The 72,089-nt window shown below is 30.0% G+C and overlaps 2 protein-coding genes across 2 annotated transcripts; both read right to left on the reverse strand.

The window, feature by feature from the left end:
- Positions 1 to 27,746: 27,746 nt before the first annotated feature.
- On the reverse strand, positions 27,747 to 29,791 carry LOC123221848 (NAC domain-containing protein 83-like). The gene is made up of 3 exons (XM_044644784.1): positions 29,378 to 29,791; positions 28,749 to 29,005; positions 27,747 to 28,319 (listed from the first exon to the last, which is right to left on the reverse strand). The coding sequence occupies exons 1-3, from the start codon at positions 29,523 to 29,525 to the stop codon at positions 27,837 to 27,839; spliced, it is 888 nt and encodes a 295-aa protein (XP_044500719.1). The 5' UTR covers positions 29,526 to 29,791; the 3' UTR covers positions 27,747 to 27,836.
- A 20,234-nt stretch (positions 29,792 to 50,025) lies between these two features.
- Positions 50,026 to 52,260, reverse strand: LOC123221780 (NAC domain-containing protein 83-like). The gene is made up of 3 exons (XM_044644693.1): positions 52,092 to 52,260; positions 51,211 to 51,479; positions 50,026 to 50,677 (listed from the first exon to the last, which is right to left on the reverse strand). Exons 1-3 carry the CDS (start codon positions 52,240 to 52,242, stop codon positions 50,129 to 50,131), a joined length of 969 nt encoding a protein of 322 aa, XP_044500628.1. The 5' UTR covers positions 52,243 to 52,260; the 3' UTR covers positions 50,026 to 50,128.
- Between the last annotated feature and the right edge of the window lie 19,829 nt (positions 52,261 to 72,089).

Consider the following 72,089-nt stretch of genomic DNA (forward strand, 5'->3'; position numbering starts at 1 on the left):
TAGGCTATATCAAAATTAATACGATATGATAAACGTATTATATAATATAATATTTATTAATATGTATCATTAATTTTTTAGAGAAATGATGATGTGATAGAGTAGTAACTGAAAATTTTTAAAAATTTGAAAATGTTTGTAATATTTTTTAAAATAATGATGTGATAATTAATTTTTTTTTAAATTTTAAAGACATATCTTAGAATTCATACAATATGCAATACGAGATACAAAAAAATACACAATTCAATATATGATTTGACTATCATGATGCCAAACATTTGTTTAATTTTCAACTTCATTTTTTTTTTTTAAGTTTTCAATTCAACTAATGGGTATTGTTTCTCTGATTTTATCAGTAGGTGATGTTGCAGATGAGCATAATCATACCTTTTGTTGGTTTCAACTTGAAATATATTTTGGGAAACTTTAGAGTGATGCTATATATATAAATAATATATATAATTTTATATATAAATAATAATTTATCACCATATGATTGGATAAATTTAAATTATAGATACACCAATACGCAATCACATATGACACATCATTATTTGTATATAAAATTATACAAATTATTTGTATACATAATTTTATTATCGAAAGTTTAATGTTATATAATTGCTTTCTTTCTTGTACATAAGGGGATATCTAATTGATTCCATCGCAAGTTTTTTAATTTGCTATCTCTACTTGTGCTTAGACATGGCAAAGGGTAGAGTGACCTACGACACGACCCAACATCATGAAAATAGGTTATGGGGGCACGACTCACAATTTTGTGGGTCATGATTAGTTTAGCACAACTCATAAAATTATAAAAATTAAAATGACTAAAATAATTTAAAAAATATAAAAAATTATATATATATGGCCCCTCGGATCATCTGTGCCTTATCATGCTATGGGTTGGCACACTTTGTTGTTGGCCTTGGCATAGTACGACCTGTGAGTTTGACAAGTGTAAATAAGTTTCACTAAATTTGGACTAACATGGCCCATTGCTGTGTTTTCTTATGCTTAGCATGCATTGAGGATAAGTAGACATGACAGTGGGTCAAATTTGATCGGCTAGAGGTTGGGACATACTCTCATTATTGGCATGACTTGTAGGGGCACGATCCATAAATTGTTGGTCCTGCCATATCCACGGACCATGCAGGTCTTGTTGGAGGCCTTAGGGCAATGCCCACAGGTAACTAACATAGTCAGTTAAAAATAAATAATAAAATTAGAAAAAATATATATGATTTTGTGCATTGGTTTGTAAAAGCACTCAGGTTAATGTAGGATCGAATGGCCTAAGAGGGGGGGTGAATTAGGCAATTTAAAACAATCTTTACCTAATTAGAGAATTAGAACAATTTATTCAAATAAATTAATATTGCCTATTCTTAATCCAATTTGTGAGAATAACTAAAAATATTTCAAATAACCAACACAATCAAAATAACATAACATAAAGTATGAGTTTAAGGGAAGAGAAAATCAAACACGCGATGTATAGTGGTTCGGCTCAACCCGGCCTACGTCCACTCCTCCAAGCTTTCTCCCTTGGAGTATTCCACTAATTCTTGGTTGACTAAACCTCAACCAAGCTTTTCTTCACAACCAAAATAGCTTCCAAGGTGCTATTAACCTTTACAAATGTTAAAGCTCAATTTCTCTCACTAGAAATTTGCTAATCTCTCCAAGAGTGAACCTCACTCTTTTATAGCACGAATTTTAGTATGAAATTGAAATATAACCTCTCTCAACAGTGTATATGAAAGTTAAAGCTTAGTACAACCCAATGCAAAAATGAAATTACAAAGTGTATGAGCAAGAGTTTTGATTAGAGAGAAGAGTTTGCAAGTCAATAGCTCAAAACAAATTTGCTCTCAAATATATGAAAATTTTTGGTGGCAAAAGTTCTTTTCGAACGAAATTGATTGGGTTTATATAGGGGAAAATAAGGAAAGTTACGTTGTGCACAAAGATAGCCGTTTTAATTTTCCAGAAAACGCACAATTCGGTCGACCGGATGGAATTCGGTCAACCGGATGTGACGTGGCACTTCCGTGGAGCTTACGTGGCACTAGCCGTTGGAAAAATTCAAACCAAAATTTGGTCGACCGAATTTAATTCGGTTGACCGAATTTCTGAAGCCAAAATACATGGCTTCTGGATAATTCGGAAGCTGATTCGGTCGGTGAAATTCGGTCGACCGAATTTTATTACATTTTACCCCCTGGATTTTCAAAAATCGCAATTTGACCCCTAAAACTTTGAAAAGTGATAATTTAACCCATTTTTGAAAATTCTTCCAAAACGAACTTTAAGATATGAAAATGTAGTTCACAAAACTTCATCATTTTAAAAGAATTAATAAACTTTGGTGAAAGAATTGGCTTAAACCAATAAGTTTGAAAAACGACATTTTAACCCAAAATGTGAAAGATATGAATATAAGTTTTCAAGTGAGCTATGTCATGCAAATAAATATTCTAATCAAAATGAATGCTCTAAATTACAAATATATCTACCTAACACTTGAGTTTTTCTTCAAATCTTCAATAACTCTTCAATTGACTCTTCTCTTTCATTTCCATCTTGAAACTCCTTCAAGTGCATTAGATAAATCCTTGCAATCTAAGTTCACACTCAATTAAAATCATTAGTCAATATGTTTAGGGACATATTAGTTTGTTATCATCAAAATAAGAGCATAATAACTCATTGAGTCAACAGTTAACTTGTTAAGAGTCCACGAAGGCATGACCTGAGGGCCTTGGGCTATGTTGCGAGCCTTGATGGATTGACATAACTCATTACCATATCTAGGGATAAGAATAAGAACTATCGCCTTTTTTTTTCTATTAAAGTAATTGAACTTTGTGCATTTTTATTAAAATTGTTGAACTTTTAAATTTTTTTATCAAAGAAGCAAAACTTTTAGAATAACACTACGTGTATATATTTTTCGTATATAATTTAGATAAATAAATGATGTGTTATTATGTTATTAGTATTATTTTATCTTTAATTCAAAATCATCTACTCACATGATGATATATCATTTGTGTATCTAAATTATATACAAAAAATATATATATATAGTTTTATTAAAACTTTAACTTTTGGTCTTTTATAAAAAAGTGGGTTAAACTTATCAGGCAAACACACTTAGAATTGTAGTTTTGTTTTGTGTTGGTATTAAATTGATAAAAGTCTAGTCCCTTTAAATATATTATTCTATAAGATATAATTGATTTGAGTGAATGATTCATTCTTCTTTCTAAAATGAATCACCTCTTTTTTCCTTTTTCATTTTTCCAAAAGGAACGAAAATCATTCCTGCCAGCCCTAAAGGTTTTAGTCCCTAGTAAAAAAGATTTCATTTTACTTTTACTGTGAATCATGGTCATAAGACGATTTTTTTTTAAAACAAGTGAAGCTAAACAATACATTTATATATGTGTACACACACACACACGCGAAGACACACACCGAAGACTCTTATAATGGAAAATGCATGGCAATTACAATTTTAGATTATGAGCAATGTTATTATGTAATTGAATATAAAATCATTTAATCATATGATAATATGTTATCTATGTTGATCAAAATTTGAATTCTAATTATAAGAGTTGTTCGTAAATTTACTAAGGTAGATAATAATTTTAAGTTGATTTAATAAAATTAGGTAATTGAATAGATAAGCAAAAGTTTACAAATAAGATTAATGTGATCTCATCAGTGTGGCTATTTGAGTATTGTATGTTAAAAATGTTTTATAAATTGGTTAGATCTCAAAGCCGAGACATTAAAACAATCAGTATGATTAAATCAAATATTTCTATAAACTTTATATTTAATTTAATATATTAGATCATCTAAATAAAATTCAAATTTGATATTTTATATCAAGGGAGAAGTAATGCTATGTGCAATTAATTTTGAACATCTAATTAAATATCTTAATAATATATTATTTTACGATTAACTGCTATTATTTTATTAATAATACATTATTTATATATCCAATTAGATTCGAAAAAATGTTTCCCTTAGTTTTATTAATTAAGGGAGTATGCATGAGCACTAAGCTATTTTTAAAAGATAATAATAGTTGGTGATTATGGTGGCTATGTCAGGTGGAAGGCTCCTTCAACATCTACTTCAAGCTGCTTTGATTTTGTTCCTTCTCTAGCAAAGAGTTGCGGATTCTGACATTATACGTTGTAGAGAAGAGGAAAAAGAAGCGCTACTCATATTTAGACGAGGCCTAATAGATAGATTTGGCACTCCCTCTTTTTGGGGAAGCAAAGATAAAAAAAATTGTTGTGAATGTTCAGGCGTCCTATGTCTTCAATCAGGCCATGTGTATGGACTCCAGCTTAACTTTCGCATGCTTGGTGGAGCGCCATTGATATGTACCATTAACTAAGGCAAGATTCGAAGTGAGCTTTTTCAAGCTTGAAACAAACTTAGCTCGAATGAGCCCGAAACAAGCATGAATATGAATACGAGCTTGAGCCAAAATCAAGAAACGAACACAAGCTTGAACCCGAACAGGATAATACTCAGCTCGGCCAGCCAAGTTGAGCTCGCTAGTTCATAAACTGGTCTTCTCTTCTATTGCGCTGAGTTGGCCTTTTATTGTCGAATTGTTGCTTAAAAGCTTGCTTTGTTGGACTTCTATTGCATGAAAAAATGTCGTTGTTTGGGAGCATTTAAAGTTTAAATGAAACCAAAAAAAAAAAACGTAATCAATTTTCGCTTATCTTCTTACCGTTTTTCTCTATTGAAACTAAACTCAAAACTAAACTAAGTTACCGTTGGACTCCTCTATTCGCTCACAGTTGAAACATTATTCAACCACCATGACTGCAACGCCGTTCAACCACCAACGAGGTTTATCTCTCCAAAACCTTTCAAAACTATTGGTGATGTCAAGGACTACTTCAAGCCCCTGTAATTGACTTTCATAGTAGCTAAAAATGTTCTCCTAGAGCTTATCTCATTGTCTCAGTGGGCATATCAGTAAAGTTATTTATTGAGATTTTTATTAGAAACATTTTAGGAAAGGAAAAAAAAGCATACTTAACGATCTTCTCTTTTTCAGGAACTTGGAAATGTGTGTCAGGGAATTTTGGATGGTGTTGAAGCAGGGTTGTAAGATTGAAACCTTATTGAGGGAATTTTGAATGCAAGCCTGAACCCGAGCCAATATATACGAACTCGAGTTTGGTACGAGCCGAGCACGAACATTTAAATTATAAAGTGAGCTGAAAACGAACATGTGTTTCAAAGAGCTCGGTAAGCCCGAACTGAGCTCGAGCCCTAGCCTAAGCCAAGCTTAAACAAAAATGAGCTAAACTGTTCAGGCTCAGCTCGGTTCGTATCCACCCCCACTGTTAACGCATCTTTACTTTATAAAATGCATCATTTCCAAGCTGGTTTTGAAGGACCTATTCCCCATTGGCTTAGAAACCTTTTGTTGAGTAATAAAATTTGCTAGCCTAACAACCAAACAAAATAAAGCAGTGGTCTATGATCAAAAATAGTTTCTAATGTTCTATGCAAACCTATTAGTAACCTACAAGCAAAGCAAATACAACAAAATTAAATAAATCAATGGACACCAGATTTTAATGTGGAAAACCTCCCTAATGTGGAAAGGAAAAACCACGGGACATAATCCAAATAAATCTTCCATTATCAATAATAATAATGGGTACAAACAAAGTTCTCCCTAGTAAAATTAAAGACATATAATCAACAATATATTAAGAACAACTATTCTTGGCAATAAGGAACCAAATAACAAGTTTAATGAAGAGAATTTACCAAAATAGGGTCTCTATTTGGATGTCCAGATTCAGATCTAGGCAACTCAAAATCAAATCTCCTCCATTACAAAATTTTAGTTCAATCTAACGATGAATGACTTTAGAAACTCAGATTTACAAAAATTGACAAAGTATAAACAAAAATAGAAAAGTGACTCTTTTTCTCTCTATTTTAATAGAGTTTTTTAACTTTGTTGATTCCCATTTGAATAAGTATTCATAAGTCTTCATTAAACTTGGTGAAAAGACTAAAATAACCTTTATCCACATTTAACCAAAGGTCAAGAGTGGGTAACATAATAAATGGGTCATCCTCTCACATAAGAGGGAAACCCTAACAAATGTCCCCCTTCTCGATTATATGAAGGAGAATGCCATCCCAACAATCAAATGACATACATTAAGCTTTTCTCTTGTAAAACCTTTTGTCAACATATTTGCACCATTTCGATCAGTATGAATTTTCTCAATTAAACAGTTTCTCATTCAAAATATCTCTAATCCAGTGATACCTCACATTTATGTGTTTTGATCTTGCATGAAAAGTGGAGTTTTACCAAGATGAATGACACTTTGACTATCACAGAATAACAGATGATTTTGTTGCTTGAACCCAAGTTCTAACATAAAATTTTTAGCTCAAAGCAACTCCTTGCAAGTTGCAGTTGTAACGATAAATTCTACTTCTATGGTGGAAAATGCAATATATTTGTGAAGTCTAGATTGCTAAGCTATAATCCCACCTATAAAAGTTATCAAGTACCTTAAGGTAGACTTGTGAGTATCTATGTCTCCTCCTATGTTAGCATCAGTGTAACCAACTAATAATGGGTTTCCATTTCTGAAACAAAGACTCAAATTTCGAAATACCTTTAAGGTATCTTATAATCTATTTAACTGCATTTCAATGCTTTATACTAGGATTTGATAGGAATTTACTCACCATACCAACTGTATAGGCTATGTATCGTCTTGTACAAACCATTGCATACATTAAACTTCTTACAATTGATGCATATGAAACCTTTTCCATATCTTTCTTTTCTTCATCTATTGATGAGCTTTGTTTGGAACTCAACTCAACTTGAATGGCAACGGGAGAGGTAACAGCTTTTGCTTGGTCCATATTAAACCTCCAAAACACCTTTTCAATGTATTTCTATTGTGACAAGTAAAGCTTTTTACAACTTCTATCATGAGTGATATTAATGCCAAGAATTTGCTTTGTTGGCCCTAAGTCTTTCTTGGCAAAGACTTGACTCAATTGTTTTTTTAGTATAGTAATTCTAGAAGCATTCTTGCCAATAATCAACATGTCATCAACATATAGTGATAAGATAATAAAATCATCATCAGAGAATTTTTAAATTAAAAAAGGGTCAAAAGTAGTCTTCTTGTAACCATGCTCCTTTATAATTGATTCAAATTTCTTGTACCATTGTCTTGGGGCTTGTTTCAAGCCACAAAGACTCATCTTCAATTTGCATACATAACTTTCCTTTTCTTTTACGTCAAAACCCTCTGGTTGTTGTATGTATATATCTTTCTCTAGATCATCATGGTGGAATGCCGTTTTTACATCTATCTATTCAATCTCTAAGTCTGGGCTAGTTGTTAAAATAAGAACTATATGGATAGATGACATCTTTACAACAGGAGAGAAAATCTTATCAAAATCAACCCTTTTTCTCTGATTAAATCCCTTAACAACCAACCTAGACTTATGCCTTAGGCTAGAATTATGCTCATCATGCTTTATTTTATACATAATTTGTTCATCAAAGCCTTTTTGTCTTTACGTGGCTTTACAAGGTTAAATGTCTGATTTTCATGTAGATACTTCATCTCATCCTTCATTGCATTAAACCATTTTTGCTTGTACCCATTTTCCATGGCTTTCCTAAAATTTTCAAGTTTCCCTCATTAGTGAAATTCACATATTCATTTGAAGGAAACCATGTAGAAGGTCTTCTTTCCTTAGTAGATTTTCTATGAAGGTTTACTAGTATTTTCACCTTTTCTTCTTCTTCCTCATTCTCTATATTACCATGTAAAGGATCTTCTATATCATTCATTTCTTGGTGGTCATCATAAACATTATCATTAATATGTTTTGGCAGTTTTTTTAGAGGAATATGATCCAAATCAATCAACTCTTTACATTGTTAAGGTACTGGCTAATTTGCCTTTCTAATATCTTGCATGATTTGGTCTTCCATAAATGTAGCATCCTTATTTCTTACCAATTTCTTCTTAATAGGATCATAAAACCTATAGCCAATGAATATACACTGTCGTGTTTTCATATCAAGTTTGGACCTTTCATCCTTAGGAATGTGAACAAAAGCCTTACACCCAAAAACACACAGGTGGTCATAAGAAACATCAACCTTACACCCAAAAAGACACAGGTGGTCATAAGAAACATCTCTATTGTATCATACTTTGTTAGGAACATCAAATTTAAGAAAAAGACATGGTGTAAGATTCAATACATGTGCTACAATGTACAAGGCCTCACTTTAAAAAGACTGTGACAATTGTGCATGTGACAACAAGCATCTCACTCTTTTAATTAAAGTTATATTCATCCTCTTAGCCAAACCATTCAACTAAGGAGTTTTATGAGGAGTCTTTTGATGTCTAATACTTTGTTATCTAAAATATACATTAAAATGACTAGAGTATTCACCACCATTATCTATTCTGATGCATTTAAGTTTTCAAGGCATATATGTGTTTTAGTCTTCATAGACCCACAAACATCTGAATGCACCAAGTCTAGGAAATGTAACTTTCTTGAAGGAGGTGAACTCTTGAAGGCAACTCTGCTTTGCTTGCCTACTAGACAATGATCATACTTCTTCAAGGCAACATTTTTCAATCCTAATAAGACATTTTTCTTAGCCAAAATAGATAAGCCCTTTTCACTTATGTGAGAAAGTCTCTTGTGCCATAAGTCAAATGTTTCATTTTCCTTTATAGCATTAAATTACTTTTCAAGATCTTTCCCTACATGACATACAAGATGGCTCGTTTATTAGTTCTAGCTACCACCATGAGTCCTTTGGTGAGCTTTCATTTTCCATCACCGAAGAAACTAAATATCTCTCATCATTAAGTGATAAATCCAAAACATGTCTAGCATTTCTAAGTAATAACCTCATGTCATTCTTAGTCTATAACCACATATCTTTAATACTAACAATTTTTTAAACATCATTGTTGCCTATCCTAACAGTCCTATAATCATCAAAATTATAGGATGTAAGGAATTCCTTTCGAGATTTTGCATGAACTGTGACATCACTGTCAATAATCAAAATGTTCTCATTATTCATGACATTTAGGAGGTCATCATGAAAAAGTACAAAAAATCTTTAATAGTAGTTGTAATAGTATGATTCTCACCCTTATCAACATCATTCTTTTTCTCACCATTTTTTCTTTATTGTCTCTTTTGAGTTTCTGCAATATTTCTTGATATGGCCTTTCAACCCACAATAATGGCATTCAACATTGGAAAACTTGTTTGACTTAACCATTTCTTTGTTTATAGGTTTTGGCTCTTCACTCTTGCTTTTCCCTCTCTTTTCTTAACAAGAACTTTAACTTGTGAAAAAGTTCTCATCTCTTCACTTAGAATAATGCTCTTGACAAATTCCATAATTAAGCTTCCTTTTGGAATAGAATTAGTCAATGACATTCTGAAGTCTCTTATGACTCTAAAAAGGAATAAAGCTTGAACCCTTTCTTCAAACTTTATTCCCATAGCTAAAACCTAATTAAAGATTCCTTAAAAAACATTCAAGTAATCAATTATAGGAGTTCCATCTTGATACCTCATAATCATCATCTGTTTTATCAAGTACATTTTGTTGTTTGCATTTTTTTGGGCATACAACTTTTCAAGTTTCTTCTTTAGAGTCCTAGCATGTGTCTCTCTATCAATATGATTCAACATGTTATTTGTAACATTTGTAGGTACGCTTGCGGTTATTTTAATCTTTTTAGTATTTTTTTTCTTTTCTTATGTGAGATTTATGGCATACACGATTGTGTATGAGGGCTTATACGCCCGTGTATAATATGGTAAAGATGGGAAAATGGTCTTTTGTATATCGTATAATTTGGTTAAATTTGGCCAAGATACACGCTCATGTAAGTAGGGTACATGACCATATCTAGTTAGTGAATTTTGAATTCTTGGATAATGATATGTTTCATAGAAATCTCGCAATGTAGATTTAATGTTTCATAATTAACATACACACTTGTGTACATCTATTTAATTTAAAAATAAAAACGGTTGCAGAAGGTGCAACATTCATTTTTCTCTAAAATCTTTTCAACCAAACAAGAGAGAAGGGAGGAGTGGGGAGTGCTAGAGTCACATTTGCTAAAAGAAAAGCTTTTAGAGTCATTTAAGCCACAAGAAGACTAGTGTCATCGTTTTATCAAGATAAGTAGCATGATTTCTTGTGATATTTCTGTATTAGGTGTTACTGATAGTTCCAAATTGAATGTAAACATGATATTTGATTGCTTGAGTAGTCATATATATGTATATATATTGATAGTGGAAGTAAGGAATAATTGAGTTTTTTTCATGATTATTGTTCTATTTATAGTTTAAAATTGTTTGATCTTAGTTTAGTAATAATTCCTTTATGTATGGTTATTTAATTTAATGTTAATGGACTGTTTGGGTTGGTAAAAAGATGGAAAATTCAGTAAAATTCATATCTGAATTAACAAACCTTTGATATGTAGTGTAAAATGGGATAGGTACATTAGGTGTGTGTTATGCCATGTTGATTATGTGTAAATCATTAATTCATATGTGTAGTGTGGAATAGGTTTGGACGGTGAGGTATTGGTAAGGAAATATGTGCTTTTAGAAGAGTTTTAGTTGTATATGGATGTATAGAAATTGTAAGAGACTTAGAATCAAAATTCTGGAAATTTTGAAATTTTAACAATACATATTCGTGTAGTTTTACAGAAACTTGGAAGTTTAATCTCTTGAAATTGATTCAAAATGTATGAAACTTTGTTATGAATATACGAATTAGAGAAATGACAAACTTACCCCTATGAGGGATATCGATGGAAGAAAGTTAATGATAAAACCTTAAACAGAGTTGTTGGTAATGAGAGTTCATAAAGGTGTGCTTGACTATGTGGACGATGAAACATATCTGACTAGATCCTATTAAGATTAAAAAGTTTGATATGATGTACAATAATGTTACAGGCCACCAAACTGTGTGTAAAGTGGTAGTAAAAGTAATAGGGCTAATAAATCTATGTGGTTCCACACCAATAATATATGAAGACGGGAAAGGTCCAGAGACCTATCGAATGAGTAATATTGTATCAAATAGCCCAAGTTTGGCTAATATGTGTATGAATTGTACATAAGAATGATATTTGGGATGTCATAAGCTTTTACATGACATTTGAGATGTTAATATATACTATAAGGGTTAGTCATTGTGTCTAGGTTAAATGGCACTACAAATTTTGTCTCTAAAACTAGTTAGCGTGAAGTTAAAAGAGGGAAGCTAGATGTATAAATGTTTTATGCTAATACTGGAGGGATAAGTAAAAGATTAGAACAAACACAAAATGACCTTCATGGTTAATAGATGTATGAAGGTCTAGTTAATGAAAATTTTCAGATAGCTCAAAGTAGAGGGAGAGGAAATAACTTTATTAGATCCAAAGTTGTTTGTTAAGTGTGTAGGAAGAGTGGTCATATTGCCTTGCAGTGTTATCAAAAGTTTGATATCACTTACACAAGCAATATACAAAATGCTCTCATGGTTTAAAATTACACTAGTTTTATGCCAAGACCTTAATCACCTTTTTAGTTTGTTAACAAAACTTTTCCTAGTTATATGTCATATATCAATAGTGAAAATACCTAATCACATGAGTCGATTACCATTCCTCAAAATACCTATCCATAAATAGATTTTTAGAACCCAAACACAATAAACATAACCACTAAATTTAACCATCCTAAGTCTTATATAGCTAACATTACCACAGTGAATGACTTAAGTTGGTATATGAACTCAAGGGTAGTAGATCATGTTACCTCTAGTTTGAGTCAGCCTTATACTACCACTGATTATACTAGGAAACAATAGATACAAGTAGGAAATGGAGAATGCCTTCCTATCACACATACAAGTGAAATTTCCTATTCTTTAGATGTTACATAGATCAATTACTCTGAAAAATATATTGTGTGTTCCTAATATTGCAAAAAACCTTTTAAGCATATCTAAACTTATGATAATAATGTAATACTGGAATTCATTTCAGATTGAAGTTTTGTGAAGGACAATGATTCTCAAATTGTGTTTCTTTAAGGAAATCTTAGAGATGGGTTGTATCAGTTGAATGTCCTTCAAGCTGATCAAAGTTTGGTCATTATCAGTTTGTATCCTAAGTGCCAAAACTATTAAGTTCTACAATTTTTTCTTCAAGTGTTGTCCTAAATAAGTCCATAAATGACAAGTCTATTATAGGTAAATAGTCTATAAAAGTTATTAAAAATGGTTAAAATTTATTAGCCTTGTTAAGTCAAATTAGCATGCCAGTCTGACATAAAAAACTTAGACGTGTTGGGTTTGTTGTCATAAAAATTGTACTTCTAAAATTATGTCTTAATAAAAATGAGTTGAAGAAAGATCTGTTTTATGCTGATTGTCAATTTAGTAAGCTACGTCAAAATCATTTTCTTACCTCTGACTCAAAAAACTACTTCTCCATTAGAAATTGTACACATAGATGTGTGGGGCTTTACTCTAATTTCATCTAATGAAGGTTCCACACACACCAACAAAATGGAAAAATAGAACATAAACATAGACAAATCACAAAATCAGGTTTGATTTTGATGTCATAAATAGGGATGCCTACCAAATATTGGTGGCTAGCTTTTCAATCAACAATTTTTGTAATAAATAGGTTGCCTAACTAGTTTTAGATCATTTGTCATCATAGTAGAAGTTGTTTAACTTTGAGCCTAACTATTTTTTCCCATAGTGTTTGGATGTGCTTGTTAACCTTACCTTAGACCCTACAATTCTAAAAAATTTAATTTTCACACACAAAAGTGCATTTTATAGGATACAACTCAACATATAAGGGATACAAGTGTCAGAGTAAAAATGATAGAATTTTTATAACAACCATTGTCAAGTTTAATGAATAAAACTTCTTACTCAAAATTGAACTTGAGTTTGTCTAATCCACTTTAGATAAAACTATTGAACATTCTTACTCTCCTAGTATGCTTTTACCTACTATAGAGTCTAGAAAAAATTCAGAAGAAACACAATCAAACCAAAATAAGTCTCTACACAATTTTAGTTACCTTGAAGAAATTCCCTCTATTGTGTTTCCTAGCACTAATATATTGCAACATTCACTTATTGTTAAAGTTTTAGATTGTTATCCTTTAACCAATCTTTCATACACCACATGCAACAATCTATCATAAAATTTTTTGTCTATTCTGATAAAGAAATCACCACAACTCTCCTCTTGATTTTACACCTCTAATTAACTCATTATAAACAATTCAAACTGGAGACATCTTTTCAGCTATTCAACTTGAAGTTGTTTTATCTAATGAGGATAGAAAGTGATTTTAGAGTTAATAAGGACAAACCTATCAATCCTCTTTGCACAATCAACAATTAATCGGTTCATCTCATGGTTACTAAGTCAAAAACAAGATCTTTACCTCCACCAAAAAGCCTAGTAGTAACCCATAATGATCCTAAACATAAAGAACCAAACACTATGGCAGAGGCTTTAACTTATCCAAATTGGCTCTTAGTTGTGAGGGATGAATATAATGCCTAAATGAAAAATCAAACCTGGACCTTTGTTTTTACTTAGCTTGATGTAAACATAGTGAGCCATAAATGGGTTTACAAAACAAGACTCAAGGTAGATGGAACATTGTAGAAATACAAAGTTAAACTGGTTGCTAAGGATTTCCAACAAAACCTTGGTATTAGCTACATAAAAACATTTATTCTTGTTGTAAAATCTATTGCAATTAGAGTCATAATCATTTTGGCACTAGCTTACAACTGGAAAATTAGGCATGTTGATATAAACAATACCTTTTTGAATGGTGAATTAAAAAAAGATGTTTATATAACTTAACCCCAAGGGTGTGAAGATCTAACTAGGCCTAGTTATATTTGCAAATTATCCAAGGTTTTATATGGCCTAAAATAGGCTTTTAGAGTTTGGTATGATAAGCTAAAGAAAGCTTTTATAGACAAAGGGTTTTATAATACCATTATAGATATTAGTTTGTTTATTTTGTCTATAGATGAGTTAATTATCTATAATACTATTATAGAGTTTAGTTTATATGGATGATTTCTTAATTAATGGGACTGATATAAATCATATTCAAAATTGATTAATGAGTTGAATACTCAGTTTGTTTTAAAGAACTTGAGTGAGCTGAGTTATTTTTTGGGTTTGGAAGCACAAATAACTGATAATAGTTTATTGTTATGTCAAGCTAAATATGCATTAGAGTTAATATATAAAACTCAAATGCACAATTCAAACCTTGTAATACATCCATAGCCACTAGTTCTAGGTTGTACTTGAAGGTTAGTGAGCCTTTTGATAATCCCATATTATACAAGAACACTATTATTGCTCTGTAATATCTTGTTTTAACTATACATAATCTAACCTTTGTAATAAAAAAATTAAGCCAATTTTTGAAGGCACCAACTCAATTACATTGGCAGGCCTATAAAAAAGTACTGAGATACATTAGAGGCATAATAAACCTTGGGCTTTTGTTTAATCCCTCTATGGTTCTTCATCTAAAAACCTATGTTGATGTAGATTGGGTTGGAGTGTGGGAGATAAGAGATCTATATAAGGATATTGTGTGTATTTTGGACATAATTTAATCTAGTGAAGCTCAAGAAAGTATAGAGTGGTCTTCTTTTCCTTAATAGAATCAGAGTACAAGACTTTAAGCCAGGTTGCAACTATAGTTGCCTGGTTTAGAAATCTGTTTACAAAAATCAAACTTCCTGGGTCTAAGAAGGTAGTTGTATGGTGTGATAATCAAGGGGTTAGCCTACTGGCTTCAAATTTTGTTTTACATAGTAAAACAAAACATATTGAAATTAAGGTGTATTAATGTGTTAGAACTTTTACTTTGCCAAGGATTAATGTGTTAGAACTTTTAAATGGTTTTGAAAATATGTTTGGCAAGCCAATCAAAAAGGTCAAAATAGCAAGTGAAGTTTCATGAAAAAAAAAGTATATTTTTTTCCAGTTACCATAGTGGGGGCATAATTTATATTGCCACACTCTTGATATGATGCATATAGAGAAAAAATTTGTGATAGTATCCTTGGCACTTTTTTGGGCATTTTAAGAAAGACAAATGATCATGTAAATACATGTTATGGCTTACAAGACACGGGTTTTTGAAGGGAATTGCAATCGAATATGTCAAATGATGGTTGGCATGTCTTGTTAGTAAAAACATGTCTTTCCATGACAGTGAAATAGAAAGAGATTTTCTGTTTTATTTTGAAGGATGCAAAATTACCACAAGGTTGTGCCTCTAATATTTCACAGTGTGTTAAGGTTAGTGGGAGAAAGATTTCAGGGTACAAAATTCATGATGCCTATTTCATCATGCATTGCTTATTAGAATGTGTTGTAATAAAAAAAAAAATTCCCAAAACATGTTGTAACTGTTTTAATAATATTAGGTAATTTTTTTAGAGGTGTTTGTTGCAAGTGGTGAAATCGAAAAATTTAGATTACTTACAATTGAAATCACTGAAGTATTATGCCTATTAGAACAGATTTGTCCTTCTATCTTTTTTCATATTATGGTACATTGGCCTAAACATATAGTAGATGAAATTAGGTTTTGTGGACTAGTTGTGTATCGATTGACGTATTTTTATGAGAGAGATCTATGTCATTAGAAGGGATTTGCCGGTAATAAGAGGAAATCAAAGGTCTTTATTGTTGAAAGGTACTTAGTAAAAGAATGTTTGATATTTTGCTCAAGATATTTGCATGATGAAGTGAAGACAAGAGAACAGGTATAAGGGGAATCATGATAGTGTCACTTTAGTGGAAGATTCATCTTCCATTTTTTCCAAGGTTAGAGCATCCGATTGTGGGGAAACAAAAAGTGAAGGGTGAGGCCATCAATATTGATAAAGAAACCTTACTTTGGGCACATTGATACATTTTATTCAATTGTGAAAATAATGACATTGAAAAGTACATTACGTAAGATGATAACCCTTAAACCATATTTTTTCTTATTCAATACTTTTTTTTTATTTTATTATTTAACATCTTAATTTTTTTAATTGTTTATAGCGAATACTGAAATTTGACTAAGCGTAATGTTAAAGGTAGTGGATAGGCAAGAAGACGAAATCATAGCCATAATTTTCCAATTTGGTTTCAAAATAAAGTATCAAGGGCTAATGCCATTTTAAATCATATTTTTTTATTGTCTAATGGTCCAAATTCAGTGGCAAAGAGGTTTGTGGAAATTTTATTAATTGTTATAAGTTTTACACTAGTATAAGAGATGCTAAATGCAAGACCCAAGATAATGGAGTTACCTTAACAATATTGACTCCAAGTTTTGTGAGTTCAAGAGATAAAAGTCTAACAATGGGTGATGTTAATTATTATGGTGCAATCAATGACATTATTGAAGTAGAATATTGGGGCGTTTTCAACATTGTCTTATTTAAATGCATTTGTTTTCAAGAAGAAAAAGATGATTACAGATTTACAAAGGTCAATTTAAAAAAAAAACATGCTATGCAGGTGAGCCTTAAGTAATGGCAACACAAGTTCATCAAGTATTTTTTGTAGAAGATCCTATTGATGAAGACATTCATTATGTAATGAGGAAGGTACCATGAGATTTGTTTGATCTTGTAGAAGGAAACAATGATAATCCCCAAAAGAAATATTGGGGAGATATTGATGAGGAAAATAATAACTTGGATGAAAATAAAATGTTGACGTAGATGTCAATTTGTGTAAAGATGATTTACCACATACAGTTGTTGAGATGCCTTCAAATATATCAAGTGAAAACAACATAGAGAATGATTCAGATTTTGATGACACTAATTAGAACTGGATGACTATGTTTTTCTGTAATGATTTCTTCATTAAATATGACTTTGTGTTGGCAAACCTATTAAAAGTTTGAACAAGATTTGTTTCTAATTATCTAATCACTATTTAATTAATATTATTTAAATAACAATATTGTTTAAGCATATCCACAAAATTTTATAACTTAAGTGTCTTGGTTCTGTAAGTACTCATTTTTTTAAGTTGCTCACTATGGAAAAATTAGAGAGGAAGCTTTATTATTTCAAGGTGCTTATTTTTTCTTATTTTTAATCTTTGTTGTGTTTACACTCATTCTCTTCAATTCATTTTTTGTTGACAACCTAGTATAATTTTATTTTGAATATTTATGGATTAGTGCAATGAAGAAGGAAAAACAAGAGGCACCAAAAAGCAAATATGTGCTAGCAAGTGCTATGGCCTCTTATTTGAGAAAAGGTAAACAAAAACAATACAAGTCATAACAAGCAGTTGTAGAGCAACAAGTTTCAATTGGTCTTCACCAAAAGTGTAAAGAACGACCAGTAACACCAACTAGGCAACCATAAAAAGCCAAATGACAATCATAAAAGGGCAAGAAATGCCTTGAAAGTTTAGCAATATGATAACAAAATATGCAACAATAGTTCATTAATCAACATATAAATATACATTCTCAACAAGAGACACACGACTTGGTTGTGGAACAAAAAGCTGAAAAACAAAATCAATTGCCTAAAGATCTCATTCAGGTATAAACTACATTAGAGACTGCACAGTGTTTAAGCTAGTAGCTCTTGTTTTTTGCTATATATTGTTTCTTTGGTACATTAGGTATAAAATACTATTTTCTTTGTTTTCTATATATTATATATTGTTGAATGCCCATTTTAGCTTTTGGTTTCTAATCATTGTGTTCTTTTTGAATTTTGTTCATATGCACAAACAGGGAGAGAAAGAAGCAACCAAGTCTAAAGAAGATTAGGCAAAAAAAAAAAAAAAGTATTAAGTCCAATTGGATTGTCAAGTTATTTTAGATTGAAAAGCTACAAGGAAGTTCAAGGGCAACAATCATCTGAATATCAAGGAAATGAAGAGTATTTGAAAGAAGTGATTAGGGATCAAGAATAACCGCCTCCTCCTAATGATAATTCCTTTTAGAATGAGTGTAACCAAGAGAGTGTGATAAAAATTAATGAAGGTTACTTCTATAATATTACAAGTCAATCTAACGATAACCAAGGTAAATCATCATTGCATATTCTTCTTTTTTTACTTCTTAAATTATAATGAAAAACATAATTGATGCATGTTTTTCTACATAGCTCCTGCTAAAAAAAGACTAGTGGTCCAGTTGTCATAAAAGAGATCCAAGTTAGGCAATTTGAAAATTGCAAACTAATTATGCTAAATGCTCACAACCAACCCATAGGCCTTAATGAAGAAATGTTAACTTAATTTAGAAATTTTCTCAGTACAATGACACAAAATCAACAACTTGCTCTATTAAATCATATTAATTGGTCAAAGATGTCGTCAAGGGATCAAATTTGAGAATATGTTAATGTAAGATCTAATAACCTTTTCTTTCATTTAATGTTTATGACTTGTGTTGTTGATTTTGATACATTTGTTCTTAATGTAGAGAATATATATTCTTTCAATAGCAAGTAGGAAATTAGTGAAGAATGTGACTGGAGATGTATGGCAAACACAAAAATGCAAAGTAAAGAAGGCTAGCTAAAAAAAATATGCAACTAATAAAGAAAGAATGGAACATTGTCTATTGGGGATTTTAGAACTAATTTTTAAATAGCTTCTTCAATATTAGAATGATGAAGATGTGCAATTATATTCTTTTTAAATTAAAAATAAATGAATATTCATTGAAATGTCATTTGCTAATTTGGGATTTTATGCAGAAAATAACTAACATCAATATTTAAAATCACAAAAATTAGCTTGATATGCACATTGTTGATCTAAAAAGTTTTGCCATTATTTACCATAACTTGGTAAGTTTTGTTAAATTTGTTATTTATTTGCTTGGATTTGAGTTTTAATGTGTTGTTTGTGATTTGTTCTTGTTACAACATTTTAGCAAAATTTCAAGAAGAACAAAGAGCCTCATACCAAGGTTGAAATGTATCTAGCTACCTAGAAAGGAAAAGTTTGATGTGTATATCAAGGTGATGACAATACTAGGTAAAAAATAGTATGTTTACCATAAAACACTATTTGAGTGGCCTATTTTTTTTAATTATTTGCAAGCATAAGTTCTCATTACACATGCAGTTTAACTTTTTTATGGTTTTTAGGCTTGAATTGAAGAATTGCAATCCCAAGGAAAGAGTGTTGACGGGTCATAAGGAGTTATAGTTGAATTAGGGCAAGAGCTATAACACCTGGATTCAGGTATGCTAGTGAACTCTACTTCCAAAATTATCCATAAAGTTGATTTTATAACTTATTATTTAAAGAAATTGTAAAAGATTTATAGAAAACTACTAAATGAACAATAATTTTTAAAGGGGGTAAAATGGTCATTTTAGAAGGATTTAAGAGACAAAGTGGGAATGAAAATTGAATGACACACTTGAAATTATATGGTGGTGTTAAGGGGTTTTGGTAATTGGCTAAGGATAAAATAGTTATCTATGGAAAAGGTTAAGGGCAAATTGGTCCAAAACGTTTATAAAACCCATCAACTATTCATTTTCTTCTTTATTAGCCGAGAACCTCCATAATTTGAACTAAAATTTTTCCCTTAAGCAAAATTCATCAAAAAACTTAACTAAACCACCTAACTTCCAGAGCCTCCAGTTATAAAAAGTGTAGATCTATCAATTTTGGTAAGTTCTAAGGTAAAACATTTAATTTTTAAGATATGTCAAGTTTAGGGTTTTGATGGATGATTATATTTTTGGTTGATTAAGGTTGCTAGGAAGAAGAAAAGAAGGAGGATATGCTTAAATCACCTAATTAGCAAAGAAAATGTAAGAATTTCGTACTTTACATACTTAAAGTAATTTGATTTAGGTTATTTAAATAACCTTTACTTATATAAGTGTGTAAAGTATTAGAATTAAGGTGATTTATGCTTAAAAGGATAAATAAATTCATTAGAATTCATGATGTAATTTTTGGTCATAAGGGTATTTTAGACATTTCATATTCCTAGGGTTAGCTTTGTGGATTTTGTGTGTTGAATATATCAGAAATGATGAAAGAATTTGCATTAAGGGTAAGCATGTAATTTTATCCATAAGGTTAATTTTTGCTTAATTATGTGCATGATATGTGGAATAGCCCTTATATTAAGTTTATATTATATATTTTAGAATTAATTTGATGCATGAGATATATATAAATGCATGAGAAAATAATATCATGTTTGATAAGGAATGAAAAGAATAAGGAAAAACAATGAATGAACATATTTTATATTATGGTTATACATGCATACATGAGGAATCATAACATATGCATGATTTCAGAAAAAATAAAGAAAGAGGAAAAACATTTTCTAAGTTATGCATGTTTTCAGAAAATGGAAAACAAGTATTTTTGGTTTTATAATGACTCATATGATATAGGAAAGCAGAAAGCATGCTTAAAATTCTTACACGCGAGCTATACTATATGGACAACAAAGAAAGATATCGGTTGTATTGTGTGGACAACAAAGAAAGATATCGGTTGTACTATGTGGACAACCAGTTGTACTGTGTGGACAACAAAGAAAACTATTAGCTGTACTGTGTGGACAACAAAGAAAAAAATAGTAAAAATAATGCGTGTAAGAGAGAATTGTACCTTGTATGGTGACTGCAAGTACTGTCATATGTAGTCTAGACCAGTCAATGAAAATATTTGAAAAAAAAAAAAGAGAGAATGAATTAGTAAATATTTTATGAAAGTCATTTGCATTAGAATTATCATAACGAGTGAATCATATTTGTATAGTAAGAAAATGATTAAATGGGTGAAAAAAAAAAGAATTATGATATGTGTTTAATGCGTGTTCCGTGTCAATTATTTTGTATGTGAATAGCCCAGACACGCTAAGTATGGAAAAGATTAGTACTGGTATGAAATGCTTTGAGTATTGAGTATGATTTTCTTACTGAGCTATGGTCACTTACTCCGTTTAATTTAATATTTTACAGATAAAAAGTTGCAACAAAGGTTCTCGAGAAGCACTAGTGAGACATGAGGCTAAAAGAGAAAGGCACCATAGTTTGTTGATTTATATGTTTTTGATGTATATATGAATATATGCATAAATATATACTTGATATAAATATAGGTGGATAAGTATATATTTTGTTTCCTATATGTATATATGTGATTGTATATCTATATATTTATATGTATATATATATAACTAGCCATGGAAATTGGTTATAAAGTTCTGTGGGTGGAAATTATGATGGTTACTATTAAGTATTTATTTTGTTAATTGTGATTATGTTCATAAAAATTCAGTCGATTGGTAGAATTGATTTGTGTGAATTGTTAATTCGGAGTGTTACAGGGCATAATTAAAAAGAAAAAAATTTTCCCCAGGCCCTCTAAAATAGGGGAACTCTTGCCATTTTTCTGTAACACACCTATTAGTTAGGAGAGGTTACAAGAGCGATCTGGTCATGTGCTATTAATAAGGAGAGGCATTACTCCAATTGATTTGAGAGGAAAAGGAGCATCAAATGATACCTATAAACTTTTTGAGGAGTGGATTGAATCCATAAAATTAGAATTGGAGAAAGAAATAGAAGAGAAGTTAGGAGTAGAGAGAGCAATAATTGCTCAAATGAAAGAAGAATTGAAAGTTGAGGAGGAAACAATGGCTAAAAAAATTAATGAAATGAAAGAAAATATAGACATTGAAAAAGCAACAGCGACACAATACGTTTTATCAATGCTTGTGAAACAAATAGCATAAGTTAACTCATATATGAATGTGGATGCATTTGGTTCATTGAATGCAAGAGTTAGTTTGCTTCAAGGTGTTTCAACTTTATGAAACAATGAAAGGTAATGATGTTATTTTCTTTAAAAGTTAACATCATCTATCTTATAAAATAATTATGATAAGCTTGTCTAACAATTATTTAGGCATTTTGATATAAATTTTTTTCCAATTACAATTTGACTTGTATTTATTGATGAAAAACTATAATGTAATTGTTTTTTCTTCAATTTTATTAGTTGTAGTGGAATTTGACCACAATGGATTATATGTACGAGATAGTTCTCATTTAAGGTGGGTGGCAGTTTTTTTGTGACATGTGAGCACATAGTGGTTTGTAAATTCTCTTTTTACTTTGTTTTTTATGATTATTTAAGAGGCTTATGATTCAGATATCGTTTGATAATGTCTTTCATCTAAGGCCATAAATTCTCTTTTTGGATTATGATTAGATATGTTAAAATTGTTTATGTTAACAATTTACTATACAAATTTGGATTACTTGACTTTGAATTGTAAATTCTTTTGTTACAATACATGATTGTTTTTTATTCTTCTATTTCTTATTTAATTACCTATTTTAATATTTTTAGGCCATCTATTATCTATTTAAAATAGAGCAAAAAAAAAAAAAAAACCTTTTACATCATGTACACAAGCCGTTGTATTACATATATATGGCTACTGCAATAAGAAATATACAATTGTTGCTTTAACCATCAAAATTGTTGTCTTTACAGTATCATGAATTGCTATAATAACTAAATATTTGTTGCTTAAAAATGACACAATTTGTTACTTAAAATATTTAAAATTGTTGCCTAATGTTTTTGATAATTGTTGACTTAGCTAAATAGGTGTTGTCAAAAAATGATACGATCCATTGTTTAAAATAGTTTATAACCGTCATCTAATATCCTTGATAACCATTGTCTTAGCTAAATAACTATTGTTTAAAAATAACATAATCTATTGCTTAAAATAACTTATAACTGTCGTCTAAAGTTCTAGTAATTGTTGCCTTTAGTAACCAAAACCATTGTATTAGGGACTAAACAAACCGTTAACTTAGATCACACCAAAACTGTTATAGCAACCATTGCCTAATACAATGAAGGCATTTGCAACGGTTGCGATTTCGTTGCCTAAAGTCTAAAGCCACGGTTTTATGGGTTTTTAATAACAAAATTCAATTGCTGTGTTAGACCTTTTATGGTTTAGTGATGGTTAGGCTTTCACCTATTGTATAATTTATATGGAGTCTTATCCATAAATTTGGATGGTAATAGGTTTAGTGTTTAGGTTGCAGTTTTTAGGGCATAGTCGTAAAAGGATGTTGGTAGATCATTAAAACTCATCATAGATTGAACCATGTCCATCAAGGTTTGATTTCTCTGTTTAGATACACCATTATATTGTGGTGTACCAAGACAGGTGAGTTTTGATGTTGTCCCACAAATTTTCAAGTATTCAAATAAAAAAAATTTAATACTTTTGCCCAACTGATTTTCACTTCATTATTAAATTCTTATAATTTCTTAGCGGATTCAAATTTGTGTCTCATGAGAAACACATAATCATATATACTTATATTATCAATAAATGTGATGAAGTAAGAATAGCAACCTATGGCTTGTATTGTTAGAAATCCATGTATATCACTATGAATGATTCCTAACAGTTATGTTTCCTTTTCATTGTGTCTAGAGAAAGGCTACTTGGTTATTTTGCTTAGAAGGCATGACTCACATTCATGATATATGACTGAAGGTCAAATAATTCTAATACTTCATCCTTTTGAAGCTTCAAAAAACGAGTCATGTTTGCATGCCACAGGTATGTAGGATTTTGTTCACCATGTATGGGTTTTTTTATATTAAAATTGAGGATATTATCATTTAAACAAGAATATACAAACCATTAATTAATATAGGAATTCCATAATGGATATCATTTAAACTAAAGAATATTGAACCTTTATTTATAATATATGAGAGTCCTAATCTGTCTTAAGCGGATACAAAAATTATATTCTTGGAAATTGTCAAAACGAAATGACAATCTTTGAGTTCTTAAACAAGCTTAGTAGGCAAACTTAAATAACTAGAATCTACAGCTAATGCAACAACTCTTGCTTTATTCCTAACATGTAGGTCCACCTTACTCGGGCAAATAGTCTACTTTATCTTAGATCCTACACATTAGTATAAATGTGAGACCTATATCTTGTGTCCATGACCCAAGATGTTATAGAAGATAAATTAACCTTAATAATAAACATACCTAAAGCAGAAGCATTCGACTTCTTTTTCTTTTTAACTAAGAAAGTGATGCAGTTTCTCATCCAATGGCTAGACTTGCCATAATGGAAGCATATACCTTCCCATCCTTCTTTTCGGTGTAACCGGTGGGTTGAAGACCAAACTGGGTTTGTGTCTGAGGCTTGGATTTAGACTTGGACTTACCCTTGGCTTTACCCTTGCCTGTAACCTTACCAATTCTAGTGTCAACAAGAAGTACATATGTAGACCTCTTAATATCATGTTCCAAAGTCTTTAACATATTTAGTAGCTTGAACAAAAAATAACTCCTTGATGTGTAGGAGAATGGATCTAGTATCCATTTTTTTATTCTACTTTTATAACTTAGGTGTCATTAATGCCAACATCAAACATGTGATGTCATTAACATCATATATCCCATTCCTTTTGAGTGACATTAGGATTGAGTTGAACGGGCTAAGTGCTTTCAATGATATATAACTTCTTCTCTTGACATAACACAATCCAAAGATTTTGATGTTGGTCCATAAATTTGTTGCCATCCAAACTACTATCCTTGTCACGTATAACATGCACTGTATATAATTAGTTGTTATATTGAGACTTTACATGTGCAAATTAGGGTTAATTAATACATATTTTATGTTTTATTTAATAAGATCTTTTATTAAATAAAGACTCCTCATATTTTCCATCAAACCAATAGTTTTCATTATAAAACCCACTTAATCTTTTAGTGGATTGAGATCTCATCTAGTCTATTTTACCTTTACAGTGGTGAACAAGTTACGTGGCTAGATAAGGTAGGACTACAAGCAAATTGTGTAAGCCTTTGAACTAAAGTCAAGATTCTCATTCTTAACAATTCAATCAACCTCAAGTATAACTCTCGGTATTAGTAGAACAAATGTCACATATCACCAGGGCTGGATTCGAGTCGAGCCGAGCTCAGCTCGTAGCCAACTCGGGCTCGGCTCGTTTTATTTATGGGCGGCTCGAGCTCAACTCGGCTCGGCTTGAGCTCGCTCGTTTTCGGCTCGGCTCATTTTCAGCTCGTTTTTCATATCAAAACGACATCGTTTTTAATATATATAGATCAAAACGACATCGTTTTGTATAAAAAATTTAAAAAAAAAATCTACTGAGCCAACTCGAGCTCAGCTTGAGCTCGATCGAGTCGACCAGAGCTAGGCTTGTTTTGGGCTCGAACCGAGCCGAGCCGAGCTCGAGCTCGAGTCCAACCCTACATATCACCCATGCATCAAAATATTAATGCATATAATTTTACTATTGCCTTTGAATTCAATTAGCCTTCAATGTGACGAACAAGTGTTGTGGTTAAGTTAAATCAAACCAATCATTATCATTAACTTGGTTTTCTCTAGTTAGAAGAATATCTTTCATTGTGGTGAACAAAGCCCTGTTGAACTAGAGTTTAATCGAATCTATAATGATGAAAGACTTTTGAATGACTTAACATAAATAGAGGGATTTTATTTAATTATTTACCTAGGTCATACCATTATTAGTCATGTTTCATGTATAAGTTAAATCTATACAAACACACTTAAACATGCATTCTAAAATATAGCAGTATGTTTCAGTACATGACCTTATCTAATGTGGGCTCCCTTGAGCTCAAAAGAGCCAGCTTGATCACCTAGGGTCCTACTCTTTATTATTTGTCTTCCCATGTCTTCAAAATGTAACATTGCCTTTCTTCATCTCTTCAATTATAAAATTTCCTATCCTATTAAATTAAATTAATTCTAAATTAAATTGCATCAATAATAGAAAACCTTAAGTTATATTAGAGGGGAGTTGAGATGAGAAAAGAATTACAATCATAAATTAAGAGGGAGGCAAGACTCATAAGCCTTATTTTAATATTACATTTCAAAACCCAACAAATAATGAATTAAAACAACCCATTGGTCTCAAGCCCATGTACCAAACACCATGTTAAACATACATAACATGTTATTAACTACAAACAAAATTCGGTCTTGATTAACTTAGCACTATTTCAATTTGATCCTCAAATTTTGTGTAATTTATTTTTAACTCTTATGAATTCAAAATGATAATTTCAAATTTAATCATGCAACGACACAAATTAAGGCGAACATTTTCTCAACCATGGACAACATATAGTGAAACATGTTGAAATACATGTGTCAACATATATCGTGTTGATCCTTTTATTTGACAACATGAAAAAGATGAAAATATCTTTATTATAGAAATTTGGTTGATCGGTTTAGTTGAATCGGTCAAATAGATTGGTCGACCATAAAAGCTTTTTGCTCCTATTTGAACCAATAGTCAATTGAATTCTAGAATCCCAAAATTTGATTTTACATAAATTCAGAGAATTCAACCAAACTATTCTAATTTGATGGATTCAAAAAGGCATAAAACGCCTTATCATGAATCTTGGATGTCTTAGAAAACACTCTCAAACAATTATTGTACGAAAAATCGCACAATAAATAATAATTGCACTTACAAGTAGTTTGTAGTCTTGTAAACACAATTAAGCCCAATGATATGCAATTTGTGGGAGTAATATTGCCTTTTTATGGTCAATTCTTTCTTTCAAAAATTTTCACAGTTCAAATGAACTTTCCATATCCACACATTCAGTCCAAAAGCCTTCATGGATATGGTGACAAATGGAAATTGTTGCCTCCAATTGGTCTTATCCGAACATTTTGTTTCTTTGATTACTTGATCAAGACTCATGGAATTCAAATAGAGGGTTAGTGTCAACTACCCATCCTGTATAATTTTTTCAAACTAGTCTCAATTTGGCATACTATCACTTTATGAGGTAAGACATTTAAGCAAACCATACTGATATTGTGTTAAAATCTTAATGGTGTAAGCATAATAAAAATATATCAACAAAGATTTAAATGTAATATAACATAATAAGAAGGTTGAAATGAAAAAAGTTTTATTACTCAAGTTGAGCTGTACATATTCAAAAGAGACCTGTTTGTTTGTGTCTAAATCAAATGGGGAGCCCAATTTGAGTAACAAACTTTTTCATTTCAACCCTCTTGATTATGTTCTATTCAAGTAAATCTTGCATGTTCTCAATGCCATGTGACATGTTTAATGTGAAGAGCTTTTCATTTGAATAATGACATGTATCTAAAATCTTGCATGTGACAGGTGACATGCTTAATGACATGTGGCTTTCATGCACATAGTTTTATTTAAATATGATTGGAGGAATTCTTTTTGGCTTCTCATCCCCTGCTATAGTAAATATATATGAATGTAAAATCAAAATTTATTTTATAAAGATTACTAAATCTTTTTTTTTCCCCATAAATCTGGTGCTTCAACAGTTAACAAATCTAATTTTAGAAACTGAAAACTCCACAGTTTTTTATAATTCTGTGAACAAATCATTCTCACAAACAAAAAAGAAAAAAAATTAGGTAAATGAAACTATTGCATGAATAAAAAACACTTCTTAATCATACAAAACTTTAGAAATTTGAAATAAATATATATTAATCAAACATTCATTCAAGCTTCCCAATTCTAATTTCACCAATTCCAAAGGCTTGGAAATAGTTCCTCCGATGAATCCGGATGCTCCATTTGATTATAAAAGTAATAATCTGAATTCGAAATATGAGTTAAAATTGGATCATACGAAGCATTTGATTGCTGTTGATCTTGTTGCTGATCATCCATAATTTGCATATTTTGCCTAAAAGAATGTTCATCATTCATCACTTCACCATTAAGTTGTAAAGCCTGTGGCACTTGTAATATTTTCTCTTGTTCTTCACTAAGAAAATGAAACTCCATGTCCATTGAATCATGAGTTTCATGAAAATTATTTTCTAGCTTTAAGAGCTGTGACTGTTGCTGTTGTTCTTCATCAACAAAATCAAGCTCCATCACCATGATTGAAGGGCTGCTCGATTCGAAACTAGTCATTAATTTAAACCCTTTTCTGATATTCTCCATCTCTTCTTTTACACTTGCCTTGCCTTTGTATTTGATCTTACAAAGTCTCCATTCCTAGGAAAAAAAAAAAAAATTAGATACCCTCCATAGAATCTGAGCATTTTCAAGATCACCAAATTAAAGGAATTGCTAATAAAAGAAGAAGAAATGCAGAAAGTAGAGTTGAGAGTACTAAATTCTAGTCACTTTTGAAGCATGCTAGCAATCAAGTTCTAGTCAAAAAGCCACTTAACAAAAGTGCTTTTTTTGTAGCTATAGATGCATGATTATTACTAATTTATACTGTTTTAGTTGTTTAATCGTGTGACACACTATCATATTCTTTATCTTATTTATTGTTTGCTTTTGTATATCCAATATTTTAATAAGAAAAAAATTAGAAAGGGATTTTAGTAAAAGAATAAAGTGAAAGATAAAATTATACATATTTGAATAATAAAATTATAATAAGTAATTTATTATAAGGACATTATAAGCACTAACCGTTGTGTTGGAGTCTAGGCTATATTCATGCATAATCCAGTTGGTCTTGAAGGCATTTTTACGCTTTCTTTCGCTATCCTTAAACCTAATAAATGTCAATGGCCTTTTGTAACCCACCACATTTTTGCTGTTGCCATTAATTTTCTTTACATGGCCTGTAGCTCTCCACCATCCCCGACCAGGTACTTCTCTGGAATCAGTCTCCCTCATATAGTAACAATATCGTTCATTATTGGGTAAAACGACTGTGTGATCCCCTATGTCAACAAAGAGAAGTTGATAAATTAGAGAAAAAAAAAAAAAGCTTAAAAATAACATAATTCTATATGGATTCAATATATGTTGTTGGCTGGTAATTTCATTGTAGCAATGACAGTAGCAAGAGGCAAGCTTTGAAAAGACGCAAAAAGTTCAGGATGCCCATAATTAAATGACCCTAGAACATATTTAATGAATTATATAAATTACTTTCACAGTATTCCATGATGCTAATTCAAAATTCAATCAAAGTCAAACAATGAGAATACCGAAGATAAAACAAGCATATGGGACATCATATATTGTTGCACAGAAGAATAATCAGATAAATGAAGAGAGAAGTAAGAAAGACAAAATGAAGCTTAACGCACAATGAAAGTCTCGAGGATCAAGCTCATATATGTTTCTTTCAACAATGAAACGATCATGCAGAGGCATCTCTTGTCCACATACTTTTCTTTTCAGTATATCGATGAGCTCTTCATCAGTGGGATTGAATCTAAACCCAGTTGGAATCATTTTTGTGGACCTATTTCAGAATTTCAACACAACCCACAAACCCAAATCTCAAACTAAAAAACTTGAAAAAACCTAATATTTGACCTAAAAGCTTAAGCTTTGCGATAACGATAATGCAAACAATAGTATTAAACTCCAACTGACCCCGCCTTTGCCTTATGCAAAACTTAAACCTATTAGACAAAGAGGACGCGTACAAGCCCTAACCACAAATAATCAACATAGTAGACTACGGATGCTTCCAGCTAGGCAAACAAATGTCTTGTATTCATTCAATACATGATCTTATAAGAAATTGTTGTTACTTTTATAGCCAATGAATGATGCTGATAAAGACATCTGCCTTCAGTACAATCAGAAGGGCAGCCACATGGGGGTCCGCTACACAATTAGATTATGTTCAAGCTCATGTTAAATTTATGTCTCTTCTTTTTCCTTCACAGTCCCCTGAGAAGAAATCGTTGGCTCCACCATTTAGGAAAATGCAGTCTTTATTGGTCATATGTATATATATTTCTCCCTTTTCAAGAAAAGTAAAATAAGAAAACCCTCGAACTGTGCAGACCAAAATATATTTAGACTATAATAAAGCTTACCAGCTCTACTGGCCAATAATGGCCAGATCGAAAGACAAACAACTAGTTACAATTTTTTTTATCAATACAATAAAAACTTCGAAATGCTTGTAACTTTTTAAAATTTTAATATGACTTGAAGATGAACTTCATATGATTTGCCTATAACTTTAATAATTAAAGTGTAGGTGTCAATCATATTCTTGTCTTTCAAGATAAGATAATGAGAATGTTATGTATTGGCTTTAAACATTGATTTATCTGTTGAATTTGATACGAATAATCTAGGAGATTGCATGAGTCCAATGATTTTTTAATAATCATGTGGACATCCAAGAATGCACGTGTTAAAAATAATTGTATCAAAGTCTTTCAAATGAACTTTAACATTTTTAGCATTACTAGCTTCACCATTAACTTCTTAGGAGGCATTTGCTTTAATGTGTAAAAAAATTATTCTAGTAATTTATCTTTATTAATAATATTATTTTATTTGAATGTAAGGAAATAAAATAACCAATAGTAATGTGGTAGATCATATAAGAGATAGTTTGATTATCACTTCTAATTTAAATATTAAAATATTAACAAAGTAATCTTGATTTTATTATAATTATATTTTTAAGTATTAATTTTTTAGAACAAATATGACCTCATTTTCAATTAATATAATAATTAATATAAAAAATATTTTAGAATAATTATACCTAAGAATGAAATACAGACCTATCATATTCTCAATTTATTTTCTCTATATGCATGTAACATGACATCACAGTCTCATGAGAAGCCTTGGTGATTTTTTGGTAACTACTTATTGATGCTTGGGTATTCTGTGCTTTTTTTTTTCATGTCAAATTACACTATTGTTCACAGTCATCCTTTGCTCCCTTGTTTACGCTCTGCTAAGGTTTTGGCTTATGGAGAAAATCTTCTGCTTTTCTCTGATTTAGTGAGAGATTAGTTAAGTCTATGTGTTAAGAATTCAGTGATACTTGATTTTAAAACGGTTTGTTTTCTGTATGCATCAAAGGTCTTTGGTGTTGTAAGTTGTACTTTTTTCATTGTTATAATGGATTTGACTAAAGGATGTCTCTACCTTGGATGTAGGGTTTCAGTTTTGATACTTGAACCAAGTAAATTTCTTTGTCATTCCTATCTTCTTGTTTCTATGTAATTTGCTATAATTTGGTATAATCTTCACTTAATCTTGAAATTAATATTCAGATAATTGGTCTTAAAAGGTAACAAGTGGTATCAGAGCTTTAAGTTAAAGTATCTTAACAAGCAATGATAGGTCATATTAGAATAGATATAGAAAGATTTGATGGTTAAGGTGATATTAATATGTGGAGAAAAAAAAACATATGCAGTCATTGTCCATCAAAGATGTGCCAAGGCACTTGGCAGAAAAGAGGCTCTTTCGACTGAACGGACTCCTTTAGATAAATCTAACATATTGAAAATTGTCTATAGCTTATTAATATTGCACTTGTTTGATAATGTTCTTGGGCAAATTGATGATGCTAAAAGTACTGCTAAAATTTAGTTAAAATTAGAATATTTATATATGACTAGATTTCTAACTAACAAGATTTATTTGAAAGAACAAATATTTATGTTAAGTCTTTGGAGGATAATCTTGATTAGTTTAATAAAATTGTAATTGATCTATCTAGTATAGATGAAAAGATATCTAATGAAAATCAGATAATAATAATGTTAAATTTTTTACCTGACTCATTCAAAGATGTTAAGATAACAATAAAATCTAGTATAAAAACTTTAATATTGGATAATGTATTAGGAGCATTAAGATCTAGAGATTTGGAAATAAAATTTTGAAAGAAAGCCAATAAATGAAGGTCTTCAAGTTAGAGGCCAAACAAATGAAAGAAATAACCAAAAGCATAAGAAATCATTAAGGTCAAAGTCTATAACTGAGAAAACATGTTAATAGTGTCATAAAGAAGGTCATTTTAAGAAGAATTATCTAGAAAGAAAGAAAATTCGTACTAATCACTGTGAAATTCATGATATGGCAAAATTTTTAGAAAGATATGAAAGTGTAAAGGTTCTTTTATTGACTGACAGAGTGCTTAACACGGATTAGGTTACAGACTTAAGCTACACATTTCACGTGACGACTAGGAAATAATGACTTATTGATATTTAATATATAAATGAGGACAAAGTGCTAATGGGAAATGATGAGTTATGTGATGTAACTGCTATTGGTAGTGTCAAATTTATAATGCATGATAGTTTGTTAAAATACTTAATAATTTTAGGTTGGTGCCTAAGTTGAGGAGAAATTTAATCTCCTTAGGATTGTTAGATTCAAATGGATATACCTATAAATTAGAGAAATGTGTCCTTAAATTAATGAAAGGATCTTTAGTTGTTATGAAAGGAAAACTTACTCATGGACTGTATATATTAAAAGGTTCTTTTACGTCAAATTTAATGAATTTTACTTCAGATATTATAAATGAAGTTTCACTATAGCACTAGAAATTAGGACACATAAGCATTGTAAGCTTGCAAGAATTATGTAAAAAGAAACTACTTGGCTCAAATAAAATTGGTAACTTAGATTTATGTGAAAATTGTGTCCTAAAAAAGTCTCATAGGTTAAAATTTGCATCTGCCACTCATAGGTCTGAAGTTGTAATAGACTATGTACATTTTGACTTATAGAGATCTCCACTGGTCCCTAATTCATTATCTAATGCTCATCGCTTTATAACTTTTATTGATGATCGCTTTAAGCGAGTGTGGGTCTATTTCTTAAAACATAAGGATAAAACCTTTGATTGTTTTAAAGAATGGAAAACATTAGTTAAAAATCAAACTAATAAGAAATAAAGATTTTAAGGACTGATAATGGTTTGAAGTTTTATAATAAACAATTATCTGATTATTGTAAAAAATCTGGTATACTTAGGCATAAAACTTGCACTAAGACACCCTAACAAAATGACCTAGAAGAAAACATGAACAAAACTATTTTGAATAATGTTAGTTGTATTATGGTTGATTCAGGTTTGAGCAAAAGGTTTTGGACAAAAGTTGTTGCTACTGTTTATTATTTGATTAGTAGATAACCTTCATTAGCTTTAAATTTTAAAACACCTATGGAGTTGTGATCTAAAAGGCCACCATCTTTAAATCATTTGAGACCATTTGGATGCTTAGAATATAATCATGTAAACCATTGTAAGTTGAATCATAGAGCTTTTAAGGTTGTTTTTCTGCGATATCCTATAGGTGCTAAAGGATATAAAGTAAGAACCTGAATAGACCAGCCATGATTATAGAGTGCATTAGTTTCAGTTGTATAGGGATCTTTATTGCATGAAGCAGTAACATGAATAGACCATCCACAATTATGTTTCTAAATTATTGGTTCTATGTGATTAACTGGCACAATGTGATCCTAAACAAGATAGTATCTCTACAACTACTACTTCTGCCAAACTTCATAATTGCCCATGTTTTTGGCATCTTCTAATAACTCTAATATATTAGTGTGCTTTGCTTCACTGTTGCCCATTACCTTCTCTTGACATTAAGATCAAGGATTTATTCTCCAAAGAAACTCATCTAAAAGCACTTCAAGATGAGTGATCTTCACTATATATTGATGTTGTTCTTGTTAATCCTACTACTCTTGCTATTCTAACTTTGTCTTCTGTTTCTCCATATTTCTCTAAATCATCAAAAATGGATTTTTTGTAATTATTCTATGAAGCATGGTCATACCATATCTAGTTTCAATCGTCTAAAAGCCAAAACGGCTTATGGTTGGTACTCCTCATCCACATTTTCTCAATCTTTGAATTCTATTGCAATTGTTGTAACAAAAAGTTTTGTGAATTATGTCTTAAACTGTATTGAAGGCAATTTGTAATATTGTTAATTGCATTTAAAGGGTATTATGATCATTATAGGTGCAGATTTGACCTAGATATAAAAACCTTAGATCGGTGGAATTCTCTAGAATTTCTTTATTCTCTCATTCATCTCCTTTGCTCTCCCATTTACACTTTGCTAGGGTTTTGGTTTACAAAGAAAATCTTTTGGTTCTCTTCAATTTAGTGAGAGATTAGTTGAGTTTGTGTGTTAAGCATTAAATGATACTCAACTTGAAAATGGTTTGTTTTTCGTATACATAGATAGAAAGTCTTCGATGTGGTAAGTTGTACTTCTTACATTCTTATAGTGGATTTTACTAGAGAATGCCTTTGCACTAGATGTAGGGTTTCGATTTTGAGACCCAAACCAAGTAAATTTATCTGTTGTTTCTGTTTTCTTTCTTCTTTTTTTTTGGGTAATTTGCTATAATTTGGTATGGTCTTTACTTAATCTTGAAACTAATAGTCACATAATTGGTCCTAAAAGATAACAGGTTCTATCGATACCACTTCTCCAAAATTATCAATTAGAGATCTTTAGGGCTTTTCTTCTCCAACTCTATCCTTATTTTATTTTTCCAATCCACTCTTGTTTGTCATTCTAGGTACTTCCTCGCTCATCAAAGTATTTTGATTCTACTTATTGCTATCATATGACTTCTAATTCATCTCCATTTACTTCCAAGTCACATCCTTCTATTACTAAAATTGTTCATACTGCTAATAAATTAACCACAACCGTCAATAGTGTCAGAAATTTTAACATCTCATTTGTCATGGTTGTCTAGTTTATAAATTAATTTTTAATGGTTTATGGTTTATGATTTGGTTTGTCTAGGAGTAAAACCAAACTAAATTGTAAACCAATTTTTCATTTTCTTAAATAAAATAATGTTGTTTTGGTAAGAAAATAAATGAAATTATTTTATTTCTTATGTTAACCTAAACATGACCGAGTTCAATCACAACTCTACTTATTTTTTTATTAAATCTTTTTTTCTTTCTTAAGTCTCCTTTGAAGAAAAAAAAAACACCCAAAGTGATGAATCAGTTTGTCTTCAAACCCTAATCCCATTAAGATTTCTTTACCGCCTTGTTCAATCTTTAGGCCTTGTATCTCTGAAAACCTGTTGAGGACAATGATAAACTCATCAATTTCATTGAAAAGAAAATGAAGACAATTTTCTCATCCAAGGAGGAATTGATTCTAAGTAGTTGTTCAGCTTTTTTTCAATTATTTTAGTTAAGCTTAAATTGGGTATATAATCCTGGATCCCTTTCTAAACTGTATTTGCAGTGAACCCTAATTTTGGTGCTCTTTCTAATTTCATATGTATCTAACTTGATGTTTGGACCATTTTTCATGTTGAATGATTTTGGTCCTTCTCCTTCTCAACAACAATTACACGAGGACTCTAAAACAGAATCTCCTCAGTCGTTAATTTCCCAAAAAATCCCATCTCTCATATCAAACCACAAAGTACCCGTCTCTATCTCGCTTGTTCATTACTGTTTTAATTATAAAATATTATATCATTTCAATTCATTTTATTTCTTCAGCATTTAGTTTTTGCAATTTTTTTTGAAATTTAGATGTAATAATATTTTGTTTAAGAAGCATCTATGTATTTTGAAATTATTGATTAAATTCATTGTTTTAGACTTTAAATACCAAAAGGTTGTTCGATGCCCTGCATGTAATCACAATGCATTTATATTAAGATGTTCGTTCTGAGTATTTGATTTTTATTGTAGTTTAAAAAAAAGTATTGTAATTTAAAAAAAAATTTAACAAAAGGAAAAATAATTATTAAAAAATTATTTTTTATTGATAAAAAAAGTGCTAATAACAAAAATAATCTTACCATTATTTGTCATTGTAACTTCCTTTTGTTAAAAGTATTAACGATGAGAAGAAAAGTATTGTCAATGAGACGTGTAACATCGAGAGGTGTAAGTCTTGTTATTAAAAATAGTAATAATAGTGAATATTTTAATCACTAAAATAATATTTTTGATTGTTCAAAAACAAGCTAACTCTCATAGTTTGAACTCAATTTGAATTCGAACATAGTCAAATTTAATCAAATTAACTTTTAAAATCGAGCTAACTTGATTCAAATTTAACTTTACTAGTAATGATAGAATTATAAGTCTTTTAGTGGAAAATTTAAAAATTTCATCATTAACAGTATAATTTTATTTAATTTTTGTAAGAATATAAATAATTAGTCATTAACATAATAAAAATAATACTTATAACAATTAAATTTTTATCTTGTTAAAGTGTTTTTTTAACAAGTTATGAAAATTATTAAAACATTTTAACAACAGGAATATTATTTTGTATTCTCTCTCTCTCTCTCTATATATATGTATATATAAATAAAATTTTGATTAAACAAAAAACTTTTTTTTTTTTTTGGTAGAAAGTTATCTTTAAATAAAGTGAAAAACTTTACTCCGCAGCCAAGATTCAACCTTGTCTAATAAAGAAGAAACTCCCGCCGCATCTTTATAACTTTATTTAACAAAGAGACGAATACTTCCTAATGACACGTCGAGGAATCTCCACTTTTGCGTCCACGGTTAAATCAATGCTCGCTAACTAGAGAAAATTACAGCAAATTTATTATTAATTAAACAATAAATACTAGTCAAAAGCTAAATTAAATTTTAACTTTATTGTAATTGGTGGGCGTCAAATTCTATCATCTTTATTTTAGTTGAAAATCCTAAGTGAACTCCCATGTGATTTATGTAGAGGTGGTAATGGGTTGTCTCAGATCGGTTTCAATATGGTTTACGGCGCTTACAAGTTATATCAGGCCCAAAAGGCACATAGTTGTGGGCATTTGTGATAGTTGACTTATCAAATGATAAAAGCCCACGATATGACCATATATACATAGAATTATATCATACTAACTCTTAAAGGTTGACCTGTTAATTTTATTTATATATGTATAATTTTTTAAAAAATTAATTATTAAACTTTACTAATTTAAATTTTTTTTCAAATTATTATAATTGAGAATCATAAATTATAGGTCGATCTTTTAAATTGAGGATCATATATTTTTAAATTATGTAAAATTATTTTTATTACTAATTGTCGTATCTAATTAAAAGAAACTTGTTATTTTATTAGTGACATCGCGATGGACTTGTTTTTTCTAACTATGTCTTCTTATCTTGCTTGATGCTTGAGCCAAGAAAATTGTTGCTCAAACACTCTGCCAATAAGACGAACTAAGTAACTCGCATACACTGTTGTTTGAAGGTCATATGTGCTAGTTTATTGGTTCTTCTTATTGGTAGAGTATATCATCAACAACTGTCCTAGATCTCAAACGTTGCTAAGAAAATGTAGTTAAAAAAAACAAATCTAACACAATGATACCAATAAAATAAAGAGTTTATTTTAATTAGATATAATAATTAGTAATAAAAAATGATTTTTTATCATTTGAAAATATAAATAAAATATAATTTGGAAGATTGACCTATAATCTACAATTCTCGGTTATATTAATTTGAAAAAAAAATTAAAATAGTCAAGTTTAGTATTTTTTATTTAAAAAAACAAATGTATAAATTGAATGAATAAAATGTAAAAAAAATTGAGAATGAGAAAGAAATATTGAATGAAAAAAATGTAAAAAGCATTGAAAGAAGAGAATGTAGATAGAAATTGAGAAATTATGTTTAGATGTGTATGTGTGCCCGAGCACCATCAAGCTAGCTTGCAAGCCTGACACAACCTACTATAATAATGGGTCGTGTTCACCAGGGCCATGCTAAAATAAAAGTGCTCGGGCTATGCCTCAGGCTAGGCCGACTCCTTTGATGCTTCTAGACTTATGATATATAAATAGATAAAAAGTATGACTATATTCAATTTGAGTCGAGTTCATATAATACTTAATTCAAAATTGTATTGAATATAAGAGAATCAATTTGAAATTTGCTCAAAATTGATGAATTGAAATTTAAACTTAATTAAAAAATAATTTAATTATAGATTCAATATAAATTAATTTGAAATTTATTTTATTTTATTAGTTTTTTTAATATTATTGGATGTATAATTTCTTATGGAATCTCTGTTATATCATAAAAAGAAATTGATAATGTATGTATAGAGTCAATAAATTAGGTGAATAATGCATTAATTAAATAGTAATGCCATATTATTTAGTATATTCAGTTTATATTACTATTTTATATAAATATTTATCGAAGGTATATTAGAATATATAACACTGAAAAAAGATATATTAGAATATATCTAAGAGAATTGAATGAACAGGTAGATTAGTTATCTTAAAAAGAATTTTAAACAGCCTTTCCTTTATAAATAAATTTATTTATTTTTTAAATTGGATAATGCCAAGTAGTAAGAGACATCAATAGAACTGATTTGAGTATGGGGGAAATGGCTAGCACTGATTTGAGTAGGATTTAAAAGAATGTTGTAAGTACCATTAGATTAGACCTAGCCCCAAAGATGAAGTACTTGTTGATTGAGATTACATTAAATGGTTTTGTACGATAAGTCTGAAGGTATTCGTATGTCAAAGTAGTTTATTAACAAATTGTGTTTGAAAATATATTTGTAATCTCTAAAGATGGAAGACGGTATGAGTCTTCATGGGCACTGCATGAGTCTAAGAAACTGTTTGATTTCAAAGATTTAAAGATTATTTTGATAATTTATTTTTTATTATTTATATTATCTTATTTAATTTATTAGTAATAAAAAATTACAGTAATATTCTATTATCAATACTGATATGACAAGTAATATAGATAATAATTTGATTACTAGTTTTACTTTACGTACTAAAATATTACCAAGGTAATCTTGATTTTATTATAATTATATTATTATTTATTAATTTTTTGAGACAAAAATAAATTTATTTTTAATTAATATAATAAATAATATGAAAAATATTTAAAAATAATTATATTCAAGGGCATTTAAGTAAAACAATTTACTAGTATTTTTTTATTACATTTAACCAAACACAATAATTATTTATACTTACGAAATTTTATCATAGTAATTATTTATATTCAGTAAACTTCTAAATAATTTATCTTCAATGTAATTTTCTTATTTTTGTAATAAAATATTACTTAAACCAAACACCCTCTTAGTGAATAGACTAGTTTATCAATTGTTGGCTAATTTTGTTGATGAGTTAGAAAAGTAAGAGAGGATTTATTTAGGGGTGGATATGAATTGGCCTCAGTTTGAACACTTATTAGATTGAGTTCGGCTCAAATAAAAAAATAGTTGATTCAAGTTTGACTCGAATAAAAATGATTTAATTTGGTTCGATTTGAATTTGAAGTTTGAATCCATGGTTTGAATTCACGATTTGGTTCAACTCAAATTCATTTTTCTAATTAATAGTTTAAATTTGTGACTCTGATTTAATACTCAAATTTCTGACTCATTGATATAAAATGACGTCGTTTTTTCCGAATAATAAACAAAATCACTTCTTTGAGCTATGATTCAAATAATTAATTCAAACTATAAATTTAAGCTGATCCAAACCATAAATTCAAATTAAATCAAGCTACGAATTCAAAATACCAATTCAAGTTATGAATTTGAATTGAATGTGTGCCAAACCAAGCAAAATACCTCATAATTTGAGTTTAGTTTGGTTTTAAAAATGGGTTGAATCTTTTAGCTCAAATTAAATGAATTTAAACCGAATTGAAAAAAATCAAGTCAGCTTTCAAGATCTAACAAGCTATGATCAGATCCAGGCCTAACTTTATTATTGTTTTCATCTTTGCCTAAATCCTATGGCCGTTAGTTTAGACTTTATTGGTGGGTAAACATACTCTCAAATTAGATGATGTGACTACATTGTTATGTGAGAATCAAAGGTTTATGGGCTCATCACTTAGAAAGAGTATACTAATCATGGAGGGTTTTGATCCGAGGAAGACTCAAGAGGGGCATGGTTAATATGGAGGGAGATTGAAATTGAGAGTCAAAGATTATAATGGAGAGAGTGCAATTATAATTTTAAGAAATGACATATCCAAACACGTCACAAGAAATTGATGGAGGATGTGGCTACTTTTTAAGAAGACAAATGATGAGAAAAATTAGGGTACAATTATTGTGTTTGATGATGAGCTTCTTTTGACCTCGTGTGAGTGAAACTTAGACCTTGGAAGTTTTAAAAGAAAATTGTTTTAGATTATGCGACTTTTACTCATGTTTGCAATGATAGAATCTACTTTGTAGAGTTGAAGAGTTAATATTTTTGTGATATTGTGGTTGGCAATAAATAGAAGGTGTTGGAAATGTTTGTCATAGATCTTATAATGATTTTGTTAGGACTCTTTGTCATATGAGTTATGTACAAAGTTTAGTGACATTTTAATTGATTGGAGAAAGTTCACCTTTTGTGGTTATATATACATTAGATGAAGTGATTGATGCAAAGTGTACATGAATTATACTGTGATTTTGTTAGGAAAGATAATCAACAATCACTTGTAAAATTTGATAGAAATATATCATGAATGGATAGGTATCAAAGATATCAACCAACCAATCAAATCCATAGAAAATAAAACAAACAATTTGTCAACCAAAATTAAAAATATTATTGTAATTGTTTTTGGTAGAACCTCCAAAAAGAAGTATATCTCAGACTGTATTTTGTATTTTTATTTTGAAAAATGAATTCAAAAATTAAACATAAGAACCTTTATACGCTCAAAATTTAAAATATGTTTCTTAATTAATATTTTCTAAAACTAGAAATAATCCCTTTTTAAAATCATTTCTCATGATTAGAATAAAATTTAGAAGATAAAAACATAATTTTAACATTTTTTTGTACTTTCAATATTTTAGTTATGTATTAAATATCATGTTTTTCTTCTTCCTAGTTTGTTTAAAAATGTCAAGTAAAACACTGTTAGACTTTTCTCCAAGATTAAAAAAAATTCTAAAAAGAATAAAATAAAATGAAAATAGAAACGAAAACAGAGAAACCCTTGTACTTTCAATAATAAATCAAGTTGAAATGCATGAAAAACATTAATTTAACATTGTTTTGCATTATTAAAGTTATTATGTGCAATATTTTAATCTATCATCTCTGACAAATATTGATGGTGAAAAAATCGAAATTGGAAATTGAAATGGAATCTTGATAATAAAAAAAACGTTTTCCATATTCATTTCATATGTATCTATAGAAGGTATGTGTTACTATATATTATTCTTTTAATTATTACTATAAACACTGGGAAATGATTAAAATGGAAATTGAAATATGTATAAGATGAAATGGAAGCTCCTACCATGCATATATTTTACGAAGATAAACAAAAAGGTCCTGATAAAATGTTACTTTTGGGAAAAGGAGATTATAACTTTTGTATATATCACAATTAAAATAAGAGCCTGGATTTTATTTTATTATTTGTAGAACACATGCAAACTGACATATAGAAAAAAATGCATTTAGCATAAAAAAAAGCAACAAGCTTTAATCATTGTAATTGACATTTAGAAAACCATCCATTGATGGTCCATATTTATTTTGAACAAGAAATGCAACAAAAACAATTACAACGGCAAATTGAATGGAAGAAAAGACAAGGTAAAAATCCACTTTAATATTGCATGGCAATGACAGCAGAACTTTTATATAGATCTACCATATTGTAAAAAGCAAATTTTATAAATATAATATAGTTTGACTTGACATAAATGGTGGGTGAATATATCTTTTGAATGTACACCATAATGCGGAGTGCATTGAACCTGAAAAATGGGCCCCCCTTGACCTGATAATTTTTATTAAATTTAATAATAAAACTTCTTTTATATATATAATTAAATAATTTTAAATTAAAAATATATAATACTTCTTTTTAAAGGTTTACAAATCATCTCAGTTAAACAACACAAAATAAAAAGCGAAATCTTCCTGTTGTGCCACATTGGGTACCTATTAGGTACCTAAAGAATTCATGCATAAAAAGTGGGCAATGGCAAAAAAAATTTACCATTCTTAAAACAAATAATTTGTCATGTCAAAACCTTTATTTGAAATATTGCTCAAAGTACTTTCATAAAAACAAAAAATTTGTACTTAATTTATGCTCTTAAAGTACACAAATTGAAATTTAAATATTGGAACATATTAGTAGCTAAAAACATTCAAATAATTGGAAAAGGGAAAAGGACTATTTCCCACCCATCTTTTAGCCCATTTTCAAACCTATACCCACGGGAGATCAAAAATCATTTTTTCCACCTATGACCAAACCGTCGTCCATTTTTCCAGTTAGGAACAAGGGCAAAATCATCATTTTACTGTTTAAAACCTTAAAACTTTAAAATTTCACTATTTCCCCCCTCCAGGTTTTAAAAGCTAACAACTAACCCATCCTTAAAGTTTAAAAAATTTAGATTTCACCCCTAGGATTTGCTTCCTTCTCTGGCCACCACCGACGGCCAACGCATTCAATCGATCTCCCATCTCTGACTACAAAGGACGACGAAAGACGACTCTTCATCACCCAGATCTGGAAGAATAGACGAAGGACGACGCTTCATCGTCACATCTGGATGACACGACAAGCGACGAAGGACGATGAAGTGTCGTCCTTCGTCATCTAGGTGGAGCGACGAAGAGAGACCTCTTCATTGCATGGTGGTGTGACGAAGAGATCTCCGTCTCTTCGTCGCACCGTGCGACGAGGAGATGAAGATCTCTTCATCGCACCACCATCGTCGCACCAGGAGAAAGAGGAGGCCGATGACGACGTTGGAAGATGAAGTTGAAGAATGGGGGTGAAACTGCTAGTTTTGAAAGTTATGGGGGGCGGCTACGTTTTGAAAAATATGGAAACCCTAGGTTTGGGGGTGAAAATGTTAGTTTTCAAAGTTTAAAAACTTTAGGTAAAGGTGAAATATTAGTTTCTAAAACCTAAAGGGGGTGAAAAGTAATAAATTTTATAACTTTTTAATATAAACATTAAAATAATGATTTTGCCCCGGTCCCTAATTGAAAAAATGGACGACAGTTTGGTCATAGGTGGGAAAAAGGGTTTTGATCTCCCATGGGTATAGGTTTGAGAATGGGCTAAAAGATGGGTGGGAAATAGTCATTTTCCTATTGGAAAAACATCAGAAATATTTTCTGCTCTATATCACTTAACATAAAAACATCATTTTTAAATAAGTACGAAATTATAAAAACTCAAACATAAACTTTGAACATTTAATATTTTGTCTTCCCCTCAAGCCTCAACCTGTCTCTTCACACAAACCATTACTCTACTTGTTTCTTGCATAAACAATAAAAAGGTGTTGTTGAGTGCTAAACACTCAATAGAGTATTGATCACTTCTTGAGGTATGCATTACATCTACAAATAACCACATACCTTTCTTACTTAACTCATTTAACTTTCCTTGAATTAGCCATGACAACACTTGTCCCTTACTTATACTTAAATGACCATAACTCATGCAAACTAAGGTATCAATGTTGAACGAATTCAAGAAAAACACAAAAGTTTGGAGAAAAAAATATTTGGGTTTCATCAACCAAATAAATTTGTATGATACAAGCTACTATTTATACAATAACAACACCCATTTACCACTTTTCATCTTTTTAGCATAATTACGAGAAAAGCAACACTCACCTTTGGATGAATCAAAGACAACTGTTATTAGTTTAGAACCCTGGAACCAATAATGTTGATGGAGAGAGAGATGGATTTGGGAAAATGAAGTGAAACCATCCATATATTTTTTACACTTAACCATGCATTTTGACTTTGTTGAAAACTCACTGTTTCATTACTTTACTTTATAAATGCAAATATGACTTATGAATTAAAATATTATGTAATTGAAAACTTTCTTAAAAACTTGACTCTAAACTTTTCTCTGTGTTGATTGAATTAAGTTAAGATATAGATTTGAAGCCTTGACCATGTTGAGTGAAAATGCTAAACTATGGATCTTGCCCTATATGCACACAACTATGCAAGCTTGCTCTATGTATAGAGATGTCAATGGGCCGAGCCCAAGGCCCAAATAGTAATGGGCCTTTTGGCCGGGTCAACCTATTGAAATATAAAGGCCCAAGGCCCAGTCTATATAATAACGGGCCTTAATTGGGCCAGGCCAGACTTTAATCGGGCCGGGCCAGGTTGGGCTTTAATCGGGCCGGCCCGACCCATTTAATCAGTTTTAAAAAAAAAATTAACATAAATTTTTTTCAATTATTAAAACCGATAATAGTATCCCGAATATTTTATTTATAATCTCTCACTTGTAGTGGAGGAATACCGTGGTTATATGATGAAAAATATTATAAATTGATAACATAGTACAAATAAATTAATTTACATACGGTATAAATTACAAAACATAAATAAAATATATTTACTATATAATATTTATCTACTCATCTTCTATATTTAAATCTCTGAATTCTTCAAAGATAAATAAATATTATTTGTGAATTTAGATATTTTATAATATTTTGTAATGATAAAATTAAAATAAAAATGAAATTGTAAATATAAAGAATTATTATTTACGAATTTAGATATTTTTTGAAAGAGAGTTAATGAGATTGAAAATATAATGAAATAATTGAAATTGAGTGATTAAAAGATTTATAAATAAAAGTGAAAATAAAGGAAAATAAAATAGATTTATTTAAAAAAATTAATAAATTTTTAAAAAATTATGCAGAGGCTGCCCTTCTGCCTGGCAGAAGCAGATTTATGCTTCTACTGCCTTTTGCTTATGCTGCCCGGAAAAAAAAAAAATTCATTTTATAAACAGTATCGGGCCAAGCCGGGCTGGGCTAGCCTATGGGCTTGGCCCGACACTATTTATCGTGCCCAGGTTTTTTTTCATGCTTCGAGCCGGGCCAAAATTGACGTGTCTATCTATATAGGGCCATTATTTGAAATCTTTTGCACTTTGTGGGATTGTTCATGCAAAAACTTAATGGGTTTCTCATTGTTAAAATGTTGGCTTTAAAACTAATGTAAATGCATGTTTATTGAACCTTAACATTGTTAAAGATTTAAGATCTTGGTCCCCTTCTCATGCTTATGCTTGGCAAAACTAGAAAACATGCATAAAAATTGTGCAATTTGACATGTTATGATGCACTTTTCAAAATTTAAAGGTGAAATGACTATTTCCCACAATTTAAGTTTGTAAATGCAATTTTTCTCCCATTTGTTAAATATGTTAACAAAACTTGTTAAAAAGACCAAAAACCCTCAAACTAAATAGCACTTTGCTCCTAAAATATTTTAAAATAATTTTCTACCCTAATATATATTAATTTCAATTAAAATAATATAAAACTTTATTATACAAATATAGATAGAGGTGTTATGGATGCATAATAATTTGTTTGAAGACAATGTAACTTTTGAAAATTTCAAGGGTGATAATGAAATTTTCAAGTGGCTTTATAAATTAATAAAAGTTTGGTTTTTTTTCTAATTTTAAAATTTCAATATGCCCCTATATAGTTTCAAGAATGACAGTTACACCTTCAAAAAAACTAAATAAAATACAACAAATTAAATGTGTAAATATCATATTACAAACTATTAGGTTTATACTTATATTTTCAAATGAATATGATAATTTTTTAAATAATCTAGAGGAAAAATATTCATTTGTCACTAGTAAGTTTCTAAAAAAAGACATTTACAAACCTACAATATTGTTTATAGTTTAGTTTGATAGAGATATTATTATAATATTTTAAGTCTCAGGGACAAAATAATACTTAATTAATCCTATATTGTAATAGTTGGACAACATGACATAAATATTGTTTGACTATTAAAATTTATTATTAACTTCGACAAATGAGTAGGAATTTTTTTTTAAACTTAAAAGGTTGGAATTTGTCATTTCATTAAATGTTGGGTGGGAAATAGTCATTTGGCCAATTTTAAGACATGCCACTTTGCCGTTATGCCCTTAAATGAATGTATGCCATATATAGACAAGTCATACTTCAACTAGCTTGATGACAAGTCCTAACATAAAATAAAAATTAGCATGACATTTTTTTACGTACTTTTTTAACTTGGCTGATGCCCCTAGTCCCAACATCATCGACCCCATATTATCTACACCCTGTTAACTCATTCTTAGCCTCATAAAGATTGAGAGGTAGTGTAGGTGTAACACTCATAGGTATACCCTCAAAACATTTTAGTCATTTCCTTTTATTGGTATGTGATTATGTTTTGAATAAGACTAAGTATAAATGAGAATGTGAGATTTGGTATGATAAAGAGTTGTGCATGAAGGGTGCATATCCATTTATCATCTTGCCATTTGGACATAATGAATAATATGCCAAATTAGTTAAGTGAAGTGGATGCACATTCGTGCAACAAGTGATGCACAACTGTGACAACCGTAATTATCAAAATATTATTGAAGGATTGAATCCCATGATTTGGAAAGCATTATACTTCTCAAACAAAACCAAATAAGAGTGTTTATTTATCCTAAGAAAGAAAAAGGGAATTGACACCATTAGACCCAAGAATTTCGATAATCAGAGACTATATTTGATGTCAAGAAGGGTGATTCTATAATAGATCATCTAGTAAGGTGTAAAGATAAGTAGGATTTGAATTTCCTTCTTTGATTGTTTTGTTATCTTGCTAAATGTTATAGAGCCTAGAAAAACAATGAACTGATATGTTGTTGGGTTAAGAATATGATTAGCATGAAATTTTATAAGTTATAATAATCGAAATACCTTGAAAAAATGAATGACCTTTAAGTTTAGTATAATCTTGTTTCTGTAGAAGTTGCATGATATTGCAATAAGAGTTTTCTTTGAAGATCATTTGTATAATATTGATCTATGATCCTTGGTTGAAGAACATGTTAAATTGTCGAATATGGTGATTCAACTGCTGTTAGACTTATGGATTTGTGACTAGGAATTAGATTGTGTAATGGTTTTTTGAGACTTAATCTATATTGATTTGGTCGTATGAATACTTGGACATGTGTTAGGATTGAAAAAATTAGGGAAAACACAACCAAATGACCTAAATCTTAAATTCAAAATGTGTTGTACAACTATCCCAAGGACTGACACAATCATACATCTGTGTAGGAATTAGAAAATTGAATGGGTGCACACCCATGCATGAAGTAGTGCACAATCATACACCAATTTTTAGATATTATAGATAGACATGTGTAGGACCTGCACACTTATCCATGATCTATAACATAAAACAAATACATAATTTATGCTCTCGTACATATTAGTGAAAAGATGAGAACACCCTTTTAATTAGGCAAGATTGTAATGGATAAGGAAGCTGACCATGAGGTTAAGATACATGGTCATGCATGCAAAGGCATGATTGTGCACCATTAAAGGCATAAACGACCATAAGGTTATGGTTGTGAATGTTCGTGCAAGAATCACATGCATGTCTATACAAGGTTGAGTGCACAATCATGCACAAAAGGAATTATAAATGCCTATCCGAGATCATTAGGCAACCATGCATACATATGTTCTAATTGATTTAAGGAAGTTTTTAAGGTATGTTGAAGTACTGGGATGTGCTTGAGAGAGAGTATAAGACTGGGTTGTATTATAGGTATGTACACTAGATGAAAGCTAGATTAAGCCCTAAGATGAGATGATTCATGGGCTTGAGAGATAAAACTTAGAAAACCAATCCTTGAGATGAATATAATTATGATTTTGGGTGATTGGGTGACGATAGGAACAAGAAGATCTCATGGGACATATATGGGGCCTAGATACCCTAAGAGTGCTTATGAGGGAAAGAGAATTCCTATAGAATATGAGATGAGACACCACCCATGAAACATGAAATAAATGATATATTAACGAGGAGGTTGTTGTGAAGGGGTACTTGTGACACATGATTTATACTAATAGATAAGGTGATGAGATAGTCCATTGATTAGTGTCTACTATTATGTATGTCAAGATTGTGAGTATGTCAATTGGATTAAGACATGTCAGAACATAGATAATATATCAAGTGGTGTTTGCAGTATGATTTGCTATGACCGTGACTTTATCAATTGACAATCATAATAGGACAACCTGGATATTAATAGCGTTAGAGATGAATCGCACAATTAAAGTGTTAAACCCTACCTCAACCTAGTATGATAACATAGAATAATGATCTAGAGATTGGTAGTTGAACCAACTTTCATCATTGATGAGATAGATAGTGTGTACATGTTAGCATTCTCAATCATCCAACTAAGGGTAAAAACTAACCCTAGATGATGAGAGAGATTAATTATGATTGTGAGATATAGTTTGAGAAAGGAAATAACATGATCAAATACTATAGGACATATACTTTTGCTTAATGAGTGTTTTATCAATCACCAATTTCTCTTAATTTTGTACGTAAGAAGTGATGTTGTTGCAACTACGAGACAATCGATCAATGATAGGGTAACACAGGAAAAAAGACTCACAATTGATTGATTATTAGATTTAGATATTAATTTTTTTATGTTTGTATTATGAATTCACATCGTTTTCATTTATTATGTACACACACACACACTATAAGTAATTGTGTTTATAGATTCTCAACGTTTTCATTTGTTATATACTCAAAAGTGTATATATAGAGTATTGTTTGTTATTAATGTGTAATCGTGTTTATTAAAGATGTAAAGCTTAAATTGTGTCAATGTATTATGACTACAATCAACCTATATCATTTTCAAATACTTTATTGATTGAAAGATAAAGTCTACAAATGAATCACACACTAAAAAAATGCAATCAATCTCTATATATGTTAGAATATGTATATTGGGTGCGGAATGTTGGAAATATATATTGGACTTACTAGTGTGAGGATTGGAATTCATATTACACAAAACCAAATGATTTTGTATAATATGAGTTTCAATCTCTATACACTTGTAAGCCTAATATATATATTCTACATCCAATATATATATTTTGACATGGTATGAGAACATGAGCAAAACAATGGGCCTAACAACTTAAAGTTTTTCTGGATACAAGTGGCAATATACTCAATCAAAAATCGATTGAGCCAAATAGTAGTTCTGACAGTCTAAGTGGTTGTACTTGAGCGGGGGTGTTGAAGACTAAAAGTCTCATATCTAATAAATCGAATGTAAGAGAGTGGTATATAAGCGTTGTGGGTTGAACCTTAACATAAGTCAATCGATTTGTATAATATAGGTTTCAATATTTACACTTGTAAGCTCAATATATATTTCGGACAATATATACTTGTTACAAGTCAAAGTTGGCAATGTAAATGATGAGCTAATAATCTTCAACATTCATAACTATCTAAACAAACACAAATTAATTAAGTGTACGCACTAGATTTGATATTGTTGGTTGTTGTTCTAGGTTACGAAGAAGATAAGAAGAAGAGGTATCTTTGTTTGATCGTAGTTCCCTATATTAAAACTAGGAGAATTGAATACAAAGTGGCGACTTCTGCATTTGCTTCTTAATCAAACCATTGAGTTTTGCTCTAACTCCACCTTAACGGTCGTTACTCTCTCTTCTTTACTAAAGCATAACACTTGAACAAATTTAATTTCCTTAAACTAGCTCTATATTGATTATTTCTTTTGACATCAAACATACATCTTTTACATTCAAAATATATGAAAATAATATTCATAATCCAATGGTCTTGGCATAAGTTAAAAGAATGTCCCATCAATGAACAATCTCATTAATTAGTTCAAAGAAAACTTAAGATCCCTTCAAAATACAAAATAAATAATAAAACTTTCTACATTCAGTTTAGAGTTCTTAATTAGATATTTAAATATATATCATCATATAATTGATTGATTTTAAATTAAAAATAAAATAAAAACCAATCATATGATAACACATAATCTAAATAACCAGTTATGTCTTCAAAACTAAACACATATAACATTGTTGTAAAATGAATCAATCCTCGAACTTAAATTTCTATACAAAAACTAAAAAATCAAATAAATTTCACTCAAAAAGCTAATAAGACCAAAGGCTAGGAAATAATTCATCCGACACATCGGAGAAATAGTTTGAATAAGCAATGTGAGTTAAGATTGGATCATATGAAGCATTCGATTGTTGTTGTTGTTGAACATCCGTCTCTTCCATTTGCATATTTTGCTTGAAATGAGATTCATTTCCTTCGTTTTCCAGCTGCAAAGCCTGTAAAAGCTGCATGTCCATTGAGCTGCTTGCTTCAGAAAATGTTTCGTAAACATTGTCGTCTAGATTTAAGATTTGTGGTAATTGCTGCTCTTCTTCACCAATAAAATCAAGCTGCATCACCGTTATTGAACTGCTGATGGCTTCAGAATGAGGATCATATTCATATAAATTGTCTAGCTCCAAGCTTTGTGGTTGCTCCTGTTCTTCTTCACCAATAAAATTTGGCTGCATCACCATTATTATTGAACTGTTGCAACTGCCTCCTAAATCATTAATACTCAATGTGTAGTCATTTTTAGTATTATCCAGTTCTTTCATACTTGCTTTTCCTTTATATATGATCTTACAGAGTCTCCATTCCTGGAAATTCAAAAATCAAGTTGAAAAATCAATAATGAATTTGGGATAAGAAAATATTCCCCTAGAAAGCAAAATGATTATCATAATAGTGGGTGGCAATGATAGATTTTTTCTTTTTTTCGTTGGTACACTGATATTCTTTAGAAGTAACAGGTCATTGTTAATCAAAAGGGGAAAATATTGGCCTTAAAGGAACATGATTTTGTTGACAGACTGATATGACCTTTTTCCACTCAACATGTCTTCTTTTTCAAATTTTCAAAAACAAAAAGTTAGGATGATTTTACTTTATAAAAACCAGAATATTCTATTTTAATATTATCCAAATGTAACATCACTAATGTTTTCTGATTTTAAGGGAGTAATGAGTATTAATTTCTGTATTAATATGATGTATAATCAAGTAATTAAATATTATTTTATTACTAATTTTAAATTATTCATTCATATAATGAAATTTTATTGTTAATACACAATATTAAAAATAGTTTTGAACTAAATATATAAGCATTAAAAAAGAAAGGCACACAAACCGTTGAGTTGGAGTCGAGGCTATATTCGTGCATAATCCAATTAGTTTTGAAGGCATTTTTTCGCTTTCTTTCATTATCAGTAAATTTGACAAATGTTAGAGGCCTCTTGTAACCCACCACATGTTCAATATGTTCATTATTATTAGCATAAATTTTCTTAACATGGCCGGTAGCTCTCCACCATCCTCGACCAATTACTTCTCTGGAATCTGTCGCCCTTATGTAATAGCAGTATCTCTCATTGTCTGATAACACCACCGTTGGATCCCCTATAAGAAAATAAAAGGAGCATATATAATATCAATTATGTAACAATATATAAAATGATTTCAATTATTGTTATAAATTGAGTTAGAGTGTGAGAATTTAATTCTAAAGTTATTTCAATAGTCATTATCAAAAACAATCAAATTGACACTCCCTTTATGACCCTCTCTAATGCACATAAATATAGGCAACTCTTGTATAGAGATCAAGCAACATATTTACTGTTTTTATTTTCTCTATAAGAAAAAAATCTAAAAATTGTATCCAAAACCTTCTGAAATTCTATTATCATAACCCATAAAAAGAAATATTAGGTATATGATATGCATGAAAGCTATACTTCCACTTAATTTTTCTCCAAGAAAATCTTTAAAGCTACCATTGCTTATTAGTTTTCAATTCAATGCATAAATCAGAATTTCATCCCAAAACCATGCAAAAGCAAACTGTTTTTGCAGAAAAATGAAGAACTTCATGCAATTGAAATTAAGGAACAAGGAGAAAAAACTAAAACCTAAATCTTAAGTAAACTGAAAAAAAAAAAAAAAAAAAAAAAATAGAAAGACGAATGAATGAAAATGGATCAAATGAAGAGAGAAGGAGAGTAAGCAGACATAGAAGATCTTGTGGATCAAGCTCATAGACATTTCTTTCGATAATGAACGCATCATGCACAGGCATCTCTTGCCCAGAAACTTTTCTTTCCAAAATTTCAATGAGCTCCGCATCTGTCGGATTGAATCTAAACCCAGTTGGCATCATCATCTCTTTTTTTGTAAATCTTTATATCTTGATCGAATCCAGCCGTCTGTGTGTGTATATATATATGATGACGACAAAAAAGAATACTTATTGAAGCAAAAAAGCAAAAGCAAAAAGATGAGAAAAAGCGACAGTAACATAGACAAAGCCAACTGAAAAGGAAAAGAATACTTGCACGCGTTCATACTTACTGTTTATTAAAGTGTAGACATGTTGCCACTTTATATCCCAGTGAGAGAGTTAAAATCAGTAAAAACAAATATTTTTTTTTAACTTGATTCTTGAATGATCTAGCAATAGAATTTGGGACCTTATTGATTGGACAAATGGCCTGCACGTAAAATAATATTTTCTCTTTTTGATCATATTTTTAAACAACAAATTGATGATTTTGAACGTAAAATAAACAGTTTTAGCTTACAATATTTTTGCTATCAATATATTCTAAGGTTTGCTTTATTGATTCATTTTACCGTTTAAATTTTATAGAGTTAGTACTTTTACATCCCTCAAATACAAATTAGTTACGTATTCTTCACCATTTTAGAAATTCATTGGTTAGACCTTCAATTTCAATTGAAATAAAAATCAAAACTCTAATTCTCATTATTTTAATTCGTAGGATAGTGCTATGAGATCAATCTTGGTCAACTCGCACTCAAGATTATGCAATTTGGTTGAAATTGCAGCTGAGATGATATTTTTTATTGAATTTGATTTAAATTACATAATTTGAGGTGTAATTTGATTGAAATTGCACTGAGATGATACGTTTGGTTCTAGTTGGCTTCACCATCCTAGGTCTAACTGGATCATATCTATCTAAAAACAATTTTGATCAAATCGCACCATCTTAAGTTCGATTTGGCCAAGTTTATACTTAATTAGTTTGTCGGTGGTGATTATCATCAGTTGCTTTTTTGATTTTTGATTTTTATAATTATTAATTCTAAACTTAATATATATCCAAAGTGGAAATACACTTAATAATGTTTTGAGAGTTAAATAGGTTAACCTTTAGTAAATACCACAATATTGTTAAGGGGTATTTTTTTACTTTATAATAATTGCAACATATAAGTTAACAGATATCACTAAGATATCTAAATAATGTGTGGGAAAATGCCAATGAGATAAACCTCAAGGGAAAAAATTTATTTTTATGATATTTAAATAATAAATTTATATATTAACAAAATCTAAAATTCCATCTAACGTTACAAATGTTGTGTTATCAAATTCAAATAAAAAAGTTTTATATTATTAAATTAGAACTTTATAAGTGTTCAATTTGTTAAATTTATGAATCTAAAAAACTTTAATTCAAATTAAATAAAATAAGAGTAGATGTTGTGACACACCCACTAAATTTATTTGTCTTGAATAATTATATATTATTCAATTTTTTGTTACCTTTCACGAAAAATAATATGCTTTAAAAGCTTTACGTACCTTAAAATCATAATTTTATTTTAATGCAAAGCAAAATCTAAAATTATAACCTCGAGCTAAGATCCAGCACTAAATAAATAAAGTGGATAACTCGTACCACCGCTTTATGTAACAAAGAAACAAAAAGCTCTTAGTGAAAATTTTCCGTGGTTGCTTTAAACAAAGAACGATTTAACTTTGTGTAAAAAAGGCCAAAGGACTATTTCCAATCCAAGTTTTAGTTCAATTTCGAAAATATATTTACAATAGATAAAAAGCTAAACACTCATTCATCCTTAAATTTTCGTTAAAATTACAGTTAAATATAAGAGCAAAATTATCTTTAAACAATAATATTAAAAAATATATAATTTTATCTAACTTTTTTTTTTTCCAGATTTTAAAAATTAGCGTTTTACCCCCATATCTCAACTTTAAAAAGTGATTTTTTTTCTTTAAATCCTTAGTTTTTTATTTTTTACCACTCCCTCCGACCACTGATAGTGGTCGGAGGCCCCGAACTTTGCTGAATGACTCTCCTCATCTATATTTCTAAACAATATTTATTGTTCAGAGCTAGAAGACGAGGGTCGCCATTGACAGAGTGTCATCTAGTCTAGACAACACTTTTCATCCTCGAATGAAAATTGTAGTCCAGAGGTCGTCCTTTGGACGATGACGACTCTTTTATCTTTCGTAAGGTTGTCATTCGTTGGTAGAAGTAGCGGGATTTCAAGTTTGGTATCCTAGGGGGGAAAAGTAAATTTTTTAAAACTTAATCATGAGAAAATTATTAGTTTTTCAAATCAAGAGAAAAAAATGAGATATAATTTTAATTATTTTAATATTACTAGTAAAATAACGATTTTATTTCTTAACTTTGATAGAAATTTATTGGTGTATCTTAATAAATTAAAACTTTAGGGAATATTTAAGTTTTTCTTATATCACAAATATATTTATTTCATTAAAATTTAAGTGAAAAATAATCCTTTAACCATGCCAAAAAATATAACATTACAATTAAGAGGCTTTTGGTTTGAGTAATGTTTTATTACCATATTTGAAGATAGATTACTTAAAAGATTACTGGGTATAAATGATTACTATATTTGATAAAATTCAGTAAGTATAAATAATTATTGTATTTGATTAAAGGTAATAAAAGATTACTAGTAAATTATTTTACTTAAATGTCATTGAATATAATTATTTTTAAATATTTTTATATTATTTGTCATATTAATTAAAAATATATTTATTTTTCTCTCAAAAAATTAATAAATAATAATATAATTATAATAAAATCAAGATTATCTAAGTAATTTTTAAATACCTAAAGTGAAGGTGGTAATCAGATAACCACCTATATTACCTGCCACGTCAGTATTGGTAATAGAAGATTACTGTAATTTTTTATTACTGACAAACCGAACAAGAAAATAAAAGATACATTACCAAGGTAATTTTAAAAGACTATAACTAAACAACCCCTTAGAGTGATATAATAGTAAAAGGAAAAATCTTTTTCTTAATAATAAAATTTTTATATATTGAAGATTATTTTATATACTAATGATAATTAATTATTTTATAATTAAATAATTTTAAATTAAAAATAAAATATTATTTAATTATATATTATTTGTAATTTAGTATTTATAATAAACAGACTTAATCGTGCTCGTAGTTTAAATAATTACATGAAGTGAATGATCTTTCCGTGTGTTTTAAAAAATATTTCCAGAGTGAAATCTTGCTCCTAGTTCAGAAAGAGTACTTTAGCCGTCAATTAGGACTTAAATAATTTGAATGATTTTTCAGATGGCCAAAAGACTTATTGCCACCTAAGATTAGTGAACTTTCCAATTGTCATTGAATAATATTCAAAAACTTAAGTGTCCACTCATCATTCAATTTCTAAGGATATATATAATTTAATTTAAATCATAAGATCAAACCGAATCATTTAATAATTATAGTTTAGTTTATAAAATAGTTTAGTTTGAATTAAAAATTTTTTAAACCATGTTTTTCAATTTAGGTGTTAATTTGAGTAATTTTTAAACTGAACTAAACTGTAAACCATATTTCATATATGTATATTAACAAAAGTTTCTAATAAACAATTAGGTATACAACTTATTTTTTATATTTATTTTACATATTTATATTATATTTTAAAAAAACTATAATTCAATTAATTTTATTACATTATATATATAAAATTTTAAAATGTTCAAACCATAGTAGTAGATTCTTGTATCGAAACTCTAACTTTTCATATCATATATCTGTATTGTATTGACATATTATCATTTTAAAAATTATCACAAATATTCTTAACATTTGAAAATATTTCATAAACACCTATATTGCACCATCATTTTCTCCAAAAAAGTGTATCGATCCATATTGGTAATATGTATCATATCATAGGATACATTTACTGTATCGTATTAGTTCGATACATCTTATAATACGCATAGTTTTGTATCTATATCATATCATATTATAAGATACATATCATGTATGATAGGATATTGATAACTATGATTCAATCAGTAATCTAAATTGAACAAAACTATATTTTTTCAGTTTGGTTTGGATTGATTTGAAATCTAAAATAGTTTGAAAATTTTTTAAATCATTTTTTCAGTTTAGTTTGAAAAAACTCTCAAACCATAGTAAACAAGACCATGCACACCCCTACCAATTTTGTTAAAGTTAAGGATAAAATCGTCATTTTATTGATAATATTAAAAATCTTATAATTTTCTCCCATTTCTCCTTCAAGTTTTGAAAATTGACAATTTCACCCTAACCCCTAGTTTTCCTGTTTTGAAAAGTGACTCTCCCCTCATCCCTAGTGTTTCTTTCTTCCTTCTTCGACCACCATTTTTAGCGACGACAACCATCTAATAAAAGACGAAGATGAGACAAAGAGAAGACAACCATCTCTAGTAGGCAATTCTTCATCGTCGTCAAAGATGTCTCTTCATCTTTGTCCAGAAAGAGACGAAAAGACCAAGATGTCTTTTCATTGATGGAGATAAAGAAATGAAGAATCGTCTGCCAGAGATGGTTGTTCACTTTGTCTCATCTTTGTCTTCTTTTAGATGGTCACTGGAGAGGGATGAAAGAAACCCTAGGGACATTAGGGGGGGGGGGGGAGTCACTTTTCAGAACTAAAAAAGTCCAGATTGAGTGAAATTGTTAGTTTTCAAAACCTGAGGGTGAATGGGAGAAAATAATAATTTTTTTAATATTACTAGTAAAACTGATAATTTCATCTTAGCCTCAACTTTTCCAGTTTTGAAAAGTGACTCTCATCCTTAATTCTTAGTTTCTTTCTTCCTTCACCACCATTTTTGCCAACGATAACCGTCTAACAAAAGACGAAAATGAGACAGAGAGACAACGACCATCTTCAGTAGGCAATTATTCATCGTTGACAAAGATGTCCTTTTACCTTCATCTAGGACGAGACGAAGAGACCAAAATGTCTATTCATTGATGGAGATGAAAAAATGAAGAATCGTTCACCAGAGATGGTTATCATCTCTTTGTCTCATCTTTGTCTTCTATTAGATGGTTGTCATTGTCAAAGATGGTCATTGGAGAGGGATGAAAGAAACTCTTAGGACATGGGGGCAAAAATCACTTTTTAAAAATGGAAAGTTGAGACTGAGGTGAAATTGTCAGTTTTCAAAACAAAGGGGTGAATGAAAGAAAATTATAATTTTTTTAATATTAATGATAAAATAATGGTTTAACCCTTAACTCTAATAAAAAATTATAATAGAAATTTTATGATGGGTGAGACTTTGACTTTTTGGAAGTTATCTGGTGGGTGTTTGAAATTTCACTAAACCTTGGTCAAATTTACTCTTGTTTTTTTTAATTGAGGTCAAATGTTATTTTCCACACAACCTTAAATTATATAACTATTTTCGGTTTTCAAATTTGAAATTTTGTTGTAAATTACTATGTTACATTTTGTGGTGAAATTACAAAATTACCTTTAATATTGAATATTATAATTACATTATACTCTTATGAGTAATGTTTTGTAAATTTATAATGAGTATCAATTTAAATACTAATGATGATATTTCATTATATGATCGGGTGTTTTCTATCTTTAATTCAAAAACATTTATTGATATAGTGATACATAATTATTAATATATAAATTAATACTCGTTATAAATACACATGACATTACTCTTTCATGATTTTTTTTTTCTTTTTATTTTTTTAATTTTTTCTTCTCCTCACTAGCTTCTCTCGTTTTTTTGCCACCACAATAGATTCTAACCACCATTGATTGGAGAAGAAATAAAAAGAACTTTAACTAGTTAGATCCATTGGAAGAAGACGATGAGATGCAATCACATCAATTGCCATCAACCACCACATCTTTGTCTCCATTATCTTAGTCACTATTACCATCATCACCACATCATCATTTTGTCTTTTTTGCAAAGAACCTTTGTTTAAGCAAAAACTAACACTTTAAAAGCCTTGGTCTAAAGGCCAATTGGCTCCTATAAGTTCTTTTTCTTTGTTAGATTAGAAATTAACAACCGTGACCAATGACTAACAATTAAGATTAGTAATTGACAAAACAAAACCTCAATCTCGATAAATCTCCATTCAACCATACATAGTAGAAACGTGCATAACATGTTTATACTGATCAAACATACAAAGTAGTTTAAAAATTATTATACAAATTTAACAATAAAAATAACATCGAATAAAAAACATCCCCTCATGTACTAGCTTAGTTGACTTGTCTTTCATAACCATTGCTCACTTGTTACTTATAAAACATAGAAGAAAAGAATAAGTGTTAAACACTTGGTTAGTTGGTGACCAACTAGGTACCTTCTCTTTATTTTTCTTAACATTTCCTTTATCTTTTAGGTTTACATGTCTTATTTCTTAACTTTGTCATATAGAATATTTAGTGTTATCCTTAACCATGATGACATGAGAGACAATGTACTCCGAAAAACATTTTAAAACTTATGAAAACATTTCATTAAAAATATTTCTAAAATTTGTATCTATATATGTTTATCGAACTAGGGTGAAATAGGGATTTTGTACTCTAGCCATGTGATCTAACATAAATTGATGTGATCTCTCTCTTCATGCACACAATGCACAGCCTAATTTGAGCACATCTACAGGATTGCAAATATAACTCTCACTCTACTACAAGAGTCTCCTATTATGGGCATGTGCATGAAAAAACTCATGGTTGCCTCACAATAACCTTAATGAGAATATACTAAAATACTCTTGAGAAAACATATTTTTTAGAGTTCACAAAACTTTTATAACTCATGGGATCGAGTCCCGTATGCATGCAGACAACTCTAGAAACAAGTCCCTCAAAAAACTCAAATGCTCTATTACACTTTTGGTAAAACATGCTTATGCAAACGACCTTACTTACCATATGATTAAAAACTGGGTATGCTTACATGCAAGCATAACTATATTCAAGCCAATATTACTCATATCTTATAGCTTGCACTATGCTTTCACATCATTCATAAACATGCTTAAGCCACCATTTCTTACTTACTGCTTATATACTTGTTTCTTATGCCTTATATCACGCAGAACTTTAGACACAATTCTTATTTAATCACAGTTCATGGCGTCCCATTATTCTTCAAAATAGGCCTCTTAGTCTAGGAACGACCTTTTCACTTCTTTAGAAATGTACTCCTGTTGCGAAACAACTCACATGAAACAGGTGTTCTCGTCTTAGAACAATTGTTCCTCTTATTCGATTCACATTTTTCAAGAAAACAAGGGGTAGTGGAACTCTCTTTCACATAAGCTTAGTATAGGGACCTTTGTCAGGTTAGAACTGAAGTATCCTGCTCGCAAAACTTGTTTAAAAAATTGCAAATTAGTTGTGATGATAAGGTGATAACTTGGTGTCTCTTATGATTATCTTTGGTAATTCTTACTTTTGAGGGGGAAAGAAATACAAGTTTGAATTTAAAAAATGTGTATAATAGTCCTAAAACGAGAGATCTAATGGTTGTTTTATTTTTTTTTTAAACATTTTTTTTTTTTGTTTCTTTAAGCTTTCTCTACTTAGCTCAACAGTATGTCATAACTGCATCTAGTTTAACAATTAACGACTCAAATCTTAAGGAAAAAAACAAAAAACAAAAAACAAAAAACAAAATGCTTTTACTGAATGTTATTAGATTTATTACTTCGAAAAATTAAAGAAGATTGTAACGTTTAAAATTAACAGAAGGTCCAGCCTTATCATTCGAAAAGTAGAATTATTATTATTAAAATCTTAAATAAAGAACAAAAAGCTCCTACTGAATAGTGGTAGTTATTACTTTGAGTTATAACATTATTTATACAAAGAAAACGATTTTAGACCATACAATGAGGCCACAGAATCAATTATGTCAGAAGATCCAGCCTTCTCTCCAGATAAAGAGAACTCTCACCATCTTGTTTTATCATTATACAAAGCTTTAATAAAGATATAAAAGGCTTCTTACTAGTGATTTTTTTCAGTTTTCACTTTGAGTAAGCAAATAAAATTGATTCAGTTTTCACTTTAACTAATTAAAGCAAATAAAATTTGACCACACAAAATCACTTATAAAATAATTAGTTAATACACAATTTCTGCAAACCATTAATAGAGTCCAATCATAATTTCAATGGTAATTGATGTGATTAAGGGTTTGAGACTGCTATAAGTTATCTCGTAAGTGTTTTAATTTATTTTAATTAAAAATAAGGATTCAAATAATTTATATTTAAATTGGTAAAAAAAATAGTTATATTTTAAAGGTATAAATGATATTTAAACTAATAAAAATATTTATTGATTATTAAAATTAATACTTAAATTTTGAGAAAAACGAAAAAAGAAAAATACCATTTTTAAAATTTGAGGATAACAAAGCGTCATCATTAAGGAAAAAAAAAGTGAAAAATATAATTAATTAATACACAATTCTAGAGGGAGAGCAAATTGAATCACTTTGGAACAAGAAATGCAATAAAAACAATTACAACGACATAATGCACGGAAAGCAAGAAAAGGCAAAATCTAATATGGATGGCAATGATACCATACCTTTTATTGTTTTTAAAATGATGGAAAATTAAACTAAAAGAGACTTTAAGAATGATGGTAAAGCTAATTTTAAAATAGAACTTGAAGGGAATATCAACTTTTCTGGTGTAGAGACCATCAAGCAAGAATAACGTTTTTGGGGTTAGAATTGGCATATTAAATAACAAACCATCAAACTATATATATTTATTTAGGATATTTAAAGTAAATATATATAAATTATTAGATAATAAAATGGTTTAAGTGAAAATAAATATATGATAATACTTTTGAAATAAAATAACAATATTGCAGTGTTAAATTAAATATCACATCAATCTATATACTAAATTTTATGTTTTAAAATAAGAAGATTTTATTAATAGGCCAAAAAGTTATTGTTTATACGAATTTAAGCTGAAAAAATGTGTTTAAGCTAAAAATTTGTTTAAACCTACTATGACAACCACCATTGGTGACTGTCAACTGTCAAAGACTTTGATTTCTAGCGAAAACAAGAAAGAAAACACAAATAAATGGTTGGAGAGGTAAGAGTTTATTGTTTTTGTTCTTTGTTGATTTTCGTTTTGGTTTGGTTTGATTATGTTGTGTGATTTTGATGTTGATGGATGGTGAAACCATTTAGGGGGCATTTGGTTTGGGTAATATTTTATTACCAAAATAAAAAGATTACCTTGAAGATAAATTACTTAGAAGATTACTGGGTATAAATGATTACTATGTTTGATGAAATTTGATAGGTATAAATAATTATTGTGTTTGGTTAAAAGTAATAAAAGATTACTAGTAAATTATTTTACTTAAATGCCCTTGAATATAATTATTTTTAAATATTTTTTATATTATTTGTCATATTAATTAAAAATAAATTTATTTTTATCTCAAAAAATTAATAAATAATAATATAATTATAATAAAATCAAGATTACTTTGGTAATCTTTAAATACCTAAGGTGAAGGTAGTAATCAGATTACTACCTATATTACCTGTCACGTCAGCATTAGTAATAGAAGATTACTGTAATATTTTATTACAGATAAACCAAACAAGGGAATAAAAGATAGATTACCAAGGTAATCTTTAAAAACCTAAACCTAAACCAAACGCCCCCTTACAGTAATCTTCTATTACTAATGCTGATGTGACAGGTAATATAGGTGGTACTCTGATTACCACCTTCACCTTATATATTTAAAGATTACCAAGGTAATCTTGATTTTATTATAATTATATTATTATTTATTAATTTTTTGAGATAAAAATAAATTTATTTTTAATTAATATGACAAATAATATAAAAAATATTTAAAAATAATTATATTCAAGGACATTTAAGTAAAATAATTTACTAGTAATCTTTTATTACTTTTAACCAAACACAATAATTATTTATATCTGTCAAATTTTATCAAACATAGTAATCATTTATACCCAGTAATATTCTAAGTAATTTATCTTCAAGGTAATCTTTCTATTTTGATAATAAAACATTACCCAAACCAAACGCCCCCTAATATTTTATTACTGACAAACCAAACAAGAGAATAAAAGATAGATTACCAAGGTAATCTTCAATAACTTGAACCAAACACCCCCTTAAGGTTTTATGACACTCTTCACCGAATACATATCCCTACACAAAATATAACTCGAAGAGATATGTATTTCTTGCTTTCTTAAATCATACAATAGAAATATAACATGATAATTAAAACTTAAACATAAATGCATGCAAAAATGTGTAACTTAAAATAACTGAAATATCTCAATTTATTAAACCATAACCTAATTGCCTGAAAACACAATCCTTTTAAGTATAGTGCATAAAACATCCATGCAGGTCGATAGGAATAATATAACGCATAAATATAAAATAAATTAAAATAATTGTTTTGCCCTTTGCCTTCATGCAACTATATCGGTTGGACCACTAGTTCCCCCATATGTTGTGCTACTCACCTCTACCACAAAACCAAAAGAAAAGGAACACATGAGTGAAAAAAAAAAAACTTAGTAAGGAGGTAATTGACACCTTAGACAAAACATAAAACTAAAACTAATGTTTCACTAGTGAATCTCAATATGGACATAACTTGGTATCCTCGCACTCTAAATATAGTCCATTCACAAAGACTACTAAGGTTTAAGCTGATTTTAGTATATCTAATGTCCTAGTGTAAACAATTGACACCTTGCGTGTTAATTAGTTGTTGTGCCTTATGCACATACCAATTCGAGCATTAGACTAACTAACTATGAAACCTAGGTTATATGAGGAAACTGGTCATTGCCCATCCCTTACCGCATACATAAAATGACATGACTATTATTCGGAGGGCCTTTACCATAGACACGTATGTGATGTATCTTGTTGATCATATGAGAAATTAACTAAAGTGTCATTACCCTTTATTATTCACACTTAAACTTAATTGAACTATGTGATTAATACGTCTTGGTGTCAAGTGTATGATGTACTCATGAGTTTTTATCTCTCATATACCCTATCGTTTTCACAAACCTCACCAAAAGTGAAAAATAGTCCATCTCTCATCATATAATTAATTAATACACAATTCTAGCCACCCACTAATTTAAGCAGTTGAGGGAGAGGTAAATGCTTCTGGAAAAACTCTGAGCAAATTAAATCACTTTAGAACAAGAAATGCAATAAAAACAATTACAATGACATAATGCATGGAAAGCAAGTAAAGGCAAAATCTAATATGGATGGCAATGATACCATACCTTTTATTATTTTAAAAGTGATGGAAAATTAAACTAAAAGGGACTTTAAGAATGACGGTAAAGTTAATTTTAAAATAGAACTTGAATGGAATATCGACTTTTCTGGTTTAGAGACTATCAAGCAAGAATAACGTTTATTGGGTTAGTATTAGCATATTAAATAACCTATAATAATTTTATGTATATTTATTTAGGATATATAAATATATATATTTATGTGGATTATTACTTGATTAAATTATTGTAAATTTAAAAAAATACTATTTAATTACATAATATATATATATATATATATATATATATATATATATATATATATATATATATATATATATATATATATATATATATATATATATGTACACACACGCCTAAAATAAATAATATAGTATTGTTGAATAATAAAAAGGCCTAAGTGAAAATGAATGCACTATAATACTTTTGAAATAAAAATAACAATCATTGTAGTGTTAAATCAACTACCACATCAATCTATATACTAATTTTTATATTTTAAAATAAGAGAAAATTTGATTAATAGGCCAAAAAGTTATCGTTTATACAAATTTAAGCTGAAAAAATTTGTTTAAACCTTTCTAAGTATTTCGCCAATCATTTATCAATTATCCTTCAGTAGAGCTTTTTCCCAAATTGCAAAACCAAAAAAGCATACGCCAACGGGTTATAGTAGTATGCCAAAAACACACACACCAAAACACACTTACCTATTATAAGAACCATTATCAGCGACTATCCAAGACTCTAATTTCTAGTGGAAACAAGAAAGAAAACACAAACAAATGATCGGAAAGGTAAGCTATTGGTTATAAAGTATGTGCTTTTAGAAGGGTTTTGGTTGTGTTTGGATGTGTGGAAAACGCAAGAGACTTCAGATAAGAATTTTAGAAACTTTAGAATTTCAATGACACGCCCGTATGCTTTAGGAATATCTGTCTGTGTAAGATTGGGTACATGGAGATATAAAATTGGGCATGGACAAACGCCCGTATGGTATGGGACACATGACTATATGTCCTACACCAAGGATACACTCTCATTTGTTTTTGTCACGGGTCATGTAGATGAGGTAACACACGCCTATGCATAAAAGATATACACTTATGTACTTTTAGGGAAACTTGAAAGTGTAATATCTAGAAATGGATTTAGAATGTATGAGGTTTTTTCATGAATATACGGATTAGAGAAATGACAAATTTACCTTGTGAGGGGCATTGAGAGGAAGGCTAATGACAAAACTCTAATGAGAATTATTGGTTATAAGAATTAATAAAGGCGTGCTTGACTATATGGATAATGACACGTACCTGTCAGGATCCTATTTAGATTGGAAAGTTTGTTATGATGTACAACAATGTTATAAGCCATCAAATTGTGTGTAAAATCGCAGTGAAAACAATGGGGCTAATAAATCAATGTAATTCCATACTGATGACAAGTATTATAACATTTAGGATACGTTTATGAAGACGAAAGATGTTTAAGAACCCACTTTATGAGTAATATTTTCTCAATAGCCTAAGTCTAGCTGACATATGCATAATTTGCACATAAGGATGACATTCAGGATGCCATAAGCTTTCACTTGATATTTGGGATGTCAATGTACATTGTAAAGGTTAGTCATTCAGGATAACACCTTGTCATTACAACATGGGCATCTAAAATGTTGGAGAATACATCTATGAACTTCCATAGGAAGGAAATAACACTACTACATGTATTACTTTTGTTATTTATTGAGTGTAAATCCACTCATGTCGGTTTTGTGTGATTTTGCAAGTAAGGTTCTGGAGCAGTAGGCTAGTAGTGAAGATACTAGTGGTACAAGTTGTTTTGGCTCATGAGGGTAGAAGACCTGAATGTTTTTCATCATTATTCATAAATCATTCATTACACTTTTATGAATTCTTTATATGTATTACTGCATGTGGATTTGACTATTATTGGTTTGGATTGATTTGTAGGAACTCTGACTTATATTTAGATGCTTTCATTCATATTATCCAGATAATGTGTGAATTATGGCATTTCATTCTAGTATACTCTTGTGATTCGTGTAAATGTTGCTCTTGACCACAAACAAATAATGTTGTTATATCTTCAATGTAAACATAACTACTGCCAACTCTAGGTCGTGCTTCAGGTATCGAGTCTTATAATCTTTCAATTGTTAAAAGGCATATGCTATAATTTGATCTCTCTACATTAACACTGCCCCCAATCCTTAATGTGAGACATATATGAAAATGTCATACTCTTCACCTTTATTGGCAAAGTTAAAATATGAGTTCATATCAATCTTGACTTTAACTCCTAAAAGCCCTACTCACAAACATTAAACCATTTGAAAGGAATATCCCTACGAGTCAACTCTATTGGTGGTCATGTTAACTCAACAAAACCTTTTATGAACCACTTAAGTACCCTGCCAACCCAAGGAAACTCCTTACTTTTTTGTTGTTTTAGACCTTTGTCACTCTAATGCAACCTCTATTTTGTTAAGGTTTACCGAGATAACATCTATTAAGACCATATGACTAAGAAATGTCACATTGTCTAGCTAGAACTTACACTTGAAAAACTTAGAATACAATTGTTTTTTTCTCAACCTTGTAGCACAAACTTTAGGTGTTGTGCATGTTTCTCTCAAGTTTTGGAATACACTAAAATATCATCAATGAAAACTAAAATAAACTTGTTTAGGCAATCCTAGAATGTCATGTTCATAAGGTCTTGGGCATAACTGTTGTGCATTTGTTAACCCAAAGTGCATAACTACTAACTTATAATACCCATACCTTGTTTTGAAAGCAGTCTTTGGTATAGTTTGCTTGACAACTTGAACTTAATGATATTTTGACCTACTGTGCATTTTTAGAAAAATGAACCTATTATGCATTTGTTAACCCAAAAGTGCATAACTACTAACTTATAATACCTATACCTTGTTTTGAAAGTAATCTTGGGTATATCTTGCTTGACAACCTGAACCTAATGATATCTTGGCCTTAGGTTAATCTTAGAAAATATTGAGGCACCCTTAAGTTGATCAAACAAATCATCTATCTATAAGAAAATGGTACTTATTCTTTATTGTTACTTTATTCAACTCTTAGTAGTCAATACATATCTTTATCGATCTATCTTTCTTTTTGACAAATAGGATCAATGCACCCCATGACGAGTGATTCGATTTGATGAAGCCACAATCTAACAACTCTTGTAACTGTTTCTTTAACTTCTATAGTTCGGTTAGGGCCATTATGTATGGTGGCTTTGAGATTGGTATTGTCTTTGGGGATAACTCAATGTTAAACTTTATCTCTTTCTCTAGTGCCAACCTTGTAAGACTATTAGAGAACACATATAGAAACTTTTACATTACTAGAGTATCTTTCGCACCAGGGACCACCTCATCTAATTTGCTTACTATATGCACCAAGTATCTTATGCACCATTTACTTAACATTTTTTTGGCCTTTACACTACTAATTATCATACTAAGAACTTGACCTTCTTCAAAGGTGAACTTCTCACCATCATCTAAGCTAAACCAAACCTTTTTCTTTCTACAGTCAATCTCTACCTCATACTTGCTCAAGAAATTCATGTTGAGTATCAAATCAGAATCTTATATGTATATCATTATCAAGTCTATAGCCAACTTTTAGCCTCTTAGAGAAATTGTCTCTCTTATCAAAATGTGACTGTTATTGACCTTATCTGTATTAGACATCTTTATATAGATTTGTGAGACTAGTGTGGGCTCTAGCTCTATCTTCTCTATTATGCCACTTGCAACCAAATAATGTAAAGCTTTAGAGTCAATTAAAGTATACAATAGATAGGAATGAAAGATTAATTGACCCATCACAACTGATGGGTTGGCATCAACCTGGGTCTGAATGGTTACAAATTCTCTACCTGGTCCTTGCCCAATTTTCTAATCTATAGGGGTTAGTGTTATTGTTATGGTGTACTCTTTGGCAAAGTAATCAAGCTACTTATACTTGTAGCACACCTTTTGAATGGTTAAACACTTATCGACATCTTTTCACTTATATATATGATAAGCAAGAGGATGATCACACCTTGACTGATCTTTTCTCCTCTATTTCTTACCTTTTTAGTTCTTCTTATTACTCTTGGATTGGAAGACCCTTTTGCCTCTAAAGTCCATATTACAACCATCATGACTGCCACCATTTTGGCTACCTTCTGACAGTGTTTGATATTGTCTTTGGGTTAAGGCTACTAGTATGGGTTGATCTAATACACCCCTTTCTCTAACCATCTTCTATTTTATAGCCTTTGACCTATACACCCTACTTCAGGCCTCTTAATAGGATTTGGGGGTATAGTCTCCTGTCATGATATCCTTAGCTATATCTAATATAAGCTTTCTAAGAAAAACCTCAGTCTTACCTATAATTATGCTTACCAATCCTGGGGCATACTTAGCTAAGGCATTCAACTTGGTAAAGAACTTTTTCACTAACATATTTCCTTACTTTAGGTTAATGAACACCTGAGCCCTAATAAAGAAAAATGTTTGTTGATAGGTACTCTTTTTCAAATGCCTATTTGAAATCAGTCTAACTTATCTCTATAGCTTGATGGGTCTTCATAACATTTGCCACCAAATCTTGGTGTCACCTTTTAGTAAGAAACTAACATACTGAATATTTTCTATGTTTATCATAATAAATAACCTCATGACATCCTTCACTATCTCTAGCCACTCTTCAACTGGTACTACTCTTAAAATTGAGTTGCCCTTGAACTTGGGCAATTGATATCTGCCTACCAAATTGTAGATAAGGTGAAGCTACCCTATGCTACGACCTGCCACTACAACTCTCGATGCTTCCTCACCTACTTTATCTTACTAGAGTGGTAACTTAACCATTAAGGGTTTCTCAATCACAAGTAAAGCTTGAATTAGATGCCCAACACTTTTAGATACCTTTATATTTTCATATATCTACTTGATCACTGCATTATCTACTGATGATGAATCTAACACATCATAGGCTTATTCCTAAGCCTCTGTTTGGATCTTCTCCCAGTTTGAGACCTTTGAACATCTTTAATTAACCTCCTAGATCTCCTCATCCTAAAATAAAACCATAACTTAAGCAAATTTACTATTTAACTTAATACAAGTTTAAAATACTTACGACGATAGGCATGCAAGAATGGTTGTTATTGCATAAGAGGCTACTTCCTTTAACTTATGCACTTTTTAAACATACTAAGACTTAATACCTTTTTGAGTTTCAAAATCATGCTCGATACCATAAATATAATACTCATTATCGAATATATACCCCTATATAAAATATGACTTGAAGAGATGTGCACTTCTTGCTTTTTTAAATTATACAACAAAAATATAACACGATAATTAAAACTTAAACTTAAATGTGTGCAAACAAATGTAACTGAAATACCTCAATTTATTAAACAATAACCCAAGTGTCTGAAAACTCAATCCTTATAAATATAGTGCATAAAACATCTATGTAGATCAATAAGAATAATATAACACATAAATATCAAAAAAATTGAAAAATGACTATTTTGCCTCTTGCCTTCATGCAACCACATTAGTTGGATTGCTAGCCCTCTTGCATGCCCTACTATTTACCTCTACCTATAAAACCACAAAAAAAAAGCAAGAGTGAAAAAGCACTCAGTAAGTAGATAATCTTTCGACACCTTGCACAAAACATAAAACTAAAGTTGACACTTCACTAGTGAATCTCGATATGGAAATAACTTAGCGCCCTCATGCCTTAAACATAGTCCATTCACATAAACTACTAAGGTTTAATCTGATCTTGACATATCTTATGCCCTAGTGAAAGCAATTGACATCTTGTGTATCTACTAATTATTATGCCTTGTGCATATGTCGATTGGAATATTGGGCTAATTAACTATGATACCTTTGTCACATGAGAAAACTTTTCACAATCATTCTTTTAACACAAACACATAGCTACAAAGCTACTATTATAAAACCATCCTTGGATGACCCCTACCATAGACACGTATATGATGCATCCCACTAATCGCGTGAGGAAGTAATTGAAGTGCCATTATCTTTTGCCATGCAAACCTGAACTGAATTGAACTATATGGCTAATGCATGTTGGAATCGAGTGCATGCCACATCTCATGGGTATTCATCTCTCATATAACCCTACTACTTTCATATACAGGGTTACTGATACACATAACTAGTGGTTATCTAGGTGTACATCACTTTTATTAACTTTTCCTATTTTTGACCTGGATTGGACTCGATTAGGATCTATGTCTTCTTCCATACAGTTGAACACATTTTCTCTAACTAACAATCTTATCTTGCCTTGCTATGACCTTTCTATCCTTTTTTCTTTTTGTCCTCCTCCTTACATAAATACCTTTTTCCTCTTCTTAATGTATACACAAATGTCTTTCTACCTTGCACCTTCATATTTCTCTAATTATACACACAAGCATGTCATGCCACCTGTACACCTTTGTCCCTAATAATACTACTACACAGGTGTATTTATTTTTCAACACAACGTCCATTTTTAGGAAAACCATACATGAGCGTGTGTCCTATTCCACATGACCTTTATGCTTTTCTTTAAGATAAACACATTGTTGGCTTAATTTCCTTTTTCATGTAAAGGATACGTAGACATGTGGCTTATCTTACACGATTATGTATCGCGATTTGAAAATTGTTTTTGTCTAACTTCTATAATCCAAACGCATACATAGGTTTCAAAACATATTTCTATACGTCCTCATTCTCTTGTCTAAACTACGAACATACAAGCATGCTTAAAATATCAAATCAAAACCTTCATTATCTTCGAAATATGATTTCATCCTAATTAGCTTGACTGTAAAATTTACATATTAATTTAGCCATTTTTATACACATTCCAGCATTAACTTAACCATCAAAATCCTTTTGGTATATCAAGAAGTAGCAATTCATAATCATAGTGCATAAACTCATCATTAAACAAATTCTAAATAGCCAAAAGAACACCACTTACTTGTTCTTTGATGAACAAGCTACTCTTCATGTTGTTGTGGCTTTTTCGATGATCAACAACCTCTATTCGATGACTGGAGCTCTCAATTCTCTTCTCTCTTTTCTATTTTGTAGTTATGGGTGCAAAAATAAAATGAATATTAGGTTAAATGCCTTTTTTAATTTTATCAATGAAATATGATATAGAGGCATGTATGGTGTTGTCCAATTAAGGGAGTTTTTGATCCATGCTCGCTAGCAATGCAAGCCAATAGGCAACCTTACCTACACGTTCCAATACCTCAAATGGTCTAACAAATCTTGATGCTAACTTCCTTTTTCTACTGAATCTTATGACTTGCTTTTAGGGGCTACTTTGACAAATATCTTATCACCCATCTCAAATTTAGGGTCTCATCTCCTTTGATCTACATAACGTTTTTACGGTTCTAAGCTTGTCTGATCTTTTCCCTTATTTGTTTGACATCCTTTAGGTCATCTCTGGTCCTAATGCTTGAGTCATAGTATATCTTTTGTATATCTCATCCTAATGCAATGGTGATCTATACTTTCTATCTCATCTTAAGCACATGCATACACACAAATGCGCTAAAAACATTATTCGCATAATGAGGTTTATTGGTTTTTGCATGAATTTTTTTTAATTTTAATTAATGAATGGACAAACTGAAGTTCCTTTTATAGAGATTTCTAGTTAATGAACAATCTGGGGAGAGGCGATACCATGATGCTCATAGTTTTGAGGCTATGATAAACATTTGTAGTCATAAGGACATTGTTAAACACATTAAGGCTAAGCTAAATCTTGTCCAAATAGAAATGTTCAAGCAAACATTCTTTAGGCTTATTTGTATCTAGAAGTACATGGTTATAGTGCAACATACACTTTGTACTATTTTGACAAGTGAATAAGAGAGAGTCAAGAAAAAAGTTTTTGTTTAGGCTCAATGGGTTAGACTATGGATTTAGTCCTGTTGAATTTGCATGGGTGATTGGGCTGAGATTTAGTAGGGAGGCAGATATTAATGAATGTATAACGACATCAAGGATAGTGTGGTTTAAAGATAGGTATTTCCCTAGCTCCAAACATGTCATATGGCGACTTAAGCTGAGCATTTTTTCTCAGTCATAGGATAATCGAGATGAGGATGTTGTAAAATTAGTGGCATTGTATTTGTTCCATTACGGAATAATAAGAACAGATAATTGAAATGTAATATCGGATGCCATCCTATGGCTAATTAATGATTAGGAAGCTTTCAATAGGTATCCATAAAGGACAATGGTATAAAAGATGATCATCGAGTGATGTAGAAGAGGTATGAAGATATTTTGCTTGAATATCTACCGTACACCAAAGACATAGAGGTGCAAAATTATAAGTAATAGGATCTACAATAACATTTCAAGTAACTTTATTATGTGTTAATAGGGCATATTAC

The sequence above is a fragment of the Mangifera indica genome, chromosome 7 (assembly GCF_011075055.1).
Source record: "Mangifera indica cultivar Alphonso chromosome 7, CATAS_Mindica_2.1, whole genome shotgun sequence".
Taxonomy (NCBI): Eukaryota; Viridiplantae; Streptophyta; class Magnoliopsida; order Sapindales; family Anacardiaceae; genus Mangifera; species Mangifera indica.

Excerpts from the sequence above, each read along its gene's own strand:
- LOC123221780 (XM_044644693.1), bottom strand. The coding sequence starts at position 52,242 with ATGATGATGCCAACTGGGTTTAGATTCAATCCGACAGATGCGGAGCTC. Across the intron at positions 51,480-52,091 it reads TGATCCACAAGATCTTCTAT|GGGATCCAACGGTGGTGTTA; the intron begins GTCTGCTTACTC and ends ATTTTCTTATAG. Across the intron at positions 50,678-51,210 it reads GCCTCGACTCCAACTCAACG|GAATGGAGACTCTGTAAGAT; the intron begins GTTTGTGTGCCT and ends TTGAATTTCCAG.
- LOC123221848 (XM_044644784.1), bottom strand. The coding sequence starts at position 29,525 with ATGATTCCAACTGGGTTTAGATTCAATCCCACTGATGAAGAGCTCATC. Across the intron at positions 29,006-29,377 it reads TGATCCTCGAGACTTTCATT|GGGATCACACAGTCGTTTTA; the intron begins GTGCGTTAAGCT and ends TTGTTGACATAG. Across the intron at positions 28,320-28,748 it reads GCCTAGACTCCAACACAACG|GAATGGAGACTTTGTAAGAT; the intron begins GTTAGTGCTTAT and ends TTTTTTTCCTAG.